Here is a 70,359-nt window from a genome sequence, read left to right as displayed (position 1 = left end):
AAGGTGACCGCTGACTCAGCAAGGGAAGGCTCTGGAAGGCTGGAGGTCAGGGAGTGGGCAGGTGGCAGAGCTAGACCAGTTTCCGTCCTCAGACTCTCTCCCCTGCAAAGACTCTGAGCTGACAAGAGTTGGGTCCATCTCTGGGCTTTACTTCTTAATACCTAGGACCTTGAGAAAGTCGTTCCCACCCTCAGCCTCAGGTGCTTCACTCACTGAGTGGACTCCTCAGGCATGTTAGGAGAATATGAGGAACACTTTTAATGAACTATTACATGATTTTTCTTTCCCTTTCATAAAGAAAGCTCTTCTGCTACAAATTAACCCCATAAGGTTAGTATTGGTACCTAGCTACAGCAAAGGAAAGGCTCAGAGAGGTTAAGTGACTTGCCCAATATCACACAGTATAAATTTGGTCCATCAGACTCCAAAGTCTATGCTCTTTCTAGAGCACATACTACCTCAGGGCAGACTGATTTTTCCTTCTCTATAATGGACCTGTCTGCGACCAAAAGAGTTCTGTGGAAGAATAGTTCATAGAAAGCTGCCAGTGGCGAGGGGCCCTTCTGGGGTCCTGAACTTCTCCATCAGAAGCTTAATGTCTTGGGTAATAAAATCCTGGCTCTGCTGCAGACTGGATAACCTTGGACAAGGTCAAGGTCCAAGGCTTATACCAAGCCTCAGTCTCCCCTCCTTAAAAGGGGGAGAAGTTAATTAAGCATAGGACACAGAGCATCCTCTGCCCTTCTTTGCTTCTCTCCTATACCTGTTCCATCCCAGGGACTAACACCCCCAGCTTAGAGAACCAGGGAACCCCCAAGATTAGCCCCTACAAACAAGGTAGAAGCTGCTGTGCCAAAGGGTGCCCCAACTTCTCAGAAGCATGGTCCCCATCTGGGGTTAGGGCTGCAGGACCCCAGCTGAGATGCTACCTTGATAACCTGGGTTTTTCCTGAGGATCTCCTGCAGGTCCTTGGAGCACACACTCCAGCAGGGGAGACTCCGCATCTGAAGGCACAAGACACCCAGGAGCAGGGTCTGGGCAGGCAGAAGCAGTGGCCTGGGGGCTGCCCTGGCCTGCTGTGGGCTCCTGCCTTGGTCCCTGGCATTTCCGGGTTCCCCTGGCCATTGGTTAGAGGCTCAGCCAGACTTGGAAGGAGCCCCCAGACCTGAGAAGCACAAATTAGAACTAAATTCCCTGGTCAGGCTATCAAATAAACTGCATTGGCTTCACATGAGCATGCAATCAGCCAGCTAAAATGCCACACCCACAGCGCCCCTTCCCCAGCCTGCATGGAAGGTCCAGCAGGGGAAACATACTTCCATTAAAACGGATTCTGCACTTTGGAGAGAATCTGAAAGAGCCACATGCAGAGAGAACTGCCAAGATACACCACGGCCAAGCCTGAGGTAAGACTGCAAGTGCTGTGGAAAGAATTCCTGGCAAGCCTGGTACCTTATGTTTAACCAAGACATGCCGTGCACCTCAGAGAAGGGCAGCATTAGGGAATTAAATGTCTCCCTGGCAGCGGGGAACCTGCACTGCCGCCAGAGTGGTGCCCTTGATCCTTGTTTGCATCCAGAAGCCGTTTAAGTTGCATAAAATGAAGGTCTCCCTGTCTGTGTATTTTCCTCCACTATAAAATTAATACTGGTTAATCAAATACATTTGAAAAATCCAACAACAAAGGGAAACCACACAGCCCTGTCTCCTCGGCACTTTCAGCCTTCTGGTGACTTCCTTTTGTCCCCGTGCTCTAGACCGCTCTCTGCTGTCTCCCTCTGCACAATTAAGGCTTCGTGAGACTTCCTTTCACCCTGAGTCCTCTTTCTGCCCAGAGGCTGCTCCCTGTTTCACAATCTTAAGGTTGCCTCCATCTCCTGCTATTCTAAACACAGCTGCTATGAATACCCGTGTGCCAGAAGCGTTTCCCAGATTCTGAAATATCCCCTCGGGACTGATGTTCAGAAGCGGGTGGCGGGTCAGACAGCAGAAAAGTGTTGAAGGCACAAGAGCTCTCCTGGTGGAGGGGTGGCACATGTGTGTAGATGCACTAGACTGGCAGGGGTGTGAAGTGTGTGCCTGTGTGGATGTGTGAGTGACTGTGGGCATGCATGTAAGTGTGTGATTATAAAGCTACGTGCAGTTGGGAGCGTTCAGGGGTGTTGGGGTCTGACACCCCCTGGGCTGGGTGTGACAGGTGGGGGCAGCTGCCTCGGGGGGCGGGGTGTGAAGGTAGAGGTGGGTTTATGGAGGAGGGTGCTGGCCGGGCTGCTGTGCAGATGGAGGCGGTTCCTGTCTATGGGAGTGAGTGTCTTCCTGGAACCCCCAGGGGCCCACTTCCCAACAGTCCCCTTGGTTATAGCCATGCAGCCTCTGCCAGAAGCCAGAGACGGGCAGGCAGGGCTCTGCCCTCGCAGCAGCCCGGGCTCCCTCGCAAGGAGCCAGACTTGCCGTTAGCACACAGCCTTGGCTGTTCCTGCCTCCAGACCCCTGCCCCACCATCTCACCAGAGCCCAGCAGGGCCCTGGGAGTGTGGTCCAGGGAGCTCTCCCCCGACCCCACGGCCAGGGGCCACAGGGAGACCCCAGGGAAGGTCCGAGCAGGCAGACATGCCAGAAAGTGTGAAACCCCGGGGAAACACTCTGCTAGGTGGTGTTATTCATGGGCTCCTCCTCCTGGCCTGGCAGCTACTGTACCTGAAACCTCGCAGCATCCTTCCAAGGTGGGTGTCATCATCACCCCGTTTTACAGAAGAGGAAGCTGCGTCCTGGAGAAGTGACAGAACCATTCTTCCCAGCTGATGCTGGCCCTCCATCCCCATCTGTGTGTGGGACACAGAGGCCCCCACGATGTCAGTTGTGGGCCAGCTTGTGAGTCGGTGTGCGCCCCACCTCCACCATGTAAGGCTGGCGGCTCCGGCTGAACAAGACCCCAGACTCACGTCCCTCTCGGGGTGGAGCTGGCTGTGGCAAGCCAGGGCTCAGCACTTCTATTGCCATTTCAGATTCAGGGGAATGTTGGAAAACGAACCCAGCCATCCTCCAGAGCAGAGAGCTGGGGTGGCCCCAGAAGGGCCTGGGGTGCCTGCTGGGAGGTCCCAGCTTTGACCCTGTGAGGAGGGCCGCCTCTCGCCCCTTCCCAACCAGGAGAGCTGTGGGATGGGCTCCAGGACATGTGACGGGCCAGCAGGCCCCTGCCTGGCATGAGCAGGTGCCCCGTCAGGGCAGCCCCAGCCTGGCCGTCTCAGCCCTGAGAGGGAGGCCTGGGATCCCCGGCATTTTGGAGCTGCCGGGGGCCAGGGTGGGGGCCAAGGGCTGGCACCCGGCACAGCCCACAGCCAATTGCTCGTTAATCCACCCTCCGCAGCTGCTCCAAAATAACTTAATTAGCCTGAAAGAGCTGCTGGCAGCCTGCCAGGGAGGGGCCCTCAGAGCCTTCTGAGGAGCGGCCCCCCACACTGCAGGGAGGGACCCTGACGGGAGGACAAGAGCACCCCCACTCTGAGGAATGGGCCCTTTCCTCCTCAGAGGGACCCGACCCACCGTGACTCTGCCAGGGCCAGCCAACTCACCCCACTGGACAGATGAGGAAACTGAGGCTCAGAGGGGGCCGGGACGGCCCAGTCTCAGGTGGGCTCTGCTCTGCAGGGGAGATGGGAGCTTTGAATGTGGGGTGATGCCAGCTGAGGACAGTGAGAGCTGAGCCCTCGGAAAAGCTGGTGGGGGTCTCCCAGCAGGGAAAACTGAGGTGTCAGCAACTTCCCACCCAGCCAGAGGGGTCCCAGGTTGACTTTAGGAGGGACTTTAGAATGCAGGAAGGTGCTAGAGCCAAAGCTGGAAAGGGAAAGCAGGTGGCATGAGGCGTAAAGGGAAGTGGGCACCTATCCACACCGAGAGGCTGGGACCATCGTGCCCAGCGCCAGGGACCCTTGTCCTCAGGAAGCTTGAGCTGAGCCAAGTCTCTGACAGGGTGATGTCTGGGATCCCCTCTCTCCTCACAGCCCCCAGGGACACTGGAGCCCAGGCCGGGAGACAATCCGGGGCTGGGGTGATCAGAGTGGGCTCAGGCTAAGGCAGACACAGCCATGACCCTGCAGACCCTCCCTGCCTCCTCTCCATCAGTGCCAGGCTGGTCACTGCCCCAGGCACGTGGTGGGGGCTGTGGGGGCGGTGCCCGTGTGTGTGTCAGCACAGAGAGGGACACAGGACACCCAGTGAGCAGGAGCTCTGCCCCACATGTCAGGTCCAAGGTTGAGCTCACCCCTCCCCATCTGCTTCTCCCTCCCACCTCAGAGAATCAACCACCCAGGTCCCCAGGCCAGACGCCTGCTGTCTCCCGCCTGCTCACCCCCTAGGTCCTGCCCAAGCCACCTCCCAAACTCTTGGAATCCATCTATCCCTCAAGCCCCTCATCCCATGCAATCCAAGTCACTACCACTGTCCCTCTGGATTGCTGCCAAGTCCTCGTCACCCGTTCCCTGCTCTGCACACCGCACACACATACACACATGCATATGCCCCCGTAAGCTGTCAAGGGGATCTTTCCAGAACTCAGGTCTGACCAGGTCACCACAACCTAGCCTTCAAGGCCACAGGGACTTGCCCACTCACCTCACTGAGACCAGAGCAATGCAGTTTAAAACACAGGCTCCAGATCAGCTAGATCAGGGTCTGCATCCTGGGTGGGCCTTCTGGTGACTGTGTGACCTTGGACAAGTCACACCACCTCCCTGAGCTCTTTCCTCACCTGGGAAGCAAGGCTGCTACGTCCTTCATCACAAAGACTTAACGAAGTACCAGGGTGGGGCCGGGACAGGTACCTGCCTCGCAGCAGCCGCATCTCATGGCACTGGATGGCACTGGATGGCACTGGCTAGTTCCCAGCTGCCTCTCAACACCTGCCTTGGATGCCCTGGCCTTCCTGACCCTGCAGCTGGTCCTCCCTCTGGCTCCAACAGCCCCCTTAGCACCCTGCTTTCCACCTGTCTTTCCTCTGGCCTGACTCTACCTGTGAGCAGGATTAGGGCCTGGGACTGATTCAAATTATGTTTGATGAAAGAATGCATGAAGTATGAATTCCTACAGAGGGACAGGGTCTCATGGAGAAGTGTACAACACACAGATGCACACACACACACTGAGACATCACCTTCTTTGCCACTGGTGGCCCACACGGGCTGAAGGTCAGAAAGGAGGCTCTAGGTTGGTCCATCTTTACTCACACCCACCCCCTTGGCACAGCCCAACTCAGCTTGAGCCTAAAAAGAAAGCTCAGGCTTTCTTGAAGCTGAGGCTCCAAGGGGTGTGCATCCTGCCTCTATCACAGAGCATTTGAGCCTAAGACACGCAGCCTGCAGGGGGTGGCCCAGGAGGCTGAAGAAGCCCCCCACCACCTCCAGCAGGGCCGCCTTAAGCAGGGGGGTGGTGTTGTAGGCTGCCAGCTGGCGAGAGCCAGGGCCTCGCAGTGCCGCCAAACGCCCCCTTGCACCAGCCGTTAGTTTCCAGGGCCTGCCCACGAGCTGGCGGGCATGCTGGGCCCAGGCTGCCCTGGGGTGTCCTGCCAGCAAGAGGCAGTCTCTGAGAGGGTGGCCTGGGAGGGAAGGGAGGGGTGGAGAGGGGTAGGGCAAGGTGAGGCTGGAGGCCAGGGCCACCCTCAACTTGCAGTGTGGCCTGGGACAAGCTGCAGCACTTTCAGGGCCTCAGATGCCTCTTCCGCACAATCAAGGGGGGTCCCAGGGCTCCTTCCACGCAAACCATCCAGCAGCCAGCCATGGGGATTCTGGACACCTGTGAGGGGTGGTGTGCGGAGGGCTGTGGCCACAAGAGGGCGCCCGAGCTTCACCCCGCAGGGTGCCAAGGCCTCAGACCTCCAGGTGGGGCTCTCCCCTGGGAGGGGGCCTGGGAACTGGAGCTGAACCTTGAGGGGTGGGGTGCAGATACCTGTGTCTATCCCCAGGCAAGGTCTGGTCCTCACTTGAACTCTTTCTGATGGCAACACCACCTGCTTCAGTAAATGTTTGCTGAGGAAGCACATGAATACATTAATTGAATGAAGTATTATTATTATTATTATTTATTTTATAGATGAGGAGAGTGACTTAGAGTGGTTCAATGATTTGCCTAAGTCATGCCGCTAGTAGGCACCATTGCCTCTGACTTACAGATGGAGGAAGGAACGAGACAGGTTATGAACTTGCCTGAGGCCACACAGCTTAGTTCCAGTGCTTTGGTCCCAGAATGCACACCTCCCTCACCATGCTATGCCTCAGGAAACAGTTTTTCCCTAAGAATCTTCTGACCACATCTCTCCCTCTCTCATTCGCCCAACACCTTTCCTCACCTGCTCAGTTGGGGCACAGGTGACTGAGCACCAGACTGGGCCTCCCAGGCAGGAGGGCCTCTTAACCAGTCAAGGGTGTCTGGGGGAGGAGGGAAATGCAGAGGAGAAGGAAGGAGGGGTGGGCATCCCAGGCAGGGAACCCACGCTGCAAAGGCCCTGTGTGTGTCGTGGGGTGGGGAGAAGGAGGCAGCCAGACCCACAGGCTCCAGGAGCCACGTCAGGGGGCAGGGCCTCTTCCTGAACAAATGGACCCTCAGGAGGATGATCTGCAGAGGAGAGAGTTAGAAGGACCTCAGAGAACCTGGGCTGGGCTCGCCTCCCTGCTGGACTCAGGTCAAGGCAGCCACCTCTCTCCACCAGCAGCCTCCAGGAGCGGGGCATGGAGGGGACCTGGGGGCCTGGGGATGCTCCTCCCCAACAGCGGGGCCCGTAGGGGCAGGAACGTGCCCGCAGGCTGGGTGAGTGGTCCCGAGAACTTTGGATCTGAAATTCTCCTTTGCTGAGGCTCACTGCATGCCGGCGAGCTGACCATCGGCTCTTCCCCCACCCCAATGAGAAGACTCAGACTTCCCCAATCAAGTACCCCTGAGTGAATTTCCCAGGACCCTTTGCTGACCCAGCCACCCCTGCCTCTTGGTTCTGGGGTCCCTTATCCCCAACAACCCTCTCCTCCTCTGCACTCCCCCACCCAGCCCCACCTTGGACACTGTCATCACCCAGAACTGCCCCCCAGATATTTCCTCCCACCCAGGACTGGCCTCTGCCCATTGCCCTCCATCCTTCCCCCTCGGGCCGGCTGCCCTCTCCTGACCCCACTCTCTGGTGACCTTGTCTCGCCACCCTTTTCCTCCTTGTGGGTTCCCTCCCTGTCCAGCCTAGACCTCAAGGGGCCTTTCTGCATTCAGAGTCTTGGGCACCCTGGCCCTCAAAAACCTCCCATCCCGATCTGCAAAGGCCCAGCTTGGGACCAAGCAGTGGCCCTCTTCCCAGGAACCCAGGGCTCCCCTCTCCCCTGCCTCGACTCTCTTCCCTACTTCTTCCCCTCCATCAACAAACACCCCCACCTCTTGTTAATGACTTTTAAAACCCCTTCCTTAGCCCCATGCATGGCTCCAACTGGACCCCATTTTTCTACTCCCCTGCCTGGTGGCGTTTCTTCGAATGTAATCTATGTGCCCATCTCCGCCACCTCAGCCCACTGCTGTCCACGCCATATTCCACCAAAACTCTTCTTACTGTCACTTGTAACAGATGCTGCATCTGGAGGATTCCGTTCTCATCGGCCTGGCCGGCCACCCTCCTCCCTGCACCCCTCTCAGCTCCACCGCCCCACACTCCACAGCGCCCCCTGGCTGCTCCTCACTCCCTCATAGGTCCCTCTGCCCCCCTGTCCCCAGGGGACGGGGCTCTCTCCTAGCCCCACTGGTTCACCCCTCACCAAACTCACCATCACCAGTCTCCACACTGGGGTTCCAATTGCCTCCTCGATGTGGGTCAACCCCACCCACATAATTCACTTAATCCTGACACGGTAACCCCATGAGGAGGCACCATTTTGCAGATGGGGCACTGAGGCACAGAGAGGGTAATTGAGTTGTTCAGGATGAACAAACAGCTGCTAAGCCTCTGAGCCAAGCTCTCCCTCCTGAAGATCCCACAGGAACCTCAAACTCACCATGACCAGCATGGACTCCTGGGCTCTGCCCCGAATTTCTCACTTCCAACCAAGCTGGCCTTTGGACCAGACAGTTACCTAGAGGCTGGACCGTAGGCAACTTTATATAGTGCCTGTGATGTACTTAGCACAGAGCTCAAGCACAGTGAGTGGCAGACACAGGCCAGCTGCTCTGGTTGCCACGGCCCTCTCCGAACCTCGGCTGCCTCACCTATAAGACAGGTTTGTTGAGGAACTTCCAGACCTGGGGCCTGACCATGCGGGGGAGGGCTGCAGCCCTGGCCACTCAGCACTCAGGCCCTTTTGCACTGAATCAGAGCAGCATCGATTTATACACTGCATGTCTGGCGCAAACACACAATTTTTCTTAAGCCAAAATAAAACTCCAAGAAGCTGTAAAAAGCCAGGAGCTGGGAGGATTCTCTGCTAGGTCACTCAGGGTGAGTTAGAACCTGCAGGTGTGACTCTCCCCAGCCACCCAGCGGCAACCTGGGCGGGTACACTTCGGAATGCTGATGAGGGCAGCTGCAGGGGGTGGGGGAAGCCTGCCGCGCCCTCCCTCCAGGCCCCGGGAGAGGGAAAGCCATGTGGGGTGAGGCAGGCTGGGCCTCGGCCTCTGGGCCTCGGCCTTCCGGGGCTGTGTGACCTGGGGGGAGCCCAGGCCCCACTCTGCGCTGTGGTTTCCTCCCATGGGGTTACTATGCGTTACTCTGAAGAGGGAAGTTCAGGGCCTGGGGTGGGGACTTCAAATGATGTGTGCAGCCATTTTTATTCCTTGGGCAGAGATGTAACAGTGGTTGCAGGGAAAATGGGGTTAAATTCACCAAGACTTGCTGTGAATGTAACCATCTCTATAAGGCAGGGTTTTGCCCCACCTCAGTGGAAGCAACCCACAAGTCCTTGCTTCGGGCAAGGTAGCACGTGGGAGGCTGGATTCCATCCCAGGCTCTGCCCTTTTACCAATCACTGCCACCCCTATGGAGGGTTCCCCATTCTACAGATGAGGAGACTGAGGCCTGACTCCAAAACCCAACATTTGAACTTGTATACACACATGTGACCCAGGCCCCAACCTCTCCTGCCTTCCTGTTTGGTGAGGTCACAACCCTGCCCATGACCCTGCCTCCCCGGTGCCCCAGTGCCGGGCAAAGAACACAGACCTTGGCGCCCCACAGCTCAGCTCTGTGTGTACAGCTGGGCAATCAGGAACAAGCAAGTACCCTCTCTGAGCCTGTTTCCTTATCATTTTATAAAATGAAGATGATGACAGTAGCTGCCAAGGGTACTTAAGTAAGATAACCCATGTAAAACACACGTACAAAGCCTACCTAAACACGGAGTAAGTGCTCAACCAACGTTAAACAGTTTAAAGATCCATTCATAAAACAGGATCTATGACTCCCACTTTGCAGATAAGGAAACAGAGACTCAGAGAGGTTTAGCAACTTGTCCAAGGTCACAGAGCTCAGGAGCTGTGCTGGCAGGGACAGGGTATGAGGCGAGCAGGAGCTGGGGCTCGAACCAGTTTGGCTTGTCCCCACTGGGGGATGAAAGAGGGGTCACCAAGTCAGAGCCACCAGGGCAGGGGAAAGAATTGGGAGGGGAGGGAAGAGAAGGAGGAGAGAAAAGGGGAGGGCACCAGGACAGAGGTGAGGCCAGATGCAAGCTGCTGCCTTGGGCACAGGGTCAGTAGGGGCAGTGCCCAGGCTGGCAGTGGACACCCTCGCCTTCACTCTGTTTGCTGGTGGCTGGTGAACTTGACAGCTCAGCCTGCATTACTCACATCCTAATAAGGTCCTGAGGACAGGGGTTTGGGGGTGGCATGTCCACATGACAGCGCTCAGTAGAGCCTCCCACCTCTGGGGCCAGAGCCCGGGTTCTGCCCCCTCCCCTGGTGGCTGCTGGGCGTGCCCCCCAGGGGCTCCATTCTGGGCTCTGCAGGGGCAGAAGGCAGGCCTGAGCCCCAAGCAGCCAACAGCCTGAGGTGGCCTCCAACCAACCCCAAGACTTGGGGCACCTGCAGGGTGGGTGGGGCCCATGGGTGGGGACATGGGTGGGGACAGCTGCCAGGCTCTTTGCACCACCCATTGGCCCTGCTCATCCCTCCCAAGGCCCCTGACAGCTGGGAATTCCTGCCGCATGACCGAGTCAGCCTCTTGGGGCTGGGAACCTGGCCCCGCAGCCCAGAAGTGATTCTGGTTACAGCTCAGGCTGCAAGCTGGCTGTGAGGCCAAGGCAAATGACTTCCCCTCTCTGGGACTCGGCTTCTCCCAGTCCAAGGAGGGGTGAGCTGCAAGCTGAAAGAACAATTCCAACCCAGAGAATCTCAGGATCTGGAATCACAGAAGCCAAGTGTTGGAAAGAGCTCCCCGCTATGATTTCCTAAACCTGGTCTGCAGCCTGACAAAGTCAGGGTCCCCTGGGGCACCTGTGAAAATGTAAATCTGGGGGTTCCCTTCCATCCCTGGCAGATCAGGGAACTGGGGCAACTGCAGATTTAGCAAGGGCCCTGGGTCCACGCTCTCCTGCCACTGCTGTCTTCTGGGAGGCTGGGGATGGGGGTTCTTCCAGGGACAGGATGCCCAGGGATCCTTGAGCCTCCCCAGATCTTTAAGTCTTCATTCCCTGGGTCTACTCAGACCCCCTGCACTCCCATCAGCAACTCCTCCATAGAATTCTCCACCAGCTTCTCTCCATCTCAGTCTTCTTCACCCAGGAGAGGCCTTCCAACCTCCCCTCCCACCCACGGTGGGAGCCCACTTCTTGTTTTCTCCTTCTCAAGTTTGCCTACAGTGGAGAGCACTTGTGTTAAGTGAACAGCTTGATACATACACCCTGTGTGTGCTCCGTGTAACTACCACCCTGTGAAGCTCCAGAACATACCGCCCACCCCAAGGGCTCCCAGTCAAGCCCCTCACCCCCTGCATCTCCCCTGCCCCACTTTGCTGACCTCTAGCACCACAGATCAGAAGTGAGAGGATTCTTGCTTTTTTTTTTTAAATGAAGGTACTGGAGATTGAACCTAGGACCTCGTGCATACTAAGCACGTGCTCTACCACTGAGCTGTACCCTCCCCGCAAGAAGCCTCTTTCTAAGCTGAACTTTTGTGCTCATCACGCTGGACTGAAAGCTCCCTGAGGACAGCAGCTAGGCTGTCCTATTCACTGGCAATGCCCGGCACAGAGCAGGTGCTTGGGAAAACCCATGGGAGCAATGACAAGATGGCTGGAGGTTGTGCCCCTGCTCCAGCTAAGGCCATGATAAGGCCCAGGCTCCTGGGCCCATTATTGAGGTTTCCTTCACCATCTATCACCCCCTCGGTCCCCACCCTCCTTGGACCTGACCTGCAGGACACCCTAATGGGGAGGGCACACAGGCACAGACACCCTCACTGCCCCAGCCATGCCTGTATCAATATTCGGATACCTCCTTCCTGCTGGGTCCCTCCCCTACCCCCAAGCACTGGCTCCCAGAATTTTGGAATCACACGTGTGCAGGATTCCAGGATCTGCACTTTCTCTGTAGTGCCTCCAGCCCCTACCCACTGTGGCCTCACTCGTCCTGGAAGGCTGCGCTGTCTTCTGTCCCCAGCGACCTGGAGCCACCACACTGAGCCATTCACTGAAGCTCAGCTCTCCCTCATGACCACATGCTCACACGTGTGACCTTGGGACAGGCACGCTCCCTCTCCAGCCTCTGTTTCCCCATCTGTAAAATGGCCCAGTCAGGCTGGGTGGATTCAGTAGGCTCTTTCGGCTCTGATATTTCCTGCAGATCACCGCCCACAGTCGGTATAAATAAATATTTGTTAGACAAATAAATAGCCCCAGAGGGTGAGTTCTCATGGATAGTGGAATTGTAGGCACCTGCTGCAGGTGATTTAGAGGCAGAATTCTAAGTGTGGTGGTCGAATCTGGAGTCAGGATGCCTGGGTTGGAAACCCTGGGTCTGAAACCCTGGGGGTCAACTTTCTCATCTGTAAGATGGAGATCATAGTAGGGCAGGGTGAGGATAAAGTCAGATTGTGCATAGGAGCACTTAGCAAGTGCTCAGTAGAGCTCTTATTCAAACTACCAATCACCCACTGTCGCTCAGCAAGTCCTTGGTGTCCACATCAGCGACCTGTGGGTGGAGCCAAGTGTGGCCGCAGTGTCTACCTGCTGCCACCAGAGGGCGCCATGATGCAGCCAAAGCAGCCCAGGTGAGTCCAGGCCTCCCTGACTCATCGTGCTGGGCAGGATCACTCAAGAGAGGGCAGTGCCAGCAAGAGGCCTGCCAGCTGGGAGGGCAAAGGCAGAGACCCAAATACCTGTGCAGTCTTTTCTCCACAAGATGCCCCACACCACCTTGGCTTGATACTCTGTCCATTTCTAGCAGTCTGTGACCACTTAAACCTTCTCGCCAGGGCTGTTTGACCCACTGAACAGATAGGGAAATTGAGGCCAGAGAGAGAAGACATCTCCAGGTGAACTCTGACCTCCGTGCTCAGGCTGACCTCTCTATACTTCCTACTAAACACCATGGGTGTGACACTCCCCCACCCCCAGCCAAAGCGTGGAGCCAGACCCATGCCCACCTCTGACTCTCCCTGGCCAGGGGAGAGACACCAGGGGAAGAAGCATATCTAATGGTGGGGAGATCTCAAGGATGGTGGTTGGAGAAAGTGATGGACGAGAACAGAGAGACAAAGAAATATAGGCGGGGATGGGAGGGCAGGCATGGATGACAGAGAGATGTGGGAGAGACATTTGAAGGAGACCTAAGAGAAGGTGCATGGGATGGAAAGTGAGAGACAGACATGGGAAGGAGAGGGACAGAGACAGAGGAAGAGAATCCTGAGGGAGAAGGAGGAGAGATGCAGAGGCAGAGGATGGCGAGAAGGGCAGAGAGAATGATGCAGGCAGAGAGAGATGGAGACAAGGGAGGGAAACAGAGATGAGAGACAGACCCAGAAAGAAAGAGCTGGGGGCAGGGAATCAGACAGCTCATCGTCCTCCAAGGCCACCCAAAGCAGCTTCACCCTGGGCTGGAGCAAGGGGAGCCCCTTTTCCCTCCTCCTGGGCTCTCAGCCTGAGCTTTTGCCCTCATCTTTCTGTCCCACCCCCCACCCCAGCAGGGCTCGTCAGCCAGACACCCCCTCTTGGGGGTGGTGGTTGAGGCGGGTTCCCTAGGATACCTGAGGCAGACAGGCAGGGTCCCTGGGGCGGAGTTGCTAGGAGACACAGCCCCAGGCCCCAGCCTGTCTCCTGAGCCTTTCCCAAGGCTCGGCACTTACCTGGGGGCTCACCTGGGGCCAGGGGCCCTCCAGCTACCACCCCACCCAGCCCTGGCAGGCCTCTGCTGGGCATTCTATTGGCAGAGGGCATGCACACTCGGTGACCCCGCAGTTTGCCAGGCCTCACTGGCTCCTGCCACGCCTTCCCCCTGCCGTAGGGCCTGCTGTGCCCCTGGAGAAACACGGACTTGTAGGGCTGGGCTCCAGTTACTGGGAGGCTTGTTCAGCTCTCAAGCTGCTTTTAACAGTGATGTGCCCTTGGGCAAGTCACTCTCCCTGCTGAGTCTCAGCCTCTCATCTTTAAACAAGGATAATAATAGTATCCATTTCATAGGGTCCTCCTGAGGAGGAAGAGCTGTAATGGGGTCACAGAGAAGTGGATGGGTGGCTGGTTTCCAGCTCTATCCCTGAGCTGGCTAGGCAGGTGGGAGCGCCCCAGTTAGCCTGGCCCTGGCTTCCTTTTGTGCCCTGTTAAGTCTGATTCACAGCAGCCTCCAGGGAAGGGTCTGCCCTGAGCCATTTTACAGGTGCAGAAACAGAGGTACAGAGGTGTGCCTTTGCACAAACTCCCACAACCAGGTATGGGAGAGCTGGTGCCAGGCAGGCGGCTTCCGGAGCCCAGCTCTTAACCTCCAGCCCCAGGATCAGGTAAAACTAGAGACTCGCCACAGGGAGGGAGAGTGAGGGCAGAGGGCCAGGGCTCCTCCCTGGTCCTCCACCCCAGTGCTGGGGTCTGGCTTGGACAAGGCCAGGGAGGAAGCTTTGAAAGTGGCAGGGGAGGGCCCGCCCGAGGCCAGGCTGCAGCTCAGGCCTCCCGGCTTTGATTTACCATCTGCCTTCAGGCTGCTGCTCACCTCAGCCATAAATTTGTGGCTGCAGCGCTGGCCAGGTCCCTGGCAGGCTGCAGGGGGCATCTCCTGGAAGCTTTAGAGCATGCCACCCAGAGGAGTCCCGTCCCCAGCCTGCCCTGGAGCTGCTCTTGGGGGAGAGCTAAGAACTGCATTCCCCTCCCCCGGCTAAGGCCGGCTTCGCCAGCGTACTCTGGGGTTTGAGGACCCCTGGCCACGCAAGAGGCATCCAGCCCAAGCCTGTTCCCTGTCTGGGTCACCTCATTGCCTCTGGACTCTGCAGGGTCAGCCCAAGGTAGTGTGGGTTGTGAGTGGCGGGGGCTGTCTCTCCAGTCTCTCTGACTTCCAAGCCAGGCCCATGGATTTGTGGAGACAAATGCCCACGGCCAAGGCGAGCCTTCTCCCACTCTGGCCTCGTGAACCCTGCAAACTCCTTAACCTTTCACTTAAAAATGTAATGAGATGAAACAGGCCAGCATGGTGCCAGGCACCCAGCAGTAGTCCCTCTACAGATGCCAGCTCCCTTCCATCCCTCGTCTTTCCCCCCAGTAGGTACTAGGCACTGAGGCTGGTCAGGAGCCTTCTGGATACTTTTCCAGGGATACCAGGCCCTTGGCCAGAAGCGCCTTGCCTGGGCCTCAGGAGATGGTTCCAGGGAGCTGAAAAGCGAGAGAACCAGGGGGGGCATTGGGTGGGATGGGGACTGAGGGATACACATGACAGCCACATGTCTGAGCAGTCCCCTCGGTGAATTTTCTCCCAGCATCCCTGCATTGTGAGCCTCTGGGGGCGCCTGGATTTACCTTCCACTTCTTTGTCTCCCTATCCCCTTCTACAGGCATACTCTCCAAAATGAGTTCAAATCCTGGCTCAGGCCCTTTCCAGCTGTGCACCATGGTGCCAGTCACAGGGCCATGCATGGGACTGATGTCAGACCAAGGAGCATCTGAGACGCGGTAATGGCTTTGGGTCTGACTGTGCGTGATGGCAAGAAAGCGCAGGAGAGTGTGGCCAGGCCAGCAGGGGGGAAGGGGGTGTAGTAGTGAGAATGCAACTTGTGCATGTGTGCTCACATGTGTGTCTTGCACACGTGTGCATGTGCTCACACCAAGTGCTTGTGCCATGTGCATTGTGCACACACATATGAGCACACGTATACACACATGCATGTTGTGCATGTGTGTGCGTGCTTATATACAGTAGTGTGTGCGCCCTTGTGCTTGTGTACACGGCACATGCGTACACCATGTGTGTGCTTTGTATACAAGTGGGTGTGCGCATGCATATAGGTGTGTGCGTGCACGAACGTGTTGGGGGTGCGCAGGCAGGTCTTCCTGGCTCCCTGAAATCCCTCCCCTCTTTGATTCCTCACCTCCTCCCTCCATCTCTCTTCCTCAGCCTCCGCCGCTCCCTGCTTCCTTCCTACCCTGAGGCCCAGCTGCCCGGTATCCAGAGAGCGGCCCCGGCAGCACTGATCACACTGTGCGCTCACGAGGACCCTCTAATCCTCTTAGCTCCCACTTAACCCCAAGGCCCCCTGGTGGAAGCAGCCCCTGCCCACACTGGCCTGGGGGCACCCCGGCAGAGGCTAATGGGCTCCCAAACCAGCCCTCAGCGGGTTCATTAGTCACAATGAACCCCAGATCCTCACTGGGAGTTGAGAGGCACACTTCTCCATCAGTAAGTCCCTTTCCTACCCATGATCCCTTTTGATCCTGACAATCTCTTGTGAGGTGGGGATTTTAATTGCACATTTGACAGTGAAGGGTGTTGAGGCCTTGGAGAGGGAGGGAGCCTCTCTCGAGGTCACATAGCAGGTCGTAGCAGAATTATCTCAGCTCAGGCTGCTCCCACACCTGAGGTCTCAGGGAAGTGCGTTGGTGTGCTCCCTGGGGGACACTCAAAATTCTAGGGCTCTGACATCCTGGGGGTCTTCTCCTACCAGAGCTCTGCTCAGCTCCTGGGGCCCCAATTCCCCCGGCGGTCCCCTCTCCTTGACTCCTGCCTCTACCCACCATCCCAAGTGTTCTGGCAGCCACCTCCTGGCAGACCCTCCTTGCCTCCATTCCATCCCTTGGGGCCATGGGTCCTGCTCAGAACCACCTGGAGGTGGGGGGATGTGAGTATGCACACTGTGCATGTGTGCTTACATGTGTGTCTCTTTGCACATGTGTGCCGTGTGCATTGCTCATGTGTGCACACACGTGTGCACAGGTATACACGCGTATGCACCTTGCATGTGTATATACAGGTGTATGTGCATGTGTGCTTGTGTGTCACATGCACACCTTGCATGTGCTTTGTGCACATGTGCGTGTGTGCACGCATGTCTGTCCAGCCTGCATGCAGTCCCCCTGTGTTGCCTTTCCAGAGCCACAGTGGCTCATTGGTTCACAGCAGTCAGACCAACGTGAGTCTGGTCTTGCACAGGAGAGCCTGCACCCCAACCTGGCCTGCTCGGTCCCCACCCTCTCATCCCCATCATCACCCTCTCCCTTCTCCTCAGACCACCTGGTTTCTTTCTGAATTCTTATCACTCCCACGGTTTTCCTTTGCTTGCAGATTTGCACCCTCGGTGTGAAGTTCCCTATGCCTGGAATGGCCCCTCCCCAAGCTCTTTGCCTGCCTGACCCCTCAGTTCTAGACATCAGTGTCTCTGCCTCAGAGAATCTTCCCTGACTGCCCAGTCTAAAGCAAATGTCCATGTTATTTGCCTCCAAGGCACATTTCATAGTTTGCGTGAATATACCCCTTTCTGTCTTTATCAGCTTCATATCAGTTTCCCCTTCTACAGCATAAGCTTCTTGCCTGAGGCCAAGGGGACACGTATGTCCCTGTATGTCCAACACAGGTTGTAGAGATGGCAGGCACATAGTAGAGTTTGGGTAAATCTTTGGTGAAGAAATGAAAGGTGGAGTATAGCTCAGCTGTAGCACACATGCTTAGCATGCACAAGGTCCTGGGTTCAACCCCAGTACCTCCATTAAAACAATAAATAAATAAATCTACCTCCCTCCAAAATTTAAAAAAAAAATGAAGGGTGGAGAAATGAATGGGTAAGATGTATACCTCCTACATGCCTGCCTGACTGAAGAGCTGGGTTGTGGAGAGGAGGAGCCTTTGCTCACTCTGTTCTCTCCACCTGGATTCCCCTCCCCTTCTTTACCTGGAAAACTCCTACTAATCTGTCAAACCCCAGCCATCTGATCCTCCATGAAGAGCTGGTCTCTCTCTCGGCCCCAATGCATCTTGTTGGATTGCAACAATCCATTTACATGTCTTGTCTCCCATGAGGTGACAACCTCAAAAGTAGGACGTCTTTTTCATCTCTATATTCCCAGGGCCTTCCTAAGGTGCTCAGCACACAGTATGTATAAAAGTTCTTAAAATGGAAGACCTTTAGGTTGACCTTTCGGGTCAATGCCTTTAGAACCCACTTGGGATGGCAATATCTCTAAAAGGTATTATAGACTCCTCTGCCTTTTTAAAATGGCTTATGGGACATGATGGAACCTTGGTTGATTGTATGATGCAGGGTTTTTCAGAAGGAGGCTTGGAGATCATCCAGTAGAGGAGAGACTTCAGGTCTGGAAAGATCAAGTGACTTGCCCAAGCACCGAGTGTGACATACGTTACTGAATGTCTGGGCTGTAAGACGGCGACCTCCCTGCTTTGCTGAAAGATTTAGGGCCCTTGCCTTGCCCCTGCACTAAATGGCCCCCAAGTCAGTGTTCTTTGAGTTTTTTGCATGATTTTTAGAATCCTCCCATTTCAGCACATTACCCAGCCAGTGTACCTGTTCCCCACCTTATCCTTCTAATTTATTTCGATCCACTGGAGGCAGGAAAACCAGGTAACCAAGCTTGATGGAGCCATGTGGAAAGGAAGAGTTACAGTCCTGGCCTGAGACCTGGGAGCCCGTCTCCCCTGGAGAGCATGGTGGGAGCCCTAGTGCTGGGGCTTTGTGATGTCTTCCTGCCTCTGCTGTGCCTTGGCCTTTCCTGAGTGAGAAAGGATGTTGTTACAGGCAGTTGGGAGCAAGCGGTACCCTTAGTGGATAAACAACAAACAGTCCCTCCAGCCAGAATGCCCAAGGCCAAGGCCCAGCTCCACCCCCTGCTAGCCACAAGACCCTGGGTAAGTGACTTGACCTCCCTGAGCCTCAGCTTCCTCTCTGTAATAGCTGAGGGCAATAAAGGGGCCTACCTCTGGGTTATGATGACGATAAAGTGCTTAAAGCAGGGCCCAGTGCACTGTGAGTGCTGTAGCAGCATTGGCGACCACTGCGATCACTTTCCGCCTCAGCCTGGAGAAGTCTCTCCCTTCTGTTCTCCCCCTCCTCTGGTCATCCCCAGCACCAGTCTCTAAGAGGTAGGTTCTAGATCTTCTCTTCTCTCCTGAGTCCCAAGTCCCTCCCCACCTCTCCGTCCTGGTGATGCTCTCCTCCATATCCCCTGGGCAGAACCAATTCTTCCCAGCTGTCTAGGTGATAGAGCCCCAGCCCCCAGGTGCGCACAGCCTCTCCCTCCGCCCCGCAGCAGGTGGGTGCTCCCGTGTGACTGCTGGATGGATTCCTAGCAGCCTGCACTCTCCTCCCCCACCCCTGGGGTCCTTCTCCTAGTCACCCCACCCCCCACCCCAGCTCTGGCAGCCAAGCTCTCTCACAGGCAGAAGCTGGCACCTCACCCAGGATGGGAGAGCAGCTGCAGAGATGGTGGGAGAATTCCTCCCGCTGCTGGATTTGTAAAACAATTGATTAAAGACAATGCAATTAATTATTCCTTGATGAAATAGTGGAAATTACCCAAGAAAATGAAGATTTCAGCAGCAGAACATTAAATCCCTCTAATTATGTCATTTCTGAAAAAGGGGGTAGAGGATAAAAAGGATGGAAACGGTGGGCCGGAGGAAAGAAAAGAAGTGTAAAAATAGATGGAGTGACCCTGGGGCTCATGCAGGGTGAGCAGGGGGGACGGATGGGGCCACCGCCCTAGCCTTGACCACACTGTTGAAAAGGGAAGTCTGAGGTGACAGTGCTCTCCGCAGGGGGACAGCAAGCAGCCTGGCAGGCCAGACACTGGGATACGTGCCTTGAGTGCATTAGCTCATTATCCTCACGCTGAATCCCGGTGTCTTGTTCCCGTTTTACATAGAAGAGAATGAGCCCCCGAGAGGTCATGTGACTTGTCCAAAGATGCACAAAGACTAATTAATAGAGACAGGACTTGAACTTGGGTCTAACTCCAGAACCTGTGCTTTTGCAACCCCGCCTGCTAGAGGCTACAGCAGTCACCACTGCAGATGCCCTTGGAAGAAGCAGCTCTGACCACTAACTCCCAGAGGGTCTCAGTGGCCCACTGAATCTCAGGGCTGGGTGTGGGGGGATGGGTGGCTGCCAGGTGGTAACATCTCTGCCAATCTGAATGGGACCTGAGGTCCTCTGGGAAGGGATCTTTCTAGCCCTCCATCCTCTCTGATCCCTCTAGATGTGCTTTTACAGGACAGAGAGGGGTGGCAAGTGGGACCTGTCATGGGCCTGGCACGGCCATCTCTCCCTGGGAGCCTCAGGGGCTCCACTGTGCCCAGGACCAAGAAGCTGATGGGCTAGATTCCAACCTGGCTCTGCCAGGGTTGCCATATGGCCTTGGGCAAGTTCCCTTGCTTTCTTGGACCTCAGTTTCTCTATCTGTAACAGAGAATATGGGACCAGGGGATATATGGGTCCTTTTGAGAATACTGGACTCAGCTCCAATGGTGACCTGAGTTCCAAGAAGCCAGAATGGGCTCTATAGTGGGCAGGGGGAAGAGACAGACAGGGGAAGTCCCAGAGCCCGCAGAGGAGGGGCTGTGTGTTCTAGCTTCCAAGGGGCTGGGCTGAAAGGAACCAGGAGGAAGCCAGAAGCCCTGCAGGAGGCCACGGGTAGGAGGCTGTCCAGGGAGGGAATGGGGATCAGGCTGAGAGGAGGGGAGAAAAGGGGTGTGGAATGGAGTGAGACCACTCGCCCCCATTCCCACCTGGGGACACCAATCCAGGGGACCAGTTGACTGGAAGGCTGGACCTGGCAAGGCCTAAATCAGGGGACACTTGATTCTTCCCCTGCACTGCTGAGGTTCTTTTTAGAGCTTGCTCTGGTGTTTCCTGGCTCCTGGACCATATCTGAGCATATTCCATAGTTTTTCTGGACACTCTCAGGCAGTATCAGCCTCATTTTTATGAGTTAAAACTCCAATCTAATCTAGCATCAAAATGTCAATTTCTCATTCAGTCTAAAGATTCGCCCTTTCCTTCTCTAGTTCAGGCCTGACCCAGGCTAAGAAACTTTCAAAGGAGATGGGAGGCCTGATCCTCCAGGAAGATCTTGGCTACCAGGTCCTTTCTGCAGAGCATTTCTTATGGGTCTTTTGAGTACTCTTCACTGGGGATCCTCCAGCCAGTTTTTTCCTGACACGGGCAATGTTGTCGGCAGCTGGTACCTTGTGACTGTCCCAGCTTCTGCCTCTGGGGGCTCACCCCACCAAGTCTTCCAGAGATTACCTGGCCTTGGCAGGCAGACCCTTCATGCAGTGTCCCTTGCTATGGATATTCTGACCCAAAGAAGACTCTGGGCTTTCCAGAGTCTCTCCCCAACCACCATAGCTAGTTCCAGGTCACCGCCCCTTCTGGACTCTTTTCAAGCCAAGGTCAGACCCCGGCCACTGTGCCTACCCAGATTCTAGGGGACACATGTCAGCTTTTCCAGGTGTTTCTCCTGAAGCTCCACTCACTTCCCCAATTAAGGCAGGAGTAGGGGGGCACAGCCCATCCCTCCAAAGGCATCCACACTTTCCATCTCCCCCTGCCCCACCCTATCACTCTTAATTCCCTTTGTGTAGCATGGAAATGGGTCCTAAGGGTCACAGAACTAGTTTGGGGTCACTAACCTTGCAAGACCTGAAGAGCTCTACATCTCGAATTAAAATGTGGGTTTCTCAGCACCAATTACTCTCAGAAGCACTCCAAGTGAACCATGTCCCATTCAGACCTTCTGTTATGAAAGCAAGCCCCTGCTCCTCCAGCTAATTCCGACTCCTTCTCTGGCTACATCCCCACCCCTGTCACCCATCCCAGGCCCAGCCCCAATCCTCTCCCTGTGGCAGGACACTACAGCCTCGTGTCCTCTCTTGAACAGAACCTTCACTCCAGCCATCCTGCAGAGCCTGGACGGAGACTGTGGCCCCGAGCAGGCCAGCCACAGAGCCACATCCCAAACCCAGGCAGCAACTCACGAGCCAGTGCGCCTTCCACCAGCTCAGCCCCCTGCTGTCATCTCTCTGGTAGGTATGAGCTGATTGATGGAGGGGCTGAGGCCGGAAGGAATCCCTTCCCCTCTAAGGCAGCAGCCGCAGTGTCTGCAAGAGCAAGGTTGGGAGCCAGATAGACCTGGCTTTGAATCCTGGTGCTCCTACTTTCCATCTGGCTGATTTGAGGCAGGTCACCTCACATTTCTACACCTCAATTCCCCCTCTGTAAAATGAGCATGATAATCCTGAACCCAGAGGGTTGCCGGGAAGGGTGAGGGAGATGAGGTCCTAGCCAGGTGCTGGCACAAAGAAAATCAGTTCCCTTAGGCCCCCTCCCTTGCAGTCAGGACATTGAGGTTCAACTTCAAGCCCAGAGATCAATTTTTTGGCCGAACTGGGTCTTGAACTCCTCACTTACGTCCAGGAGAGAAAAGCTGCAGTGTGTTGAGGCAGACAGCAGGGACCTGAAGGGCTAAGGAGGGGCCCCTGGAAGAGAGTCTTTAGTATTAGAGGTGGTAGGGGCACAGCCCAGATGGGAAGGGCTGTTCCTCCCACCCATCTGCTCCCAGACCCCTCCCACCAGGGATGGCACTCTAGCCCCTCCCCCAGTTCCAGCACAGATGGCAGGAAGGAAATGCCAAGGCATGGAGGCAGGGAGGGGCCGCCCAGCCCCCGGAGGCTCCAGCCCTTGCCAAGCTTCCCACGGGAGGAGGAGGCAAATGCCCCCTCCCTTGCTATGGCACTGCCCTCCAAGAGCCACAGCCCACTGATGCCCTGGTGCCTTGTATCCTGTTGTCATGGTAACCAGGACTAGCTGACGTGCCGACAGGCAGACCAGGAGCCGCTGCCACATGAATCACTTGAACTTGATGTGACAGACACAGGCGGGTGGCCTGCACAGAGGCAGAGGGAGGTGGTGCCCTGTGGGCAGGGGGAGCTCAGGCTGAATTCCTTCTGGCCACAACAGGTTTAGGGGCTCCAGAAGCCCGTGGGACCCTAGAGGTCCCCGCTGAGGGTGAGGCTGGCCCTTGGACCAGCCGGGAGTCCTCCCGAAGCCCCCATTTCCTCATTTATAAAATTGGAAAAATGGACTGGGTGGTAAAGATCAAATAAAATAATGAGCGTGGGCTTGCTTTGTAAATTCAGACCTGACATAAACGTTGGCTGTTTGGGAGAGCTCAAAGGCTCAGTCCTCACACAGACTTGAGATTCAGTCCCTCTTCTGCTCCTTGCTGACTCCATGATAGCCCCAACTTTCGGTTCAGTAGGATGAGGATAACACTGCCTCCCTACCAGATTCAGCTTTTCACTTAGCCATTTAATATTTATCAAACCCATCTGTGTACCAAGTGCTGTGTTAGTTCCTAGGGACACAAAAGTGATTGAGGAAGACCCATTTCCTGCCCTCCCTGAGCTTACATTCTAGTGGGAGAAGCAGACCCAAAACAACACACAGACCAGCACATCTCAGGGTGTGATAAGACTCAAGAATGCAGACAAGGGTCTGTAGGAAGGATGATGAGGATGGACTTTCTGGGGAAAGTGACATCTCAGGTGAGACCTAAGTGATGAGAAAGAGCTGGACTCTGAAGTGAACAAGAGAGAGCTCAGACCAGGGTCCCACAGGGCAAGCATCCTGAAGTGTGTTTGAAACCCAGGAGGAGGACCACTGTGGCTGCAGCAGGGCAAACAGGTAAGTGTGAACTGTGATTTCCTCCTAAGTGCAATGGGCAGTGGAAAGTAGCTTTTCGTAAAGAAGTGATGTATTTGATTTCCAGGTACGTGCTGAGGATGCTTTTGCTGTTCCAGGTACGTGCTGAGAATGGGCCTTCTGCAGCTAGCCTAGGTGGAAGCCTGCTGCAGAGGTCCAGGGTGGAGAGCTGGATGGTGTGAACCCGGGGGTAGCAACAGAGATGGAGAGAAGTAGTCAGATTTAAGATAATTCTGGGAGATAGACTTGCCAGGACTTGTTCCTGGTCCAAATAAGGGAGGTGAGGGAAAGGGGAGAAAGAAAGATAACAGGTAGACCTCTGGTCTGAGTATATGGGTGGTTGGTAGTGCCAATCTCTGAGATCAGGAAAACGGATTACTTGGCAAATCACCTGTAAAGATAGAACTGAAGTCCTCCCTCTAGGGGATAAACCACACGGGTAGCCAAGCAGCCTTCAGGACAGGCCACTTCCTTCCCCCTGTCCCCGGGGGGCCACGACAGCCTCTCTAGAAGAACTGTTTGGAGAGGCTGATGGGCAGGGGCCTCGGTTAGAACTCTGCTTTAAAAGTGACAGAAACATAACTCCAAATTCCATAGGCACAAAGAAGGATTTAGTGGCTTGCAGAATGCAAGGAATTAACCCATGGGAATGGCCCGGAGAGCAGCTGGGCCAAGGAGCCGCTGGATCTGCTCTGCTCTCTGCTTCTCCCCATGTACCAGCTCTTCCTTTCCAACCACAGACCCACTTCTTCCCCAAGGCAGGAAGCACTGGATCCTCCAGATTTTTTCAAAAGAGAAATCGACTTTAATTTTTAATTTTTTTCTTCAATAGGCCACCTTTGATCTAAAAATATTAAGAAATATGACAATGAAATCTATGATGAGTGGAAAAGACTACTCCAAAGGCACATATATTTAAAAAAAATTCAGTATTCTAAAAATGAGTCACATACAAAAGCTATAAAAATAAGTCTAAAACAGGAAAAATATAATATGAAAAAAATTCATAATAGCATCCTCTGAATTTTTATATCTTACAAGTCTCAAGTAAGACTGTCTCTCATTTTCAGTTGAAAAATTTGGAGAATTTTAATTGGCTAGGCTTGAATTGTGTGCCACCCTTGAGCCAATCAGCTGTGGCCAGGGGTGGGGTTTCTTTAAGAACAGGCAGCACACACTATGTCCATAGGACTGGAATGGGGTTGGGAAGGGCTGGGATGCCCAAGAGACAGTGCTGAGCAGATAATGCCCCCAATGTCCCTACATGGTATAAGTGTCAGCTAAATTCTTGACCAGAGAGGTAGAAAGGAACCATGAGAACAAGGAAACATTTGCAAAAGTTTGGAAAACTGAGTAGCTGTCACTTAGAGGCCCAGAAAAATCCTATGGCCCCAAAATCCATCTACTGAGATCAGAGAATTAAAAAAAGTTTGTCCTGACAGAGTTTGTCTGTGTGTGCGAAGCCAGAGGAGCAATTTCCAGACTCTCAGAGTGGTTGGATAGGGGTCTAACTGAGCATAATTATAATATCTGGTAAAAGTTTAAGAAACCGGGCAGAGACTGGGGTTGCCAGCAAAGGGCTGGCAGATGGAAGCTGAATTGGCAAAGCTGACGAAAGTGGAAGGTAATCAGTTGCTTTCTAACGAGTTGGAGGCTCTCGAACTGTTCCCTAGCTATGCGGCCTTGGGTAAATTAGATTTCACATCTCTGAACCTCCATTTGCTCTGATTTAAAATGGTGCATGTGCAAAAAATAAAAATAAGTAAGTAAAATGTTGAATGTGTAAAATGAAATCATGTATAAACAAGAGTGCCTCTCCCAGAAGGTCAAGTGAAGATTGGATAAGGTAATGCACGTAAAACGCCTGCTATGGAGCCTGACATATAGTACGTGCTCAGTAATGTTATCTAATACTTTTATTACTGCTCCAGAGGAGGTGTGTGGAGGAGGCAGGTCAGAGAGCATTCCCTTGACTTCTGAGTGCCTCTTAGAGGACAGTTTCAAATACAGGAGGCTTTAATTTGTGGTCATGACTCCACTCTGGGCAACAGTAACAGAAACTCTCTGATCACCTGCTATGTGCCAGGCACTCTAAGTACTTTACTTCCATTATCTCATTTCTGGGTATTATCAGCAATGATTTGAGACAGTGTATCAGCTAGCTTTTGCTGCATAATAAATCACCCCAATATTGATGGCTGAAAACAACCACCATTTATGAAGCTCATGATTCTGTGGTTGGGAAATTCAGCTGGGCTGTTCTTCTGGTCTTGGCTGGGCTCACTCATGCATCTGCATTCAGCTGCTAGTCAGTTAAGTGGCTCCACTTCTGGGAGTTGCCTGGCTGTCATCTGGGTGATGGGGGTGACTGAGCCATGTGTCTCTCTTCATCCAGCAGGATAGCCCAAGCTTTTTCACACAGCAGCTGGGCAGAGTTCCAAGAGAACATATGAATGTGTGCAAGACCTCTTGAGGCTTAGGCTCAGAACTGTCACCAGCACTTCTACCTTGTTCTGTTGGCCAAAGCAAGTCACAAGGCCATCTCGGATCCAAGGGGCAGGGGAGAAGCTTCAGGTTATATTGCATGGGGCATGCTCAGGGAGGGCTGGAGAACTGTGGCCAATCTTTCAGTCTACCACAGATAGGTACTGGTATCACTGCCATTATACAGAGGGGAAGATTGAGACTCAAAGAGGTAAAAAAGTCTCGCCCAAACTATGCAGCTAGTAAGTGGGGGGGGGGGGCAGGATTTGAACTCAGGGTTCTCCATGCTCGACTACATTGTGACATTCAAACTCCAGTCTCTCAGGGGGAAATGGCAGGGCCCTTGTCTGGCACACTCCAAAACAACCCAAGCTAGCAGGCACCAGACAGCTTGGCTGAGATGAAGGCTGGGCAGGAGCAAATAAAAAGTTGAGCTTGAGGCAGGACAGGACCAGAGGATTCAGATAGAGCCTGTGGCCATGACAAGGATGCCAGTTTTGTGACATGGACCTCAGTCTGCCTCACGAAGCTGCAGAACTCACGTGTACAGGCCAGAGCTGACCTCCTTCTTCCAGGCAGTAAATTTGCCTGGGCCTCTTGCTGGCAGGGGCCCACCGTGAGCCCGAGATGAGGGAGCCGCCTCCAGTGTCTGCTACCGAGTTTCCAGACCATGGGCGGCAACAGTGCCACCCAGAAAATCAAAGAAGTGTCACAGGTGAAAGAAAAGATCTGTCCTCCCAAGAGCATTCTGAGCTGGTCTCTGCCTGTGCCGAGAGCGTGAGCAGAGGGGCCCGGCCCCGGTGATGAGGCTGCCCCACCTCCTCACCTCCACTGTGGCCGGCCCCTCCCCCACAGAGATGCCAGCGCCAGGAGCACAGCTGTGCCCAGCCAAGCTGCCGGGTGCCAAGCCAGGCCTGGCGGGCTCCCTCTCATCTGTCTCTCTTTAGCAGGAACAAATGGGAATGAGGGAATCAATTAACAAGGCTCCTTAGCCAAATGACTGCTGCTCCCTCCTTCCCCAGCCTGTTAACCCTTTGCTTCCAGGACCGGGAAGGGCTGCCCTGGATTGTCGACCACGCTCCTCCCTGGAGCCCCCAGCTGGATGCTGTGCTCCCGCTTTGTGTGTGCCAAGGGCCAGTGGCAGCTGCAAGCTGAGGAACCAGAGCCAGAAACTCAGACACCTCTATTCAACCTCGGTGGAATTTGGGGTCAGTCTCAAAGGATACTCAGGTTCTGGCCCACAGGGCAGGCCTGGCCCTTTTTTCTCTCTCCAGAGACCTGAGGCCCTCCCTTGGATCAAAAACCCCTGAGCAGAAGGTTCAGGCCTAACAGTGGCCTTCAAACTGGGAGGGTGGGTCATGGCCAAGCCCTACCTGGGGCTCATACTGGGTGTGGGAAAGGAAAGGGCCCAGGGGACAGAGCAGGATGCATCAGGCCACATTCAGTAAGCCTTGAAAATTCTAACTTCACTTCAAGAATTCTCTCTGAGGAATTCAGACAGGCAACCATGCGGGCCTGGTTATCAGGAGTCCTGGGTTCGAGTTCTGGGTCAACAGCTGACGTGGTTCCTGATGACATTTTGGGTGATTGAATCAATAGGCCACTCTTTCTCCCACCTACTCTCACCAAATGTCTTTACTTGTTCTCCAAGGGTCTTCCACCCCCACCCCAACTCCCTCCAGCCCTGCCTCAGCAGTCAGACTTTGGTTTGAGCCACTGTAGTACACAACTTGGGGACTGCCACACATAACCTGACCTGCCATATGCCATGATACTGGGGTCACAGAGAAACAAAGGCCTGTGCTCCTGGCTTTTACACTCAAAAGACACAGAATCTTCTAAGTTCAGACCAAAAAAACCTGGATGCAGCTTACATGGAGAGAGCCACCCATACCCTCCCACTAGACTGGATAAAAGACTCCAAAGGCTGGGGAGGAGGTGGTGAAAGGGACCAGAGAGGCCAGGTCAGCAGGGAGGACCACCGCCGAGCTCCTGCACTGGTGAGTGAGCTCTGGGCCCAGCGAGGGCCTGAGACACATGTCAGTTCATCCACCCATGCATTCACTTCACAATGAGTGCCTTCTGTATGCTAGACACTGTTCTGGGCATAGTGAACAAGTGACAAAGGCCTTGGCCTTGGGCAGAGTGAGGGTGCGGATGTGAGGGTCACTCCATGATGGCACTCAGCCATTTACTCACTGATTACCCAGCAGGAGTGAGGCTATCTGTGCCCTGAGTCTTGCCTCCACACTCCCTAGGTCATCCAATGGACACAGCCCCCTCCTACCTGCCTTCTATCCCCCAGGACACTTGTGAGTCTCCTAGGTGAAGGTGGGCCTAGACAAGCAGGGGGTTTTGCAAGAATGGAGGAGAGGCCTGATACGGAGATTGCCCAGTAAGCCGAGGGCACGCTGAAGCACCCCCCCCCAGCTGCCCCTCCCTTCCTCTCAGCCTGCTGTCAGTTTCCCTTCTTCCTGCGGAAGGGGATCTGGGCTGCTGAAAACTCCAGAAACTCACCGTGGGCCCAAGTGCTAAAACTCTCAAGCTAGGGCTCTGATTGGCTCAGTGTGAATCACGTGTCCATCACTGAGCCAATCAGCACTGCCCAGGAGGGTGGGATCTGTAAAGGGTGGCAGCTCCTTTTCCAAAAGCATAGTTAACATGGGGGCGAATGGTTCCATGAAGACAAAACCACAGATGTCCACCACACTGACCTTGGGTATATGGAGATACATTGAGCCTCACTTTTCTGACCTGTAAAATGGAGCTAATAAGAGTGCCAACTTCACTGGGCTGTCTCGAGGATTAAAGGAGATCATTGAGATGAGAGTGCTGCACACTCAGCAGGTAATGGAGAAATGGGAGTCATTCCTCTGGCCCTAGTCATACCCTCTCTAAAATGGGGGATGTCCTGGTTCATCTCCCCAGCCCTGACACCCCACAACCCCACAACTCTGAGCCTGCAAGACAGGTGTGAGTGAGCAAAGACCCTCCTCCCAAAGGTCAAGAGCCTCCTTCTTTTCCTCAGGACTGGTCTACCCCTCCCCCATTTCAGTCTCTCCACCACCTGGGATGGTCCCCCAACCCTCTGAGTCTCTGCCTGACATCCTGGGGAGGAACACATGCAGGACTGTCCAGCACTGGACAACCAGAGTTCAGATCCCACTTCTGTCTGTCACTTTAAGGTTAGGTGATCTTGGTCAGGCTCCTTAAGCCCTTTGTGCCTCAGTTTCCTCATCGGTAACAATAGGCTTGATAACAATAGGCACGCCCTCCTGGGGTCATTGTGTGTGTGGCCCGGCCATGTAAGTATGAGCTCTTCATGTTATCCTGGCTGCTGGCTCCTGCTCTACGCTGCTGCGGAAATAGCTTGGATGGTAAGAGTGACTGAGCACTGGGGACAGAGTGGTGCCCTAGACTGACTGCCGCCACCCTGGTCTCCTCAAGCTCCCTGCCTGGTGGAGGCAGACACATCAACAGGCAATTTCTGTGCAGCGTGACCAGGGCCACCCTCTAGGGAAGCCTGGAAGGTGGGGCGGGGCGCACAGGAGGGGCCCAATCCTGAGGAGGGAGGCTGGGGCCTGCAGCTAGGGCAGGTGATGACTGGAAAACAGTACACATGGGCTGGGTGAAGGGGATTCAGGGTGGGGCTCCAAGCAGAGGGACCAACACTACAAGGAGCTCAACCACAAAGGCTGGTGGGGAGGGTCCAGGGGTGGAGGCTGCACTCCAAGGCAGACTGTGGAGCCTCAGGGCCTGCCTCCCCCGGACTGTGTGATTGGGTGCAACTTTGTGTGATTGACTGAGGTTGTGTGTGCATGTATGTGGCCATATGATGGATGGTGTGTTTGTGGGTTTGTTTCTGTGAGGGACTGTGTGTGAGGCTGGGAAATAGTGTGTTTCAAAGCAGGGCGGAACTTGGTATGCCAGTTTGAGACAGTTTAGGGTGTGACTACTGTGGGTGAAGTTGTAAGTGTGTGATTGTGTGTCTGTGGGTGTCCCTAAGCTGTAGACAGGTCGCTGGCTGGCTGTGACCAGGAGTGTCTGTACGTTTGGTGTGCATATGCATATACAGATATGTTGTATATGTGTGTCTGTGTGTATGTGTAGTATGTGTGTGTGTGTCTTTGTGTAGGTATGTGTGTGTCTGTGTGTCTGAGACATATGTATACTGCTGTCTGTGGAGTCCAGGGCAATGAGAGCTGCTCCTCCCTCTCCCAGCCCTGCCTCAGAAGACACACACACACACACACACACACACACACACACACACACGCTCAGAGGGCTGGGAGGGGTGGCTGCCCGTGGCTGCCACAGCCAGTCAGAACTTGCTAATTTGCATGTTAATGAAGCTTGGGGAGCTCTCCAGCTCCAGACTGACAGGAGCCCCCGCACCCCCCCATATCCTCCCCTGACGTGCCTGGGAGGGGGGAGTGGGGAGGGCTGAGAAGCGGCAAAGGGAAGAAGAGGCAGAGGAGGCTCTGGGAAGCTTCCCTTTTTCTCTTTCCTGCTCTCCTCTCCCACCCCTATGCAGGCCCCAAGCCCACCACGTGGCTGCCTGCCCCTCAGCCCCTACACTCTCCTTCCTGGCCCAGCTTGGGGAGAGGGGGCTTGGGCAGAGCCCTGGGGTGATGGCAGAGGAAGCTGCTCAGGACTCCCCGTGAGGTGAGGCTGGGCTGCCCACCCCTGTCCCTCCCCGGAGCACCCAGCAAGCCACCCACAGCACCCACCGAGGGGCAGACATCCTGGGATGGGCATCGGAGAGCAGGTTGGTGTCAACACAGCCAACTGGCCCTCCCTCCTACCCTCTGCTCCCTGCACCCCTCACCCCATAAGGCAAAGGGACTCTCATGAGCTCTTCAGCCTGCACCCCAGAGAAAGGGCCAATCCATGTGGGATCAGGGCTCTTGCCCAGAAAGGGAGAGAGAAATATAGGGTCCGGGGTAGGGACAGGGGTGAGGACTCTGGAGATAAGATATGTGGGGAGACTGGGGTAGAAGTGGAGGGTGCCTCCCCACTCCCCACTGGGGCTGTGCTCCCAGGGAGGGAAGGCTGGGTGGTGGGAGCCCTCGAAGCTTTGATCAACAGGTCAGTCCCAGTTGTGTCACTGTCTCCTACTCTGTCAGTCCCTTCTGCATTCTTGTCTGGTCCCTGGGTCCTTCACCTCTCCCACTCTCATACCCCATCCCCTCCTTCCTCTCCTTCCTTTCTTAATCAGCCACATCCCACAGGAGGCTGGGTTGTCTGGGGAGCCCTCAGCAGCAGGCTCCTAAAAACACTGTCTGGTTTTGTCTCAGAGGTGTGGCCCCTGCCTTGGCAGAGAGGGGGTCTGGGCTGGGGGTCCTGGCCCCTACTTCCTCAGCCTGACTCCCGGTGGGCATTTTCTTCCCTCCTTTGCTTCCCTTCCTCCCCCATCGCTCTCTATCCGGGGTCTGGCCGGCTGCCCCCTGTCCCTCCCTGAGCCTAGGTCTGCATCTCTCCCTCCTTCTTTTCTCCAAATGCTCATATATATTCTCTCCCTGCCTTGCCCTGTAGGCCCCTGGGCACCCACCCCTGCCCCTGCTCCACCCACCGTGGATGCACCTGGCCCCTAGATGTGCCATCGCTGGAGCTGGGAGGCAGAGAGGTGGGGGCACCTCAGGCCCTGGGTCTCTGCAGGTGAGAGGGGAGCCGGGCAGTTGCTGGTGTTAATTGCAGGGAGGATGTCTGGCAGAAATAAGGTGGTTTTTCTGCTTCAGTGACGACTGTTACAATCAAATTGTCCACAGACAATTAGCGGAGTGGGAGAAATAAGAATTAGATTTCTAATTATTTTCCCAGTAAAAGCTGCCCTGGACCCCGTGGGTGAGGGGGAAGGGCTTCTCAGTGGAGCCAACAGGCGCTTTTGTGGGCCTCACTCCCCTGCGCACAGGAAGCCTCAAGTAGGAGATCCCAGGGCAGGAAGGAAGGGGCAAACCTTGCCCAGCTGGGTGCTGGAAAGGATAGGGAATCCAAACACTTGGGCTCAGAACCAGCCTCATGGAACTGCTATCTCTTCCCATTTTTGAGCCTCAGTTTGCTCATTCCAAAATGGGAAATACTCATTCGCAGGTAGCAGAGGTGGAGGGAGGAGTCAGCTCCTGGCGGACCCCCGCGCAGCCCCAGGCTCACACACGCCTGCGTGCACAGGCAAGCTCACGCACACGCTCACACACAGGAAGCTTCTCCTTCCACCTCTTCCTCCTCCCTGGACGTCTAGGTCTGTGTCCGTGACATAGGGAGGGGGCTCTTAGGGAAAGGGGGACTGAACCCAAGCAGAACCTCACTCAAAATGCCTCTCCCTGATCGGTGTGAGCCTCAGTCTCCGCATGTCTCAAATGAGACAACTGACGCTGCCTCCTGCCTCCTTGCTGTGAAGCGAGGGTTCAGTGACACCATGTAGGGGGCGTGCCTCATGCCTGGCCCATGGCATATGCCGCATTGATGGTGAAAGTACTATGCAAGGTGGCCAGCCCAGGCCTGTGAGGCTGAAGACATGGGGCTCTGTGTGGAGTGTTCTGGGCCCACCAGATCTAGCCTTCCTCCGAGGCCCTGACAGATAGCCAGACACAAGACCAAGCAGAGAAGGACCTACCGGACACATGGGACAGCCCCGGGTTCATGTCTGGGCTGTGTTCTTTCTAGCTAGGCAGGCAGCATCTACTTCCCCTCTCTGAACCTCAGTTTTCTTCTCTGTAAAGTGGGGAAGAGCTGCGGCTTCTTCAGGGAGCTGTTTCGAGGCTGTGACAATGCCCTGCTCCTGGAACATGCTCAGGGAGGCACTGTTGGCACAATTGCCCTGACTTGAACACCATTGCCCCTCATGTCCTGCACACAGACTTGGGGTCCAAGGCTGGGAGCCTCCGGGCCACCCCCCGGGCCTTCGGGCCCTACCCCACTTTGAGTGGAGGGACGACCTAGCTCACTCATGTCCTCAGGGCCCAGGGCTAGTGACAGCCAGCACACCTGCACACAAAAGGGCTCATCCAGGTGCTGCACATGATCACACTCTCACTGTCACATTGGTACCCACAAGCTCACACACACACACTCACACACACCCTTCCAGGAGCGGCCAGAATGTCCCCGAGTGAACTGAAGAGAAGCTCACGGCCGCGCCCACCAGGGCTGTGCTGAGGGAGGCAGCTGCAGCCCAGCTGTGGGGTCTGGAGTGGGGTGAGGGGAGCTGCTTGGCGACCCAGCTGGGACTCAGGCAGGTGGGGTTCTCAGCTGCATCCTGGGCTCCAGGCCACCTTCCTGCCTCTGGGGCCAGCTGGCTGGGCATGCAGGGTGGAGGTCACAGGCCTGGAGGTGGCAAGAGCCTCTACCTGTATTGCTCACCCCCTCCCCACTGCCCTTCATTCAGAAACAGTGATAGGGACCCTGTCCACCTTCCCCCACTTCCTGTGCCATCTGTCTCCCCCGACCCTACTCCCATCTCTCTGTCTCTGTCTCTCTGACTCCCTCTGTCTCTCTCTGGGTCCCTGGATCTTGGTTTCCCTGGGCCTGGGTCTCCCCACCCCAGTGCTGGGCTATGTAAATGTGGTATTTCCCATCTCATCAGCAGGGCTGCTTGCTCGGCTCACATTTAATTTGATCCGTGGCAGCGCCTCTGCGGAGCCACTCATCAAAGCAGGAAGACAATTAGGTGAATGTCAGGGTGGCCTAGGCCCCACGGGGCGACCAGGGCCTGGGGCTAGGGCCCGGTGGCAATCTTCCTCTCCCTCGGGGCCTGGCCATATTTGGCCCCCTGTCGGTGGGGTGGCCAGCGGCCTGGACTGCCCCAGAGAAGACCAGGCTCCCCTCTGCCCAGGGCTTATGGCTCCTGGGCTTGGTAGATCTCCCTCCTCCCCATCAGGCCACTCAAAGCAAGGGGCCTTGGGCATCTATGGGGGCTGCAGTCAGGTGGACTCCTGGGGTGGGCCCTAGTTGGGTTTGGGAGAGGGTCCGAGCTCTGAGCTAGTTCAGGATCCCCAGAGAAAATCATACATTCCTTCCACAGGCCCTGCCCAGCCCTGCCCATGCTGGCTCCTAGCCAGCGGTCCTCTCCTGAGCCTCAGCCTGGCCCTTTATCCTCCCCTCTCTGCCTCTCTCCCTCTCCTTCTGTCTTTATTTCTCTGGTTGTATTTGTGTGTGTGTGTCTTACTTCTCTCTGCCTCTTTTCTCAATCTCATCCCTTTCCTCCCAACCTCTCCCTTTTGCTGTGTTTTACACACACCCCACCCCCACCCCCACTGCATCCTCCATCTCTCTGGGGCCTTCTAGCCTCAGCTACTCATCTATAATTCCCCATCTCCGTCTCCATGGCTTTCCTAACGGGCCACCTAAGACTGACCTTCTAGGTAAATCCCGACCCCCTCCACCCCAGCCTTGGATTCCTCCCCATTGCCCCCAACCCCCTCCCAGGTATCCCTGAATCTCTGGCATCTCCCTCCCTACTGGCTTCTTTCTGCTAGCTGTCAACATTTAAGTCTCTTCCTTCTTAAAAACAATACTAGTAATGAAACATATTTTGAAGAAATACTCTCCCTTGACAGCCTGACCTCTCCCACCATCTCTCTCCTTGTCCTCTAGGGAAGCTTCTGGGACAGTTGTCTACACTTGCTCCTTGCTGGTGTCGGGATCCCTCGTGCCCTAGAAACAGTCCTCACCAAGGTCATCAGCAACCTTCTTGTCACTCAGTCCCATGGTCACACCTCATCTGGGTACCGGGACGGCATCGCAACCTTGCCCATCTTCTTGACTCTCCCTTACTCCCAAGATGCCTCCACTCCTGTGGCTCGTACCTTCTTGGACTCCACCTCTGCCCTCGCCTCCCATGGATGCTCTCCAGAGCTGTCCCAGTTTCTCTCCTCCGTTCACCCATCACATGACCCTCTAAGGATGCCATGCCCAAGGCTTCAGTCACCACCTGTGTGCCTATACCCGTGACCTTCTGCTCTAGCTCAGCTCTTTCTCTTGAGCTTGGGGCCCAACTATCCACTGCCTCTTGGTCCCTCCCTACACATTCCGTGTCTATCTCAAACCCAGCATGGCCCAAACCAAGCTTTTCCTCTGACCCTACACACTTCTCTTCCTCTTGGGTTCCCCAACTTTATCTCCCTGTTTCATCTCCCAGTTTCCCAAGCCAGAAACCTAGAAGGCAAACCACAGCCCCTCTTCCCCCACCACATCCATACAGGGGCTGGTGATGGACTGCAGAGTCATCGAGTCTGCCTGAAAAACATTTCTCTTTCTCTAAGGCCCTGACAGTCTGCCCTCCCCTTCCCTGACCTCCCTAGGTGGGTCTGCTCAGGCCAGGATGTTCTCATTGTTCCTTTGGAGGCATCTTATGCTTTTCTACTTCCAGGAGTTTTCTCCTCTTTATCCCCACATGGAATGTCCTCTTTCTCGTTGCCTAATCCATGGCAAATTCATCTTGCTCCACTTCTTCAAAGCCTAGCTTCAACCACCTGCAAGGAAGCCTTTCCTCTTTGCCCTGGCTGGCAGGACCTGCTCTCACCCTAAGCTCCTGGGCCTTTCTTGTCTGGCCTGGACACACAGCATCATCTCCTGCATACACAGACTCTTACATTTCCCAGGCTCCTTATTGGTCAGTGGGTCATGTGACTGATCCTGGTCAGTGAGCTGTGGACAAAGATAAAGCGGTCACTTCCTGGTCAAAGCATACAAGACCTAGTGTGTGACCTTCTAGCTGCTACAGCAACCAAGACAGCCTCTTTTGAGATGGTGGATCCTCCAGATCAAAGCAGCATGGAAAGCTGAGTCACCCCATGAAGGACAAGAGCCCTCAGATGCCTGGACCTGCAGCAGACTTGGCCAAGCAACAAATAAACTTTTATTGTGTTCATCCACTGAGATTGAGGGGTTATTGGTTACCACAGCATAGCCTCTCCTATCCTGACTAATATAACCCTTTCCGAGTGTTATTTCCCCATCTCTAGTTGGAGGATAATCTTCTGCTCCTCAGAGGGTGCTTATGAGGATTAAAGTATTAAAAGGTCCACACTCAGTTCCTGAGTGCTGACTGCACGCTAGACTCAGTGTAAATGCCTAACTGTGAGACATCCTAGCTGAGGAGGTGTTGTGAACTGAGTGTTTGTGTCCCTCTAAAACCCGTATGTTGAAGCCCTACTCCTCAGTGTGATGGTGTTTGGAGGTGGGGGGACCTTTGGAAAGTAATTTGGTTCAGATGAGATCATAAGGATTGAGCCCTCATGATGGGATTAGTGCCCTCATGAGAAGAGGAAACATCAGGAAGGGGGCCATCTGCAAGCCAGGAAGTGTTCTCACCAGGAACCAAATCTGCAAGCTCCTGGATCTTGGACTTCTATATATGGGTTGTTTAAGCCACCCAGTCTATGGTATTTTGTGATAGCAGCCCAAGTGGACTAAGACAGCAGGGCTCCGTTTATCAGAGAGAAAAGATCTCTACATTCAGCTGCTCAGGTTGGATACTGAACAATTTCAGGGGAGGGGCGCTGGCAAAGATTATAATCATGCCCCGAAGTTGTGAACTACAGTAACCCTGCCGTGCTCCTAGTCCCAGTTCTGTTTTGAACCCATTGATAAACAATGGAGACTAATTTTGTTGCTGTTAAGAGGAAGAATTTTGGGGGTGGGGAGGAAGGCGTCAAAAGTTCACAAGAGAAACAGGAACAATGGTTATAATATCATAATATTAATATAATAATAATATCAGGTGTGAGCCAGGTGCTGCTCCAAGTACTTTCCTTACATTTGTTCATTTATTTTTCACAAGAGCCCTATTAGGTAAATATCATCATCCCCATCTTACAGATGAGGAAATTGAGGCAGAGCTAAGATAGGTAAGTTACCCAACCTCAAATGCTTATAAATAGCAAAGCCAGGATTTGTATCTAGGCAATTTGATCTCAGAATTGCTCCTAACCTTTTTATTGTATGGGTTCCTGGGATGAGAGCAATGTGGGGTCCCCCACCCTGCACCTGGCCTGGATTTGAGTTTCCAGGGTTAGGGTGCGGGCAAAAGCTAAAGAAGCTGATTTTATGGGAGTGTTTGAGATGCAGTATGCACAAGCACAGCTCTCTGGGGCCCAGAGGACAAGGCGCGGAGCGGTGCAGGAATTCAGCCCCTGCGTCTTTATTTCTTCCATCCCCGCAACCCCCACCCCCTCCCACCTTGGCCTTGATACAGAGCCCAGAACTGCTTTGACATCCAAAGGGCAGGGGATCCAAAGGGGTGGCCTGGCATTGATATTTCATGATGGGAGTGATGGTGGGGAGGATTCTTCAGACATGTTCAATGGTAGCAGATATGCAGACACATGAGCTTGGGCAACTCCGAGCCTGAATCATTTGGGCATAACAAATGGTTAAACCAAATGTGACCTCACTTGTGCTTGTGGGTTCTTCAGCTCTGTGACACATCATGCCACAGTCAGGAACTCATTTAATTCTTATATCAACCCATTTCACAGATAAAGACACCAAGGGTCAGAGAACCTGATTGCCCAAAGTCATTCAACCGTTAGGTAGCAGCAGAGTCTGGCAGACCCCAGCTGTCCACATCTCTAGTGCCCCTAGAAGTGCCAACCCTCCTGAGGGAATTCCCTATGTCCCCAAGGATACTTCCTACTGGGGACCAGGGTATCCAGGTCTCCTGCAGCCTGGCAGAGGTCTATCTACCAGGGTGAGCCTCTGCCTCACCCGCCCACCCTTGTGCTAGGGACAGAAGGGGGACTTTATGTGCAATCTGCCCGACTCTCCAGAAAGCACTTAGGTTTACGATGTGCATGAAATTGATCGCCAGTTGGCGCGGCCCCCGCTCACTCAGTGCCAGCCCAGCGCTGGCGGGAGGCTGCCCCCCAGCCCCTGCTTTCAAGAAGCATCAAAGCCGCCTGCCAAGGCCCCTCGTGAGGGTCCTTCTCCACTAACAAGTGCCGAGTGGAGGGGGGAGGTCTGCCCAAAGACCTTTCCACAGCACACACCCCCCCCCCGCCCTATGGTAGTTAAATAGCTCCGTGTTTTATGCCAATTCCAGCCTCTCCTGCTTCCCCTCTAACGAGCTGATGCCTTCAAAGGCCCCAGTAATTGGTGTTTGCACCTCACACACCACGACGCTTTGATAGTCACTTAGGACGTGGGTCCATCCATCACACCCACTGTACAGAAGGTTGCTCACCTCACTGCACCAGGGTGCCCAGCCAGTGTGTATCTGTTCCTGTGTGCACATGGGAGAGTGCCCACGTGCCTTGTTTCATATGTGAAGGACATGTTTATACACACATGTGCACAGGCACACATATGTGCACATGTGTGTATAAATGCTTCTGTGTATGTGTACGTTAGTGCACGTGCATGGGTGAACACTACCATCTGTGCACATGGGAGTATGCACTAGTGTGTGCACACACTTTCCTGGGTGGGTGTGTTTGTGTGCATATGCAACAGAGCTTGTGTGTGTTTTATGCAAGCACTCATATGCTTTGTGTGTTTTGTGTGGTCATCTGCTTGCAGGCAGGCGTGTACATATGAAATTTTGCAAGTCAACTAATAAAGTACATGTTCATGTCCAAGTGCATTGGTAGGTATGTGGGTTTGTATGCCTAAGTGCAGGGGAGGGCTGATATGTGCATTGGGGTGCATGCAGGTGGGATGTGGAGATGAGGGAATCTCTGGGGTATCTGTGTACCCATGGCTTGCACGTACTTGGGCATTTGCATGTGATGTGTGGAGGAAAGGTGTGACATACTAGTCAAGGGCTCACAGGCTTTGGGTTTGAGGCCTGGCTCTGCCATTTTCTAGCTGTGCAACTTTGGGATGATCACCAAACCTCTCTCATCAGTTTGCTCATCTGTAAAATGGAGATTATAAAAATACCTACCTCATACTGTTGTTAGGCAGATCAAACGGGATAATACAACAAAAGCCTAATCTGATTCTTCCCTCTCCACTGGAAACACCTGCAGCATGTAGACCCCACCCCCCAGCCCCATCTGGCCTCAACAGTAGCTGCCCAGCAGGGACCCTGTGGACACTTAGGGTGAGAAATGGCTGGGCCTGGTTATTGCAGAGTAACAGCTACAACCTCTGAGAGCTTTGACGCATCCAAAGTGAGTTCACACTTTTATTACCTCCCTTTGACAAGTGGGGAACTGAGGTGCAGAAGCAGGCAGGAGTTGATGGCAGAGCAGGAACTTGCTGTCAGAAGACACAGCCTACAGCCGGGCTGTGGGAAGTCAAGATGTCTCTCATTTCCAAAGGAGAGGGGGAAGCTTCAAGAGGACGGAAGAATGCACACCTTCGTGCACACCATGCACACCATGCACAAATACGCAAACCTGGAGCAACGGGCTTTCCTTACCTGCCCCCAGCCTGAGACACCTTCTCCAGGGGAGCATCTCCTGGGGACTCAGGCCAAGTATGGCAACCCCCAAGATGCCCAGCCCTGTCCCTTTTGTAAACACAGCTCTAGTCTATGAGAAACTGAGGCCCAGAGAGGGAAAGGAGCTTGCTGAAAGGCATGGTCCAGAAAAGAGCTAGAGCAGAAGCCCCTGGCAGGCAGGCCATGACTCACCCCTGGCTCTCTTCACTCACCACACAGCCTCAACTGGCATTGACCAGGCAGGTGAATCATGGGCAGGGTAGAGTTCTCCCCACGGGCAGTTCATAGGGCCTTCAAACCCACCTAGTGGTCAGCCCAAGGGTCCACTGTGTCCCCATTTGGTGGGAACATGGCCTCTAGACCTGGGCTCCTATACTCCCCAATCCAAGATTGTTACCAGTGGGTGTTACTATTTTTCTCTTCATATTTTGCAGAGAACATGTTACTTTTTAAATTTTAAAAACATGAAAACTTAAAAAAAATTGCAACCAGTAGCAGCAGCAGCATTGCACTCTTGCCAGTTGACACTGACTGTCATTAGCACCGCCAGCCCCCAAAGTCATCACCATCTCCAGCATCAGAGTATGACTCTGCCCGCCCCCCACCAATTCCCACCCCTTAAACTGTCCTTATCCCCTAGCCCTTCATTAATGTCTCTGAGGTGGCCCCAGAATCAAGCAAAAATGGTCTTCTGCCACCATTGGCCTTTCTCCTCCCACCCCCATGTTCATTCCAGGATCACATGACCTGAAGCCCTCCCCAAATCTGCATCCCTCCCTGCTCCCCAGAGCCCCTGGCCTCGCCTGTCCTGCAGAAATTTCGGGCTGGGCTTTGGCCCTGAAGTCCTCGCTGGGGTCTGGCAGCCAAACAAGGGAGCCAGGAGGGCAGGAGGGCTGAGCGGCCCCCTCCTCAGGCCTGGCGCCCCACCCACCCAGCCGGCGGTCTGTCTGCCTTCCTGAGCTCATTAACTGCAGGTCACCGTTCAGCAGGAAAGACAAGGCGTGGGTTCTGCGGGCGTTCATTAGCCGTGAGAGGAACAGTGTGTGTGAAATTAGCAGTCACCTGAGGACCTCGATAATTTCATAATTAGGAGGCCTAATGGCTCCAGCTCTGGATGCCAAATGACTTAACCCCTTGCCTGCTGGGCATCTAATCCCCAGTCCAAGGCTGCAGTCCCCTCCCCCATGGCTCAATCGTGTTCCTTTCTGCCACCCCTGGTGCCCAGCACCAGGGTTGGCACAGAGGGGGTGTGAAAGCCAAGTTTATGAAGTGAATGAATGAATGACTGAAGAGGTATCTGAATGGAGAAAGAGCTTCAGCCCCCGAGGCAGGTGCTCAGGGGAGGAATGACTCTCCATCTGCGGGAGTAGGTGTGCGGCTGTGTGCATGCCTGTATGTGTGTGTATGTGCGTGCGCACGCACGTGCAGATCTGTGCTGTCTGCTTCTAGGAACCGTGCGTGCGTCTGTGTCCACACTCACATCTAGGATACTCCTTCTGCTCCCTCCTATGCTATGTGGCTGCTCTGTGATGGGGTCCCACGTGCTTCCCTTGAAGCCAGCCTCCCCTGGCACCACCCAAATAATGGTGACTCCATAATTTCTACATGGGGCATTTGGTGGGAAAAGCAGGCCTAGGGGGCTTGCCCTGAACTTGCATTTGCTTAGTAAGTAACCTATTCTTATTTAGATTGAATGTTTGTTTGAGAGGGTGGTGTAAATACTGGGGGCTAACTAAAGTCACACCCTTTAGTGTGGGGAGCTGATCCTGACAGCCTCCAGAGACCCCCCAGCCTCTCTCAGCCTGCTCCCCCCACCTTCCAACAATTCCCTGGTCCTGAAGAGCTGAAGGCTGAGGTGGAGGGTGGGATGCACCTGGCCCCAGGCTGGTTCAGGCCTCCCCTAATCTGGGAACCACTGATTCTGAGGCTCCCATGGCCCTGCCTCCCCCCCCTAATTGTGGAGTGGGAATTAGGGGAGAGGGAAGTGGGGGAAGAGATGAGTGGGGTGAGAGGGGAGGAGAATAAAGAAATACAGAAGAGGAGGTGTGGGGAGAACCAGAAAGAGACAGAGAGGGAGGACAACAGGGGAAGGAGGAGGAAAGGATGGGAAGTCCCAAGGAGGTGAGAGAGAAGAAAAGAGGAGAGAGGAGATGGGAGGGGAGGGGCGACAAGGAGAGGCAAGGAGGCCCAGCACATTATCAGCACTTAAAAAGCGAGCAGCTCAGTTCTTCTTTGGCACAAATAATGGCTTTTTATGAATAAATCATGTGTCAGACGCCTCCCAAGGAGTGGGCATGGAGGGGGGTGCGTCTGCTGGGCTCCAAGGCTGGCGGGGAAGGGCCAGTTGCAGACCCCCAGCTGCAGGGGTGTTGCCCGCTTTCTCCTGATGGGGCCCAGCAGGGCAGGGCTGTCTCTGGAACTACTGCTGGCCTGAGCCAAGCAGAGCTCAGCCATTACTCTGAGGTGGTCCCACTGCTCCCTGTGCAAAAGGCTGGCCCATCCCAGGGTTGGGAGTGTCCCTCTGCTCAGCTGCCCCCCACCGCAGAGCAGCCCAGAAGGCGCTCCTGGCAGGGGGACACCAGCTCTAGTCCACCCGGAGAGAGGTATGTGCCAAGACAGGCAGACACACCCAGAGAGGGTGGCATGCAACACTCACAACTCACACAGGCACCCCCCGTCTCCGCAGCCCCAGGTGCACATGTGAGCACCCTCGGAGATGGAAACACTGTCATCTCAACCACACACACACACACACACACACATATGCTCAGGCATGTGCACATATAGACCAGGAGACCCCAACTATCACATAGTCTGACCCTCTCCCAGCACACACTCACACACACACACACACATTCATGGGCCCACACAGACAGATGCATATGGGGCTACATGGACACACACAGACCTGCACACGCACACCAGCAGCCCACCCTCCGTCAGCCTAGGGTGGGGGCTGCTTTACAGCCATATGGAGCCCAGACCCAGCTGGGCTGTCCCAGAGTCCGGGTGTGGGGTGGGGCTGGGACATCAGTCCCACGGGAGTGTCCATTTCTGTGGTCCCCACCCAGTGAGGACACACAGCACACCCCACAGTGAGGTTTAACCCCCGACCTGAGCCCAGAACTGGTACAGGTCCTACCAACTCCGATCTCCTTTGTTCCTCTGCTCACAGCCACCTCCCCAGAGGCAATAGGGGCTGCTGGACAGCCTGGGCATTGGACGTATACATTCGGGCAGGAACCCTGGCTCTGCCCCTTGCCAGGTGTGACCTCAGAGAATAATTCCAATCTTATTTGCTCCTCAAAACAAATATGAGACAGGTGCTACTGCCCCATCTTCCAGACCAATAAAATGAGGCTCCAAGAGGCAAGAGCATTGATTATTCCTTTCCAGGACCACACCCTTTTCACAAACTAGGAGCCCACGGCATCCTCGTCTTCCTCCTCTCCCTGTGCTGTACCTTCTTGGCCAGTGCATTCCTCTTCCTGTGCCAAGGTGTTCAAGGTGTTCATCTGAGCAGACCGGGTCACCAGCTCTTCCCACTCTGTACCACCTCCGAGCCGCTCCCAACACCTCCAGGACAACCTCTGTGCTCCTGTCTCTCTGACCTCCCCCTCCCACCTAGACACTTTCCTGGGCTTCTGACCCCACTATCCAGCTGGACATATCAGGGCCACCATGTTGCCCAATGCCAGGGGATGCCATTCGCATAGTACATATGCATCCCTCCCAAATCTCAAGGGGTCCCATAGGACATAACTCAAAATGAGCTTGTCTGAGGCTGAGCACATCATCTTCCCCAGGGATCCTCCTGCCCCCAAGCCCCCCATCTCAAGGAATGGCCCTGTCTGCCCAAGTGCCCAACCAAGTCAGGCATCATTTGATCCTCCCTTCTCCTTCATCCCTCTTGTCCAATCTACAACCAAGTCTCAATGCCTCTACATCCAAAATGATGTGAACTCATCCTTTCTCCTCCAGCCCCACTGCCCTCCCCTGTCCCTCCTGGTCTGAGTCACCACCAGCATCTCTGACCTGGCCATGGACCCTCTCCCATTGTTGCCCCTTCTGACCCACTTGCCTCCCCATCATTGGTCATCTTTCCACCTCTGAGTTTTGGCCACGCTAAACTGCTTTTTGTTCTGGAACCCACATGATCTTTTGACTCCGGATCTCTGCTCATGCTGTTTCCTCTGTCTGAATCCCTTCCTTTCCCAATGCCAACCCAACCTTCAAGGCCCAGCTAAGATGGTATCTCCTCCAGACACCTTCCCTGACTTCCTCAACCCAGGATGATGTAGCTGTGTCATTCATTCCCACAATAGCCTCCCTGACTCCTCCATTCATTACATCTCTGATCTAAAATCACCTATTTACTCATCTGTGTCCCCCTCAAGCCTCTAAGTTCCTGGAGAGCCGAGAATGTGCCTTTGTTGCTCTCTACGGCAGCCCCATTTCTTGGTATGAGACCCGGCACATAGCAGGTGCTCACTAAATCTTCCACGGATGAATGGATGAGTGGGTGCAGGACCTGTGCTCCCACTTTACGTATCTTTTCTCCTTTACTGCTCACCAGAAATCCACGTGATAGGTGTACTATCCTGTGGTCTAGACCACGACATCAAGGTTACAGAGGCTGAAAACTTGCCCAAGGTCACACAGCTAGAAAACAGCAAGGAATAAATTCAAACAGAAGCCTGTGTGCCTTCAAAAGCCTCCTTTCAACCACCGCAGCATGCCTTCCCAAGCGACTTTCCCTCAGACCCCGTTTTCTCATCTGTACAATGGGAACAAAAATTATACCTAATACAGGACCCGGCATGAACATGTTCTCAGTAAATATCTGTGCCTTGTCTCCCAAATCTGAGGCTTATTTGGGACAGAATTTCCCCAGGCCAGAAACTTCCTGCAGGCACTTGTTCACAGAAACAGGTGCAGAGCTCCACACAGGCATATCTCCAGCGTCCAGAACCCAGTAGGTGCTTAACCAATGTGCATTAAGTAGACAGGCATCAGTGAATGCTGACACAGATGCAGACACAAAGCCATAGTGGACTCAGGTACAGGGACCACCCCCCTCCCCCGATTCCCGCCAAGTATCCTTCTACGCTGCCACTGCTCCCCCTGCTAGCCCAAGGCGCGGGAAATATTTAAAACAATTTTATTCATGAAAATATGCTGTACAATGCACTCTACACGGCCTCGACACGGCACACACGCACACGCACACGCTGACGGCACGGCCACGGTACACTGCCTACGATATGCGCCGGGGACGCCGCGCCCACAGCCTGCCCCGACGGGACACTTATAAATATGGGAGAGAGGAGCCACGACTGGCACGGAGAAAGGGGTGTCAGGTTGAAGGGTGGATCCAGAGTTGAGGCCCGCTGGAGAGGATGAGACCAGTACTGGGGGATAGTTGGGCGTGGAAAGGGAGACGGACATCCACCAGAGAGGGGAGAAGCTAGGGCTGGCAAGGATGGGTGGAGAGGCTGAACCGTGGGAGTGGAGATCGGAGGGTGGTTTAGGGACGAAGGAGGACATCTCAGGGTGAACAGCCAAAAGGTACATGAGTGTGTTTTCGATAGGGGTTTCCTGGCAGTGGGAAAGTGTTAATTAGGAATCAGATCTGAGTTTGAGGTGGGCGATTCGCCACGCGAGGGCCCTGAAAGCGAAACTGAAGATTCAGAGACGCCCCCCACCCCGCCCCATCTCCCGGTTGGCTTCCCCTGCCAGCGCGGCCCACCTCATTCCTCTCCACTCCCACCTAGCCTGGAATCCAGCCTCTACTCCCAGGCTTCCTGCCCCAGGAGGAGGGGGAGCGGGTCTCAGGAGTCTGGGCAGAAATGGTGAGGAGCCCCAAGCCCCTCCCTACCACTTCCCTCAGCGGTCAGCTTCTGAGGGATGTCTCTAGCTGGGCAGGGGCTGCCTCCTGGATCCCCTAGTGGAGGGGGAACGGGAGTGGGGACCTGGGGATCAGGATGGGAAGACGTAGGCCCCTGGGAGTGGGGCAGGGCACCCGGGGCGCGGGAGGTGGCCCTCAGCCTGGCACCCAGCTCTGGTTGGGGGGCGGGGCCCCGGCCAGGCCAGGCGGTGGTGGCGGCAGGGCCGAGTCGAAGTTGAAGTCCATTTCGTCGCTGTCCATGAAGTCGTTGAGGATGATGGATTCGACGTCGCACTCGAGGCTCCCGCTGAACATGTCGAGGTCCAGGTCGGCCGGGAAGCGGTCGGGCGCGGCACCCAGAGGCCCGGCGGCGGCGGCCGCATACGGCCCGGGCAGCGCGTCCAGCAGGAGGCCGCCGGGGGGTCCCCCGAAGACCGCCGCGTGGCCTGGCGGCGCCAGGCCCGCGGCGCCCGCCTCTCCGGGCAGCGTCATAAGGCTGATGGGGTGGGCTAAGGCACTGCGCGAGGGCGCCGGCGGCGCGTACGGTGCCGCCCCCTTGCCGGGGTAGGCGGCGGCTGCGCCCGACAGCGCCAAATCCCCAGGCGCACCCAGCACCGGGCCGGGCCTGGGCGCCGGTGGCGGCGGCGGCGGCGGCGGCAGCAGCGCAGGCAGCGCCCCCGGGCGAAAGGGCGGGGCGGCCGGCGCAAAGCTGGCCTGTTTGTTCTCCTGGATGGTCTGCATGGGCAGGCGGCGCAGCGCGCCCAGCGCTGGCGGCCCGAAGCCCCCGCCCCCGCCGTAGGCGCCGCCCTTGCAGCCGCCGAAGTAGGCGGGCGTCCCGGCGCGGGCCCGTGGCCCGTACGCGTCCTGCGAGCCGTCTAGCAGCGCCTCCGGCAGCCCCGCGCCGCCGCCGCCGCCGCCGCCGCCGCCGCCGCCGCCGCCGCCGTGGAGGCCCAGCGGGCCCCCTAGCTCGGCCAGGCGGGGCAGCTCCCCCGGGCAGCGCGCACCGAGCGCGGGCGACAGCGCGCTCGCCGGGCTCGGGTACATGAGCGGCGACGATGGCGCCAGCGCCTCCAGGGCCTCGTCGTCCTCCAGTTCGGCCGCCTCCCCGAGCAGGGGTCTGCCGCTGCCGCGGAAGTCGGCCCACGCCTCGTAGTCGTCGCTGGCGTGCGAGGCCGGGCTGGTGGCCCACTTGGCAGCCGCAGGCATGGGCCCCGGGGCTGGCGCGCCCGGGGGGCTGTCATCGGGGCTTCGCTCGGGTGCCTGCAGCTGCTTCTTCTTGCTTGCTTTGCCCTTGATACGCAGGAACTTGGCCCCGTTGTCCATGGACACTGCCCTGCGCCGCGGGGTCTTGCCCGTCTTTCCTCCCTCAGGGTTCAGCATCCACCACGAGCTCTTGCCGGTGCCCTCGTTCTGCACGCGGATGAAACGGGTGTGCAGCGACAGGTTGTGCCGGATGGAGTTCTGTGGCCAGACACAAGGACAGGGGTGGGGGAGTGGGAAGTGAGAGGATAAGTGTTGGGAAGAGGAGTGGGAGAAAACGGAGAAGTGAGAGGATAAGAGAATGGGAGAAGAGCCAACGGCGGAAGGGGAGGAAATAGGGAAGATGAAAGGGTAAAGGCGGGGGTGGGGAGGGGGGAGAGCAGGTGTAAGTGCCAGGTCGGACAAACTCAGAATACCCAACCTCTACCCCAGGGCCCCACCCTCCCAGCTCCCGTGCCTCCCACAGGTACTGTCCGTAGGGTGGGGCTGGAGCTTTGGGTAGCATTTCCAGGGAGGCTACTCTTAAGGGGCCTGCAGCAGGGAGCAAGACACCCCCTTCTCCAACTCAGCCAAGCCCCGGGGCTAGCCAGGCTGCCAGGGTCCCCCAGCAGATTATGTAAGGGCTCATACCGCTGCGGCTCATTTGTCCGCACCCCACCCCCCAAGCCTGGCATGGCGCCAGGAGCCCGAAAACCCAGGGCTCCAGAAATCAATCTCGCGGTGACTGATTAAGCCCTGTTTAGAACTAATTGCTCTTTCGTGTGTGGGGAGAATAAATTACCTGCTTTAATTTCGTGTCTTTAAAATGCAACTGCAGGTAGAAAAGACTGTTAACCCTTTGCTAGGAGGGCCTGGCCAGGGAAAGCAGAACAGGCTGGGGGTCCCTAAGGTGGGTATAGGCCCAGACTTTCCTCCAACTTCTCTGAGCTTCTGTGAACTCCACAGAGGCTTTGGATCTAAGCAAGCCCCTCAGAGCATATCCATTGGCCATGGAGACCTCAGACCCCGCCTGTGCTCATTGCCCACGTTCAGGTCAGCCCAGCTCCCCTTTGGGCTGCAGCCCTCCCTCCCCTCCCCACCCAACCCACCTAAAGCAGAGTAGCTCTGCCCTCAAAGCCCCTTCCTGGTGGAACCTTCAGAAAATCCCACAAAGCAGGTGGCATCATGCCCGTTTACGGACAAGCAGACCAAGGTTCAGAGAGGTGAAGTGGCTTGCCCAGGGCCACACAGCCCTTCTGCTGTCCCTGGAACTTTCCCTGGCCTTCACCTTTGCCCCACCTGTACATATCCTCTTCTAAATGTCTGTTGTGCCCGTGCTCCCATATCACTGCCTGCTTTTGCCAGGCTTGTCCTGGGGACAGAGGAAGGCAGAGGAATCCGCAGCCTCACAGACCTGGCTCCCCACAGGAACCTGGAAGAGCAGAACTTCTGTAGGGCCTACCACGCCCCACCTCTGGGGCCTCCCTCCTGGTGGCCTTGACCTCCTGGCTGAGGCACTGCTGTGGAAATAGCAGAGGTTTGGGTTATCTGCAAGGCTGGGCAGGATGCCTGGCTCTTTCCAGCCACCTAGTTATGTGGCCATAGGTTGTTGACTCAATCTCCAGGAGCCTTATGCCTCAGTGAGCTACTCAGGAAAAAATGGGCGACATTCAATAACTGCCTCAGAAGGCTGTTAGATCACTACCTGAGATAATGTGTGTGGGTGTTTGGTGAACACACCGGATGCTCTTAATGTTGGTTAAACCCCTCACTCTGGCCAGAAGACCTCACTTTTTAGATCACCCAACAGACCTGCTCCATTCTACTTCCTTTATATCAGGCCCTGAGTGTACTGTGCTGGGCATGAACAACTCTGGGGAGCTGCCATTATCCCATCTCCTGTACCAGGGAATGGAGGTCCAGAGGCATGATGTAACTTGCCCATGGTCCCACAGGCAGCAATACCAGGTACCACTCCAGATCTGCCCAGATCACGGACCTGCTCTTAACTTGTTCATCCACCCAGCCCCAGAACCACCCCCGACCCTGATCCTCGATCCTCGAGGGCTCTCCCTCCTGTCCTCTTCCCACTAGTCTCCAGAAGGAGGGGTCCTTCTGCTGCCCAGGGTACCCTCCCACCCCTCACTCCTAGCTCCAGGTACTCATCTGACTCTTCAGGGCCCCAGGCTCCCTATCTCTGGCACTTTCTGGTCTTGGGAGACAACAGCTGGGGCTCCAAGTCCCCTTCCAGCATTGGCCTGCCTAGCTTCTCCTGGGGCTCTGAGGGGAGAGGAGTCGGAACCCCCTGGGAGTGGTGCTCCCTGGAGTACATACCCCCTTTTCTTCTCCCGCCCCTGCACCTGGCTCCCCAGGCCCTCCCCCACACCTGTGTTCTGGGGCCTCAGAGGCCTCCATTCTCCTCCCCTATGGGACTAGCTGCCCTACCAGAGGCTCCACCTCCCAGCTTCTCCAGCTGGAGGTCAGTCAGGCAACACCTCTTTATCAACCTCACTATGCCAGCCTGGTTCTGAGTGCTGGGGGTGGGGGATGGAGGGGAGGAAGGGCAACATCAAGTATTGGCACCTCCTGAGTACCTGCCAGTTCAGCCCTGCGTACTACAAGTACTTTATCTCATGTGATCATCCTGTCACTCTCCATACAGCTCAGGGCTTGTGATCCCTATCTCAGGATGAGGCGAGTGAGGCTCAGAGAGGTTAAGTAGGTTGTCATGGTCACATAGTTTAAGTGGGAGAGCCAAGCACTGATTTCAGGTTAGTCTCACTCTCAGTCTAAAGGACCTCACATTCCACCATGGAGAGAGAACAGGTCAGAGAACTGCCAAAGGATCTTAGGAAACCAGTCCTCCAGTGCTTCTCAAACTTTCCATGATGTAACCAACCGTAGAAGCTGGTAGCATGGGAAGCCAGGGGGCATGTTAAAAGGTCAAAATTCCCAACAACTCTTGTGCTTTCTTTTTAGAATTCAAGAGAATTTTGCCTTGTGCTTCATAATATTTCCACATTTTCTGACTATCAATAAAAAGGTTTTAGATTACCACCAAGAACACATGCTCCAGGCATATGAAGTCTGCATCCTTCCCCACCCTGTTTCCTGCCCAGCCAGGGACAGAGTCTGAGCCCTAGCCTATGGCTGGTCAGACCCAGAAAGAAGAAAGGACTCCCCCTGGGTCACCCAGGACCTGGTGGCAGAGCTGGGGTTGAGCCCAGGCCTCCTGACCCCCCAGCATAGTGGTCCTTCTATTCCAGCAGGCCTGACCTGGGGCTGGTCCCTCCTCCTCTCCGGGCCTCAGTTTCCCCCTCATAAATTAATGAGATGGGCCACTGGTGCTCTAGGCACCTTTTCAGTTTGACAATGAAAAGTTCTTCTAATCATCCAGTCCAGAGGTTTTCAAACTTTTTATATCTTTCCAAGTAGTGGAATTCTTTTTAGTAAGTGGAACCTAATGCAAAACTTGAGTGTTCCACACTCAAGCCATCAGGGGTGGGGACGGGGGTACCTGGAGCCCTGCCCTCTCAGCATCCTCCCTTGCACACTCACAGAAAACGAAGATTTTGGGGAGAGATTCTGCAGGCCAGATGGATGGGGCAGTTGAGGCCTAGAAGGGTATCACACCTTGCCCAGGCTTACCCAGGGAGGTGGCCCAGGGCTGGGTGAGGACCTCAGCTGCAGTCTGCTGAGCTAGGCTCTTTACCAGGTGTGCATCAGGGCTGTGCCCTAGGAGGGAAGCCCAGGCCCTGCAGCATTCTGGCTCCTCAGGGCCCAGCCACCTGGTACCCATCAGAGCTCCCGGCCAAGATCCAGTGGCAAGCACCGATCACATCTCACCCACAAGGCCTCCTGGGAGGCCAGAGGCCCCGGAGGAGGTGAGGGAGGCAGTGGAGGGAGACGCCTCTGCCAGGCAGCAGTAACCAGGGCTCCCTCTCAGAGTCGCCTAGCAACCCGCCACCACAGCCATGGCCCCGGCATGCCCAGACTTCCCTGGTGCCCAAGCTGGGCCCGGCTTCTGGGGCCTCACACCTCCCACACCTCCATGCTGGCCTGGGACAGGTTCCCCGGGGAGATGAGACCTCCCTGATTCACAGCCTCAGAGAGACCATCAGAGGGAAGGGACAGTGGGTTACACCCCAGGGCCATCCTACTCTCCCTCAGAACCTGGGCAAGGGAGGCCAGCTCCGTGGGGCCTCAACCACCAGGTAGAGGAGGCTAGTGAGGACAAAGAATATGGGCTCTGGTGTTGGATCTGGATTCCAGTCTGGGTCCAACAGCCACAAACAGTGCAACCCTGGAGCAAGATGCTTTGAACCTCCATTTCCTAAAACAGCAACCTGTTTCCAGACTTACTTCCCCACAGTCTTCCACCAGGCAGCAGCCAGAGTGATCCTTTAAATAACCTGGATCACATCCAGTCCAGAACCCTCTGAGGCACCCCCGTCTCACTCAGAGTAAAGAACAAAGGCCGGGCCATAGCTCATAAGCACCTCCGTGACCTCCCAGACTCCTCCCCTGACACTGTCCTGCTGGTTTCCTCCCTCCTGTTCCTTACACCTGCCGGGCACCTGCCAGGTGCCATCCCACCTTGGGGCCTCTGTCTCAGGGGCATTGCTGTCTGCCCAGATACCGACATCCATCTCTCACTTCCTTCAAGTCTCTGTTCAGATGTCACCTTAGGTGACAAGACCCTTCCTGCCCACCGTTTTAACAAGCGCTCCTCTTTCCTGCCACTTCTTGGCCCCCTTACCCTGCTCTGAATTTTTCTAAAGCAATTAGCATTTTCTAAATTAATATACAGTTTATAATCTATGCTTATTATTTATTGTCTGGTTCCCCTTATAGTAGAATATAAGTTTCATAAGGGATCTCCGTCTTTTTTTTTTTTTACTATACCCCATGTGTTTGGTATATGCTAGGCATTTCATAAATGTTTGTTGAGTGAATGAATGAGAGAGAGAAAAGGTGGGTAACAGTGTGTTGCAGGGAGAATTCATGAGACTGGCAGAGTGGCCGGCACACAACAGGGGCTTCCCCAAACTGGGCTGAGAGAGAGGAACACGGGACAGAATGGGAGGCCAGCACGGGGTGAAGAAAGGCAGGAGCAGTCTGAGCCACAGAAGGAGGCACAGAGAGGAGGGAGGGCTTCTGTGAGAAGGAAGGGAGGGCTCATAGGGTGAACAATGCAGCTGCCCACCCCAGCTCCCCACCCTGCTCGCTCCTGCTCCCTAGACAGACTTGGGGGACCCAGGGCTTGCTGTGGCCAAGGTCTCTCAGTCTGGGTCCAACAGCCCCAAACAGTGCAACCCTGGGCCAGAAGCCGCTCCAGGAGCCCCCGTGGAAACAGAATAACCTCGTCCTTGCAGACCGTGCCTCCCTCGTGGACAGGGTCTGATCCATTTGGTGGCGGCAGCTCATCCATCCAACAGGACACCCTCATCTATTCCCAGGACACCCTTCGCCCACGAGCAGTAATGCATTCATCTGACAGCACAACCCCATCTATCCAGCACACCAGTCCCATTTATCCAGCAAGTACAACCTCATTTGCTAACAGCACTCCATTCACCTGACGGGCCCCCTCATTTATCCAGCAGGACACCCTCATTTATCCTCCAAAGGCGGAGGCTCTCCCTTCTCCTGTGGTGTGGCTGTGTTCTCTGACGGTGCAACCTGACTGATCCAGCAGGACGTCATCTCTCCTACAAGTACACTTCATCCCCTGATAGTACAACCTCATTTATCTAATAATGCAGCCTCACCTTGCCTTTGAGTACCACCTCATTCCCTGACAGTACAACCTCGTTTATCTTCCAGCACAACCTCATTTCTCCTCCCAGCACAGCTTCATTCTCTGATAGCCCAGCCTCATCCAATATTACTTCTCTGGCCAGGGCCCGCCAGATTTCAGAGGTGGAGAAGGGGGAGACAGAAAAGAGGGGGTCCCACCATTTGCTATCCCCTGCCTACAGAGGGCTGCCTGGTGCTGTGACTATATCCAATCTCCCCAGGCCCTCCCAAAAGGGCCCATGGACTTTGAGTTCTAGGTTTCTTGGCCCAGCCAGCGCTCCAGCACTGTCCTGCCTCCTGTCTGGTCCCCTCTAGGGCTGAAGAGGGCTCACGGGATGGATTTCCTCCAGCTCTCCAGCAGGGGAACAAACTCCACCTGATTCGATCTGTAGCGTTTGCTGATTTCTATGGCATGGAAACTCCCACCGTCGCCAATTTTAAGCCACCAGCATGATGTCACCGAGTGCAGAACTGGGAAGAAGTGTGCACGATCAGCTCTAGCACACCACTGGCACGTGTTCAAATAGCAAGGCAGGAGAAGGGTACCACCTACTACATGCCAGACCTAAGTGAGGTTCTTTAGGCACGTTTCTTCTTTGAATCCTAAAAACCATCCTGTGAGTAGGTAATGCTGTTTTACAAAGGGTCAGGGAACTGAGGCTCCAGTGGGTTAAATGACTCCTGAGACCATAAAACTGGGAAGTGATGGAGCCAGGTCTGGGTCTCGGGGCTGTTGGATGCCAAAGCCATGGCTCTTCCCACCCAGTGTGGCAGGGAACACTGCTCTGCTGCCCACCTCAGTGGCCATCCCTGCCTTGGTTCTCAAGCCCAAGCTCCCTGGCTTTCATAAGAGACAGGAGACTTAAGTCTTGTGCTCCCCACCCACTACAAGACCTGTGGGTGGCTACCTCCTGGCCTCTCTGGCACCTGGGGGATTCCAGGACCCTCCCAGTTTAGTCCTGGTTCTTGTGTCCACCCATCCAAGCCCATAGTCAGGTATGGATGCCCCTCCAGGTTCCACCACTGACCAAGGTTCAGCCCAGCCCCTCCCTCAGAAAGCTGACCCCACCTACCCAATGGGGATGGGTGACCCAGCAACTCCCTTTAGTGCCTCCCTGAGCAGAGATCACCTGTGGGGCCAAGTGAGCTCTCTGATCCCCTCCATGACTCCCACTTTCTCTCTCCCTCCTTCCTTCCCTCCCTTCCTGCATGAGGAACCATTGAGGGCTGGAGCTAGAATCCCAACTTCCTCCATGTGACCTTGGATCACCCCTATAAAAGAGGGGTAACCATCCCATCATCCCTTGGGGGAGGGGCAGCTGGGAACTGGATGAGATCCCACATGTCAAGAATCTTACTGAGTCCCTGTCTCAGAGTCTCAGGAACTGCCCTTGTCCCAACCCTTACCCCTCAACCCCACTCTGGCCCAAGAACATACACTTGTCTCAGAGAAAGCCACATGCTCTTGGCAGGTGGGGAGGGGGTGTAACTTGTTCTGCTGCCTGGGGTGCTCAATCCAGACAAGCTCCCTGGCAGAGGGAGTGACCTGAAAGACCTCAGAGCCCTGAGGCCATGTGCAAATCCTTGTACTAGGGTGTATAGTGAAGGAGGGGTAGCAGGGCAGGTGGGGGCATCAAGGCCACAGGTGTTGACAGGTGAGTGGGCTTGGGGTCAGCGGCAGGACAGAAGTGGGCAGCCAGGGGCCAGGAGGAACTAAATGTCCAAAGCAAGGCATGAGGTCAAGGGACAGGCCCTGGCATCCCCAGTCCCCACCCTAGAATCAACAGAGGCCACATACCCAACTTGGGCAGCAAAGAAACCAGCAGCAGAAGCCCCAGCTCACCCCTGTGCCAAAGCCCATGGTTTCTTATCCCCCAGGGCTTGGGTCCAACTCCAGACTGACACTCAAGAGCCCTCCAATGCTCTCCAGCCTCATCACCTCCATTCCCTTAAACCCATCTAGGACTCCAGCCACCCTGGATGTTTCACACCTCCATGCCTTTGCACACTATCTTCCCCATGCCCTTCCCTCTCTGCTCAGCTGGTTCCTACAATTCCATCAAGGTGAGCTCTGAGGCATCTTCCTAGCCCCCTCTGCAAGCCCTCAAGATAGTTGCTCCCACCTCAGTGCTACTATAAAAATCTACCTGTAAACTAGAGTATGATTGTGGGTGAGTCTGCCTCCCCACTTGAACTTGGCGGGGCAATCCTTGGCTCACAGTAAGTCAACACAGAGGTTGGAACTCTCAGTAGCCATGAACCGCTCAAGCCTGGCAACTCTGTGTGGTTTCTGTTCAGCAAAACCTCAGGCCGGAGCTCCAGGCCTTTCTTCCTCCCTCCTGGTTTCCCCTCCAGTTCCTGCTGCCTCTGCTATTTCCTACTTTTTCCTGGCTCCTCAGGAGACTTCAGCCAAGTGAGGAAGGAAAGAAACTTACCGAGCATTCATCTTGTGCCATGCACTGTGCAGGCACTCAACAATTAAAATCTAACAACCCTCTGAGTTGGTTTATTATACTGATTTTACAGATGAAAAACTGACATGCCCAAGTGGGTAGATGGTGGGGCAGGAATTCACACTGAGGGCCCTTGCTCTTCCTCCCACCCTGAGATGCCTCTAGGGGCATCTGAACTGAGCCAGGCAGAAGTTATCAGGCAGGCCTGGGGAGGGGGCACCAGGAACTGTCCACACTGGCTTGCAGTCGCTCCAGAGCTCCAGAGACTCTTTCTTCCCTCTTCCAGGATTAAAGGGGACCCCTAAATACTAAGCCATTCAGGGTTCTCCCAGTCTCCTCAGTCTGAGCCTCCCACCTCCAAGGCCGCAGGCAGCACCTCCCCACACCTCTGCCCCAGGCCCTGGGAGCAGCTGCGGTGACCTCACCCAGCCCTGCCCTGGGCCTGGCTCTGGGGAGGGCTCGGCAGCTGTGCCCCAGCCCTGCAGGCTGGCTCCTGGGGTAGGGGGTTGGGGGAGAGGAAGAGTGGGCACAGTGCCAAGGGAACCATCTGCTCTCCCAGGGGCATGGCCACCCGCACAGACACTGGCCTCGCCCCCAGGGGCCGCCCTTGGCCCTCTGTCCCCCTGCCAAGGGGCTCCAGGAGCCCAAGGCAGCCCACCCAGACTGGGGCACCAGCCCTCATCTGCCATCTGTCTTCTCCTGGAGCCTGCGAGGACCTTGTAGGGCATGTTGGAGCACGCATGTCCACTGGAAAACGAACAAGTGCTCAGGGTAAGCTCTGGGGCCGGAGGACAGAGGCCAGGGCTGGGTGTGCTGAGCACTGCCTGCCCCATCCCCAGCCTTGCCAGGCTAAGAGCAGGCTATCCCCTGGGAGGTGCGAGGGGGGCCTCCATCCCCACACATCTGCTCAGCTGGCAGGTGCCTCTGGCAGAGGGCAAGCCCCTTCCCCCACGGCCCCAGCTCAGGTTACAAAAGGAGGCAAGGCCAGCTGAGGACAGGGGGAGGGGACAGGAGGGGTGGAGGAGGCTTCACAGCTTCCCAGAGTGTTGGGGGAGAGGAACTCTGATCCCTAGATAGGACTGAGAGCCAGAGAGGGAAGGGCCATGACCAAGGTCACACAGCCTGCCAAGTGGGCAAAGAGGGGCCAGCGTCCAGGGGCAGGCTACCCTGGGTTCAAGGGTGACCTTGAGTAAATCACTGTCCTCATCTGTAAAAATACAATGCCTAAATCCCGCCTGCTTGCCTCCCAAGGCCATGCGGAAGGCTCTGTAGGCTAGAAAGCAGTGGGTCAACCTAAGGGCAGGATGAAGCTTGGACATCCTGATTATCTGACACCTCAAGGACAGAAAGGGAGACTCCAGAAGAAGGAATCCTCCCCGCCCCAACAGCCTCGAAACACACACATACAAGTCAGTGTCGCTCAAGGATCAGGGCCTAGGGACCGCCACCCTGCACAGCACATGGGGAGGTATCTCCTTTCCCCTCCCAGAGCAATGAAAACAGTAATGATATTTGCGAAGACTTCATTGGGGACTTTTCATGTAACTCCTCTTACATGTAATTCTCACAACAAAGCTTGGACAGAAGACCTATGATTATCTCATTTTGCAGCGGGGAAATTGAGGCTCAGTTGCCCAAGGCCACACAGAGGGTCAGTGGCAGAGCTAGGACTGCTCCTCTCTGCTTGCCGCTGGATTTCTACCCACACCACTCCATCTCACCTCCAAGATCCTCAAGGCACCAAAGGGTGCTGCCTGGCACCTCAGGCCTGGCATCCTGGAATCCTGGGATCTCAACCCTCTCTCAGGCTCATCTCCTCCCCTGGACCACAGCATCAGGTCCATACTGGGCACCTAAACCAGTCTCTGCTGCCGCCCCCCACCACCACACCATCATTTTTGCCCATGCCACTCCTTGTCCCCCACAGCTTGGACTGCCAGCTCCTCAGCGTGGCAAGCAACGCCTCTCACCATCCAGCCCCTTTCTTCTCCAGCCTCAAGTCCTGCTGGGCTCCAGCTAACACAGCCGGACCCTGTGGGGCTCCTAAAGAGTCCTGAGGGATTCACTCTTTTGTCCGGTTCTCCGCCCTCACCTCCAAATACCCACAGCTCATTATCTGGCCTTCCATCACAACCCTGGACAGTTTTTATCCTGAATCAAAATCAGGAGTTCTCATCTTATCCCCCCAGCTGGACCTGCAGGCATTTCAAGGGCAGGGAGTCAGTCCAGTTCCCCTGAGCAGCACTGCACAGTGGGTGCCCAGTGGGTATAGAACTGCATTAAAGCAAGTGGAGGACGCGGCCATCAACCCCGGGGCCTGCAGATGGCTGGTGGGGGGAAGGAAGGGTGGGGAGGGACAACCTCAGCTCCCTCCCTCTGGGAGCTCTTGGTGTCAGAAAGGGAGCCAGGGATCCCGGAGCCACCCCCAGGCTGGAAGCCTCAGGGCCAAACTCCAAGGGAAATCAGGGAGACAGTGAGGATGGGGATGGGTGGAGGTCAGCGTGGACTGGCCTGGCCAGAGCACTGCACTAGGGAGGAGGTAACCCAGGGCAGTTGCATTTCGGTCACTTCCAGTAGGATACTGTGAAAGCCACTTTGTTTCTCTCAGCCTCACTTTCCTCATCCGCAAATTGAGGATAGTAGCAGTACTGGCTTTACCACTTGCTGTGAGAATTAAATGAAAGAATTTCTGGGGCACGTGGTGGCTGAACCCCAAGCTGGATGAGTTCATTGTGGCTAAAGTAAGGGTCAGAAGATGGGATAGGATATAGGATCGTGATGTGGCTGGAGAGGTTGACTGGGGCCAGGTGGCCAAGTCCTTGAGTGTCCCACTAAGGCCCCAGCACTGGATCCTATAAGAACAGCACCGCGCTGTACACATGGTCGTGCCTCCCCCATCAGACTGGGAGCTGGAAGAGAGCAGGCAGAGAGCAGGGGCTGCGACTTTCCTTTCTGCTGCTTCCTCACCAGTCCAGTTCCAGAGAGGCCTACTGAGTATTCACACAGAGGTTTTCCCTCCCTCCTGCAGCCAGAGGCTCTGGGCGGCAAAGCACATCAGACACGGAGGGTGGGTGAATGGGGAGGGGATGGTTTCAGTCCCTTGGAGCTGACTGCCTGGAGCTCAATACCCCGGAGGACCCAAAGAGAGTGAGGAAGGGGCTCAAGCTGGGCAGCCTGCTTGGAGAAGAAGCTGGTCCACACTGGAAGCAAAAGATGGGAGGGAAAAGCGGGAGCAGAGAAAGCTACCATCTAAGGCATTGGTTCAGAATCTGACCTGTCACCAGACAGACCTGTTAAAATACAGATTTCAAAGCCCACCCGCTGAGAGTCTGACACAGAGGGTCTGAGACAGGGACGAGAGACTGTACTGCCTGAAAGCTTCTAGGTGACTGTGATCATCAGCCAGTTCTGCCATCAGCTAAGGATTTAAGGCAGGAATTCTCAGAGAGACACACTGGGTTCCAGAATCACCTAGGAGGTAGGTTTTTGTTCCAGCTACTCAAGCTCCCCACCTAGTTTCTGAGGGGTGTCCCAAGGGATCAGAGTCGATAGCTGCCTTGGTGAGCATGTGACAATGGCAGTGGTTTGGGCTAAGAACGCCGGTGCCAGGTATAAAGGTGGCAATGCAAGGACTGCCTGGGATCAGAGGCAGCAGGGAAAGGGGGAGGAAGGGCAGGGCCTGGGTAAGGCTAGCAGAGGGCTCAGAGGTCTAAATAGAGCAGTTTGGGCTTGGTGGGCTCCTAGGGGAACTGGGGAGCCCCGGAGGGTTGCGGAGCAAGAATGAGTGAGGCTTGGGACAAGAGGGCTGGCTGGCATGTGGGCTGACACTGCCTGGTGTTGGGAGACGGTGAAACACGGTAGAAAGACACTGGTCTGCATGTAAAGCCAGGCTCAGCCTCATCTCAGCTCTGTTGCCTTGGCCAAGTAACTTCATCTTTCTGGGCCTCCATTTCCTCAACTGTAAAATGGGGCTATTGACAAATACCTGGCAGGACCCAGGGAGGATGAAATGAGAAAATTGTGAAATGCCCAACTGGCTGCCTAACACCCAGGAGTCAATTCTCTTAATTCTTCTTCCCATTCCCACGAGAGGTACTCCCCTGAGAGACCAGAAAGGTTTCTCTGCAAAGAGGGAGGCCCCAGTGGGGAGGGTGTGGGAGGCCCCTCCCCCACACGCCACCTGGCCCCCCTCCCACCTCCACATATGGGTTGGGGGGTGGGGAGAGGCAGCAAACAGCCAAACCCTCCCAAACAGGAGTTGGTTTCCATGGTAACCAGGGTGCCAGGAGGAAGGGGGGTGCTCCAGATCCAGCTGTCCCCCAGAGAGCCCTACTGGGGCCCCAGGGCCTCAACTAATGCCCACCCAACAGTCTGTACCCCCCATCTGCCTGATCTGGGGGCCAGCTGGGATTGCCACGAGCACTCCTTTCACTGGGCCCAGAGCATGTCTGCCATCTGGGTCCTGCCAGGGACAGGAAAGGCAGCCCCAAGCAGGAGTCCCCAGTTCCAGTTCCTTCACACCTGTACTCACACACTTCCACCCATGAGAAGTCCCCTCAGTACTCTGTGCCCTCGGTCCCAATTAACCCCTCATGGCTCCTAGAACCAGAGAGGTTGTTAGTCACAGCCTCCGAAGGACCAGAGACTGAGTGTGTTAAGGCCCTTTGGATATGGATGAGAACACTGAGGACCAGCACGGGAGAGAGCTTTGCTCCAACTCACACACGCTCCATCAGGTTCCCCTCCAGGGGCTCTATTGGCCCCTCACCCACTGCTGACTTCACAGCTCCACCTGACCCCAAAGGGCTGAACTAGGACACCCTGAGCAATGCCCCAGAGAGATGGGCCACTGCCTGGGAGAAGGAATGAAGTCCTAACAACTTGAAGATCTGTCTAGTAATAGGATGGGCAGTCCCAGAGGTTGCGAGTCCCTGGTTCCTGGGAGTGTGTGAGAAAGGGATCCATCTGGAAGGACACCTGCAAGTGGGTAATGGGCCCCATGACTCCCCACCTCTCCTGGAGACCCAAAGTCAGACTGAGGTGGAGGGAGCAGACACCCATGAGGACCTGTTTCTCAAGTACCCACTCTCAAGTTGGGAGACAGGCCACAGGCTGCAAATAGGGAAGGGGTGATGAAGAGCCAGCCACAAGGTAAGGAAGACTGTGAGGTGAGGAGGGAGCCACCCCTGCTGTAGTTGGCGCACCCACATCTCAGAGGCTCACATCCCCACATGCAGCCCATGACCACGCCCTCACCCCTCCCTCCCAGGACACAGACAGAAGGGTTTTCATAGCCTCCAGAACCCTATGTAGTGACCACCAGCTGCCACTTAAAGAGGGGAGAAGGTGGGCTGCAAGAAACAAGACTGAACCCTTCAAAATCCCTCCCTTCTGGCCCCAAAGGCACAGGAAAAGCTTGAGTTTGGGAGACAGATGGGGGTTCAATTCCCAGCACTGCCATTTCTTAGGGATATGACCCTAAGGCAAGTCACTTCACCTGAGAAACAGGGATGCTAATACCCACCTGGAAGGATGGTGGCCAGGATTTGACAGGATGTGTGCTGGGCTGGTGGGTGCCTCCTCTCCGGCCCTCCCAGCCCTTTCCCTTCTCTGGAAGGGCCCCTCCACTCCTCTCAGTCCTGAGGCTGGAGTGCTCGGGGCATGCAGAGAGGGGCCTCCAACCTACAGAAAGTGGGGGGCTGGGGGGCGCTGAACTTTCGAACCCGCACACCGCCCCCCCATCCCCGCGCCGTTCATTACCTTAACAGGAGTTAAAAATAACCGTCTCATCTCTTTAAATTAGTCTGTCTGCAATTACCGCCTGGCACGGCGCTGCCCGCCATCGTCCCGCTGGAGCGGCGCCAGGTGGCAGGCGGGGGCCCTCACCCTGTCTGTCGGTCTGTCTGTCTGCCTGCCTCTGGGTCCCCCCCTTCTCCCCGCAGAGGCTCAGCTACCCCAGGGGCCTCCCAGCTGCCTGCCTCCCGAGCTCCCCAAGTTGCGCGGAGAGGGGGCCCGAGGGGGCCGGGGCCGGGCCATGCGGCTGGCAGAGCAGAGCGAGGGGCCTGCGGGGAGCAGAAGACTGGGGGGGGGGGGGGGGGGGGGGAGGGGCGCCGGGAGGCCCGGGAAGCCGGAAGGGCCCGCCGCGAGCCAGCGCTCGTGGGTGGGTGTGAGCAGGTGGCCGTGGGAGTCTGCCGGGCGTGCCAGCAACTGTGCCAGGAGCGGCTGGCACGGGCTCGTGCCCAGGAGGCGGGCAGCTGCCAGCCCCCAGCTCGTGCAGTGCGGAGGGTGAGGACACCCCCCAACCGGGGCTCACACCGCCTCCTCCCGCACCCCCACCAGCCCTCGGGGCTGGGGATCCCCGGAGGACAAAGAAGGAGGAGGGAGCCCAGCTGGAGCAGGCTGCGGGGAGAGAGCAGGGGGAGCCCCTTTCACGCACAACCACTGCTCAGCCCGGCTGTAGCAGGACCCTCCTCCTGGCCTCTAGATCAGTCTCTCCGTTCTAGCCCCTACTCCACTTAGGACCTACTGGCCAGAGTGGGCCATATGGGGAGGCACCAACCCTCCTGACCCCACCCCCCAATAGCCAAGCTGCCCCAGGCCCTGAGGGAGAAGGAAGTCCCCATCCACTGGGCTCCTCCCCCACCAGGCTTGGGGACAGGAATGGGAGGCACCCAGGCCTGGCCTGGGAGCTCCCAGGGGAACTGGCAGCCAGGAAACACAAAACCAGGCAGAACAACTCTAGGGGTGCTAAGAAGACCCAGAGCAGCCTGGAAGGCTTCCCGGAGAAGTCAAGTGCTAGGGAAGGTAGGGCTACAGTGTCTGAGAGGAAGTGGGAGACTCTACCTGGATGTGCGATATCCACACTTCTGGGACACTGCAGAGGGAGGGGGACTTCCTGTCCAAACTCTCATCCCAGGCCTGGAGACACTACGCCCTGATGGCAATGCTACCAGCCTCTTTGGTGGAGTTCCCAGCACCAAGCCCAGCCTCTCTTGAGTCTTATTCAGCCTGCACCTGCTGCTGATCTTGCCTCCTCCAATCCCTCTCTGCAACACCCCTGGACTACCTCCCCACACCACAGCTGGAACAACAGGGCAAAGGCCAAGCACTGGGCCCTTCCTGATCTGGCCGGCTCAGCCTTTCCCATGCCACAGCCCTGCCATTCCTAGGAGCCCTTGGTTCCAGCCTGGCACACCTAACCGCCTCCCAAATCCAACATGTGCAATTCCATCTCCCCGTCTTTGCCTATGCAGTCAATATTCCTTGGAAGACTTTCTCCCCTATTCTATCTCCCCTCCCCCAGTGAAGGCAGCCCAGATCAAGTGCCACCTCCTGCGTGAGGACTTTGGCTACCTCCCTGCCCCATCCCCGGCCCTTCTTGCCTGTAAAACGTTAGGGCTTGGGTGTGGAATTGGTTGAGCCCTGATGCATCCTAAAGGCAGGTGCAATGCCTTCTACTCCAGATGGAGTTCCCCAACTCCATCTAACACAGGGTTTGGTACACCCAGGGGATTCAAGTGCAACACTTATGTGGGGGAGGGGAAGGTAGGAGAAAAAAATGGGTCCCTGGCCCTAGTCCTGGCACCTGAGGTGTACCACAGTTCTGCTAACCAGAGGGTGGCTAGGAATTGGGGATGGCTCCTCCACCAGGCCCTTGAGGACTGACTGGGTATGGGGGAACAGGCAGCAGGAGGCGAAGGAAGCTCCCTGGGGAGCTGGATGGGGTGGGGTAGACACTGAGGGGATGAGATGAGAGAGGCCAGGAGCCCTTCTGAACAGCCCTCTCCAGTGCCTGGGTGGTCTCTGCCAGGACCTAGCCCAAGCCTGAGGCTCCCTTACCAATGCCTCAGTCCAGGACAAGCCTTCCAGGGCTCTTTCCTTCCTGAGCCCAGGCACAAGAAGGACCAGTGTGTCCCCAGCCGTGTGGTGCAGTGGAAACCACATCCAATGGGCAGGCGGGAGACCTGGGCCATCATCCAGGGCCTGCTGCTCACTGATGACTTGAGAAGAGTCCCATTTCCTTCCAGGGCCTCAGTCTCATGGTCTGAGAAATGAACTTGTGGGACTAAATTATCTCCAAGTACATTCCCAATCACATTTAGGATTTAGACCTGCCCCTGTTTGAAAGCTGTCAGTGTCCCCCTCCCACACCCAGTGCCAGCAGGACACTATTTCAGAGGCTCTGGGGCCTTGGAGGGAGACACACCTGGACTGGAATCCACCTTTCCCATCTACTGACTGTGTGACCTTGGGCAGTTCACTCCTCCACTCTGTGCCTCAGTGCCCAGCTCTGTAAGTGGTAACAGAAAAACATCCCTCAGGGAGTGCAGAGAGCATTAAAGAAGATGCTTGGCACAGATGCCCAAAGGTGCCTGGCACAGGGCTTGGCCCTAAGACCCTCAATGAATGACAGTTCTTACCCAGCTTTAAGTCTCATTTTCCCTCTTGCCATCTTTCCCCATCATCCCTAATCCATCAAGCCCAGCTGGGGCTCCACCTCCTGCAGGAAGTCCTCCTGGCTTATTCTGGCCCACAGTATCCTCCCTGGCCTCAGCACACTCTGCACCATCCACCCATTTCTTCACTCTTTCACCAGACATGCACTGGTAGCTCCTGATGCCAGGCATCATGCTTGGTGCCATGGGCGCAGAGATTGCTCTGACACTGCCACTGTCTTCCAAAGGCAGGGTGGGGAAGGGAAAGGAGACAGGACACAAAAAACTAAGGCCTATGACAGACAGGGAGAGGGCCAGAGAAGAGGGCATCCAGAGCTAGCTAAAAAGGGTCAGGGAAGGCTTCCTGGAAGAGGCATCTGAACTCTTTGCCCTTGAGGACAGGGGCTGTACCACCAAGGAGAAACGAAAGGTGGGGAAAGCATGGGAGCAAAGCACAAGGGCAGGACCCACTTGGGAGGAATAAGTGTTCTGGTGGGGGCTGAGCCCAAGGGGACCTGAGAGAGGATACAGAGGGAGACTCATGTCCGCTCCTCCAGTCTGTGCCCCCACCCTATAGCGGCCATAGAGAGACAGAGAAGCTGCTAGCATGAAGCCTGAGAGCCATGGGCTCCCAGGTCAGAGCACGTGGGCCCTACAGTGCAGCCACTGGGCATCTCCATGCCCACAAGCCTCCCCTCCTCCACTGGCACACCTCTTTCCTGGACTCTGTCTACAGCCACCACCAGGCACAGCCCCCTCCCTCCACTGAGGCATGCCTCCGTCACAGAGAGCCCCCTCCCACAGGGAGCGTGACACAGCTCACAGCCCCTAAGCAGGCACAGCCGCCCTCCTCCCCCAAAACGCATCAACTATCTCCAGTCCCCAAGAAGTTGGCCAGAGGAGGGTCTGGAGACCACAATCTTGTCAAGCCCCTGTCTTCTCCCAAGATGGCTCCCCACTTCCCGCTGGTTGGTACTGAGGCCTCCCTGGGGTCCCCCTGTCCCTCCTTCTACCCCCAAATGCATCTGGGCTCAGAAAGCTAGGGAAGTGGAAGACAGACAGCCTAGGGTGGGCAGGGACAGATCCCCAGGTCTCAATACCCTGCCCTCATATCAGCAGGGGTCATCACCAGCCCACCATGCTGATCCAGGTAAGGGGGGCAGCAGCTGCCCCATGGAGAACTCAGATCTCAGGTCACCTGACCAGTTCCCCACCCGAGGCTGGCCTGGTGCCCTAGGGTGAACTCCTGGCACTGCAGGGGGAACTGTGGGCCTAGGGTCGCATTCCTCACCCTGAGGCAACTCCAGGGAGGGCAGTGGGAAAGATCTGGGAGGAAAGCAACCACTTCCCCCAAAGTCATTATTTTAGCTCTTTAAGGAGGGTGCCCTGGTGTTGAGGGTAAAACAAGAGTAACACAAAGCAAACTCGCAGGGTAAGAGGGGGATCCCCAGTGTCCGAGGTCTGAAAATGGATTCTTTTACTATGCCCCTAAGGTTGGGGTGAGGGTGTCCCTCGGGGATGCCTCAAAGTGGCAGTCCCTTGTCACTCCACCAGACCTCCTAACCCGTATCCAGAGCACGCACACAGCTGCTCGCAGCACGCCCCCGCCTGTCTGCCGGCCGGCCCCACGCCCCGGCACATACTCTGTGACCCCTGGGGGTGCCCCAGGGCCTTCCTCCAGACCACCTGCCCGGAGCCCGGACGCCTTTAGTAGCCCGGGAAGCCCCTGGCAGGCGATCCCAGCCCCCTCTCCCCAGCCGGACGCCCCCACCTTCCAGCCGGCCGAGCTGTTGCTGTCGCCTTTATCCTTGAAGTAGGGCACGTAACGGACCATCCAGTCGTAGATTTGTGAGAGCGTGAGCCGCTTGTCCGGGGCGCTCTCGATGGCTTTGGTGATGAGGTCGGCGTAGGACAGGTTCCCCCACGCGTTCCGCCGGGAGCTCTTCGCTTTCCGCAGCGGTCCGACCTCCGCGCCCAGCGGCGGCGCTGGGGCCATCGTTGGGGCCGTGGCCCGGCGCTCCGGCCCGCAGTCCTCGGCGCCCTCAGCCACCCCTGAACCCAGTGCACCGTCCTCGTCGCCGACCAGGTCGGGCTGCGGCAGGGGCCAGGTACACGAGCGCGGCCGGCTCTGCGGCGCGAAGTCCGGGTCCACGTCCACCTGATGCGCTCGCAGCTTCGCAGCCATGGTCCCGCCCGGCTCGGGCGAGGAGGGGAGGGAGGCTTCGCGGAGGGTGGGCGGGCGGCTCCGGGATCTGCGCGCCCCGGGGAGGCCCGCGGGAGGGGTCCCTGGCGGCGCCGGCTCAACCGCGGGGCGCCATGGGCTGGGGCGCAGAGACAGGGGGCTGGACGCGCTAGGAAGCCCGAAGGGAGGGAGAGATGAGGGTAGAGAGGGAGCGGCAGCCCCAGAGCCCAGCGGGCACACACCTCGCCCAGCCCCGCTTCTAGCACCTGCCGCCTGCCTGCGCCTGCAGCCACCACCGCCACCGTCGCTGCCGCCGCTCCCCCGGCGCCGGCCCAGCACTTGGGCCCCGCTCTCCCGGGGCGAGGCCGGATTGCACCATGCCGAAGCCCGAGCCCTTGCCGGAGCCCGCGCCGCCGCCGCCGCCCCGTGAATGCCGCCGCCGCCGCCGCTCCGGCTCCAGCGCCAGCTCCCGCGCCTGCCGTGCTCAGCGCCGGCTGCACCTCGGATGGGCGGGGGACGGGGAGGGGGCGGGCCCGACGCGGGAGGGGGCGGGGCGAGCCCGTCCGAGGCCGCGGAATCCTCGGCCCGCACGGTGCCCCGCCCGCGGACTGGGGGTGGGAGTGCGGGGCTCCCCGCTCGGGGCGACCCCGCCGCAGCCCCTATACGCAACAGCGCCGCCTACGGAGCAGGGGAAGAGTGGCAGGCACGACCCCGCCCCCTGCTCAGCGCTGGGGGAGGGGGCGCGGGGGCGGGGCCCGAGAGGTCTCATTGGTCCGCAGCAGGGCTGTCCCGCCCACGGACTCGGCAGGATCCCTCCCCGAAGCGCGTCAGCGGGTTATTGTTACAACCCGGGGTTTCCCGGGGCAACGGGGAAGGGGCGGGGCTCAGAACATTTGGCCCCGCCTTCTACTCCCCGGAGGAATGCTCCGCCCCCTGTTTCTGGACCCTTGGCGTTTCCAAGTCTCTGTTCCAAAAACCAGGTGGGGGGGGGGGCATGATTGAGCTGTTTGTTCTCTTCTTTGTGCCCTAGACTGATCTGGGGAAAGGGAAAGGGTCAAGAATGCCTGGGTTCTAGGCCAGGCTTGGCCGCAGTTTTAACTTCTCCATCTGCAAGTATTTTTCGTGGGCTCTTAGGGTGCCTGTGGGCATGGCATAGTTTTAGAGCCTCGGTTCTGAAAGTTTAACACGTAGTAGAATCAACCTGGAGAGCTTGTTAAAACGTATTGTTAAGTCTGGGTTGGGGCTCAAGACTTTGCATTTCTAACAAGTTTCCAGGTGATGCTCTCAGGACCACACTTTGCAAACCACTATTTGAGTCTGTGGGAGGCTCTTGCAAGGGCTGTTGGAACAAACACTTGCCCCAAAGTCCATCCTGTTTGGGGAGAAGTTTCTCCCTCATTTAACATATATTTATTGGACACTGATGTACCAGGCACTGTTCGGGCTACTATGACAAGAGCAGCAACAGAGACAGATGAGGTCATTACAGTATAGGCTAGTGAAAGTGTCAGATGTTAATCAGATCATCATATGGCCACAGAAGGGAGAGGCTGGCTGAGCAGTTGGACAGCCCTCATCCCACAGGGTCCTAGGCTAGGTTTCCAGCCAACACTCCACCTGCCAGCCCTTCCTCTGGGTATACCCTCTGCCTAAAACACCCTTTCCCCTCCTCAAGGTCCTCATCAGAAATTCTCCCATTACTCAAAACTCAGCTCAACTCACCCCTGATACCTTCTCTAGCCCAACTCCAAGCACTCGTCCTTGTTCCTTGCTTGCCCACGCCACTTGCTGCTCTGCCAGTTTCTACATCCCTTTAGTACAATATTTCTCTTTTGCCAGGCAGGAAACTGAGGCCCAGAGTGGGGAGGTGACTTGCCCAAATGAAAAGGCCAGAACTAGAATCCAAGCTTACCAGCCAGTACCACACTCCTGAAGAGGCTGGAGACTGCAATTTGCAGAAAGTTTTCTGGGCAGTGGGAGGGCTGGGCCCAGGCCACAGGAGACAGCCCCGTCTCAAAACTTACTTCCTTCGAGCTTAGGTCCCAAGGAGTAAGACCAAGGGTGAGGGCAGGGGCAGGGCTGGAGGGGCCTCTCCTCGCCCCCCCACCCAGGGCGAGAACAGGCCCAGCTTGCAAATGCCTGGCGTGGCATCTGCCTGAATCACATCCTGAAGGCAAAGGGTGGGCATGGGAACTGTTGGCTGCCCCCCTCTTCTTAACTATACACACCCTCCAGGTGGTTCTGTTTAGAGTCACAAGGGGCCTGAAATCACTGCTGGACAACCCCCCCACACACACAGTTCTCATATGCCCTCTCTGCCTGGGGAACCCACACTGCGTAACGGCTGTCCCCTCAGGTACCCTGGAAGCCAGACAGGCCTCCTTCTAGTCTTCAGCCCTGACCCAGCCTGCTCCTTGAGATGGGGCCTGCTGAGGGCCATACCAGAGCTGGGAGGATCCTTAGCTGGGGGCCCTGGCACAGGTTACCACTGCAGGGCTGGGAAGCCAGGTTGGCAGAGACGCCCTAGAGGCTGACTCAGGCTCTGCTCTGGCCCCTGCCCCACCCAGTGTCCACAGCTGCTGCCTGAACTATCCTCTGGGACCCACGCTGCCCCCCCCCCCGCTCTACACACACACACACACACACACACACACACACACACACACACACACACTCGCCTACCATGCACACTGACATTCATTTTTCTTTACTCACAACTTGGTCCCTGCTCACACGTTCATTACGAGGCAGTATAATGTACTGATTAACCATATGGACAAGTTACTTAACTGCCCAAAGCCACTATTTCCTAATTTATAAACGAGCATCATCATCTATAGCACGAACTTCAGAGGCTATTTGAAGCATTCAGTAAGATCATGAATGTCAACATCAGGCTCAGAGTAAGTGCACAGCCCTAGCTGTTTTTCCTACTGCTGGGGTTGCCCCTACATATCTTCCCTTCCTACCTGTCCTAAGTCGCACTATCCCACCTGCTCTCACCAGGCACACACCAGCATCCATTCACACACTTGGGCTCACTTATATGCACACTTGCCTATGTCCCTTACACTTGTATCCCAATTATACAGACCCACACCTTCCTAAGGTTCCAACCCCAGGTCACTCCCACTCCCCTCCCTTCCCTCACAGCTGCTCTCCAGCTCCTAGTTACCCTCCCTGCCACTCCCACATTCATTCCTGCTCACAAACAAGCCCCCACTTGCTCACCCTCACTTTCCTCCAACTTCCACACACAGGCACATTGGCTTCTGCTCACACCTTCCCTTGTGCTTAACGCACTCAGTGCACACGCACTGGCTCACTCACATACTTAACAGGCGCATGCTTTCCCCAGTCAGCAAATACTTGGATCACAAGACTTGTGCACATTCACCCAAACAATCCCAGGGCATGCCTCAATACCTCAGGAGTCCAGCCCTCCCAGTGACAAGCACGCGCTACACAGCTCTCCCAGTCACACTGCCGGCAGACACCCCATCCCGGGCCATGCGGTGACACTCCCCTCACCCTCATAGGACTCTGTCCTCCTGGCTGCTTCCCTCCTCCAGTCTCAGCTCCCCAGCCCCTCCCAGCTCTCAGAATAGCCCCTGCCACTGTGGCCACCACCACCTCCGCCGCTGCCACTGCTGAGCTGTCAGGGCCCGCCAGAGCCCGCTTCCCCAGCGAGCAGTGCCAGCTGTCCCGGCTCACTCGGGGCAAGTGAGGACAAAGGACGGGCTTCTCTGAGGTCTGAAGGGCTGAGCTGCTCTGCACCCCCCGAGAGCCCCTTTCCAGAGCCCACCTAGAAGACAATCAGCTCTGGGTGAGCCCACTGCCACTTGCTCAGCATTTTCCTAGTCCCCAGAGGACTTTGCCTGTGTCCCTGCTCCTCATCCCGTGGGTGAAGGCAGAGAAGGCTGCCTGCCCTTAATGGCTCAAAGAAGCTGAAGTCTGTGGAAGAAGGGGTTTGGTCAAGGCAGCACAGTGGGTTGGGAGCAGAGCCATTCCAGGGCCAGCGGTTCCTAGCCTCTTGTGGGGGCCTGGAGGAAACACTCCCCTTACCGCTCAGTTATCAAGAACCACGCCCACCTGCTGGTGCCCAGCAGAGCCTGGTTGACATCTGATACCACAGTAGTCAGGAAAAAAGAATAGCCCAGGCGTGATGTCTGGGGACACCTCTGGAGGGGGAGGGGCTGGTGCCCAGCTGAGGCCTCCAGGGGTGGAAGGGGGAGTGTCTGCAGAAGCCAGAGGGGACATCAGGACAGCTGGGAGAGCCTCCAGGGCAGGCCTGGCCCAGGGACAGTGTTAGGGACTGGGTGGGGCTGAGCTGAGGCAGTGCAGCTGAGGGGGACTGTGCAGCAAGGCAGGGCCATGTGATGAGACCCAAGGCTCCCTCAGCTGCCTCCACAGTCTAGGCCTGAGGCAGAGAGTTCTGCTGGCTTTGAGGAGGTAGCTTAGACCGACTGGCAACTGCTTGGTGCCCAAAACCACAGGGCCGAGGCCAAAAGGACCTTGTGTCCTCCTGGGCCAGGGGGCTGTACACTGCCGGCAGTGGCAAAGAGTAGCGCTGAAGGGAACTCCTCTTTCAGGACAAGCCTGTCCCACCCACCATCCCATTCAAGCCTATATTCTTATTCCTGTAAGTTTTATTGAGCACTTGCTTAGTGTCAGCCCCTGCAGAGCGCCTGCCAGGCATTATCCAGAAGAATCTGGTTCCTTGGGAGCAAGAACTCCACCCATCTTGTTCACTGCTGAGTCACCAGGACCCAGAGCAGGGGCAGTCACATAGACTCAATAAATAGGTGTCAGATGACAAGATAAACTCATTTTATTCTCACAACCACCTGAGAGAAGGCACTCTTATTTCCATTTTCTAAATGAAGAAAATGAGGCTCAGAGAAGGGAAGTGAGGAGCCTGACTCCCTGGGACTCAAACTGGAGTCTCAGTTTACTCCTGGCATAGCCCAAGAGCTAGGGGAAAATGACTTTTGGGGCAAATCACTTCCCTTCTCTGAGCCTCACTTTCCTCGTCTGTGAAATGGGAATGACTGTATTTACATGTAGGGAATGATTAAGATCAGGCCTGTAAGGTGCACAGCCCAGAGCCAGCAGAGCAAGTGTCAGACAAACAGATGTCCCCTTTATCCCTCTCCACTGTGGGTTTGCCTGATGTTGTAAATTTCAACACAGCCACATCTGGGATCAATGATGCCTGCAAGTCACCCCTCTGTACTACAGGAAGGAGGTGTATTCGTTTGCTGGGGCTGCTGTAACAAAGTCCCAAAGTGGCCTAAAACAACAGGGATTTACTGTCTCACTGTTCTGGAGGCTAGCAGTCCCAAATCAAGATGTTGGAAGGGCCA

The 70,359-nt window shown here is 56.0% G+C and overlaps 1 protein-coding gene across 1 annotated transcript; it reads right to left on the bottom strand.

Moving 5' to 3' along the window:
• Nucleotides 1–44,065: 44,065 nt before the first annotated feature.
• FOXO6 (forkhead box O6) lies at nt 44,066–65,648 on the bottom strand. The gene is made up of 2 exons (XM_032493972.1): nt 64,583–65,648; nt 44,066–46,346 (listed from the first exon to the last, which is right to left on the bottom strand). The coding sequence occupies exons 1-2, from the start codon at nt 64,994–64,996 to the stop codon at nt 45,042–45,044; spliced, it is 1,719 nt and encodes a 572-aa protein (XP_032349863.1). The 5' UTR covers nt 64,997–65,648; the 3' UTR covers nt 44,066–45,041.
• Between the last annotated feature and the right edge of the window lie 4,711 nt (nt 65,649–70,359).

This window comes from Camelus ferus, chromosome 13, assembly GCF_009834535.1.
Source record: "Camelus ferus isolate YT-003-E chromosome 13, BCGSAC_Cfer_1.0, whole genome shotgun sequence".
NCBI lineage: Eukaryota > Metazoa > Chordata > Mammalia > Artiodactyla > Camelidae > Camelus > Camelus ferus.
This window is presented reverse-complemented; position numbering and strand designations above follow the sequence as displayed.

What these genes read in the sequence shown, in the direction of transcription:
- FOXO6 (XM_032493972.1), bottom strand. Translation starts at nt 64,996, where the DNA reads ATGGCTGCGAAGCTGCGAGCGCATCAGGTGGACGTGGACCCGGACTTC. An exon ending in ACAGCTCGGCCGGCTGGAAG is followed by an intron (nt 46,347 to 64,582) that starts GTGGGGGCGTCC and finishes GTCTGGCCACAG; the next exon opens with AACTCCATCCGGCACAACCT.